Source organism: Rhizophagus irregularis, chromosome 4 (assembly GCF_026210795.1).
Source record: "Rhizophagus irregularis chromosome 4, complete sequence".
Taxonomy (NCBI): Eukaryota; Fungi; Glomeromycota; class Glomeromycetes; order Glomerales; family Glomeraceae; genus Rhizophagus; species Rhizophagus irregularis.
The window spans coordinates 598,401-670,489 of NC_089432.1; the positions used below are offsets into that span (position 1 = coordinate 598,401).

At 26.7% G+C, this 72,089-nt stretch overlaps 16 protein-coding genes across 16 annotated transcripts; 9 read left to right on the forward strand and 7 right to left on the reverse strand.

The window, feature by feature from the left end:
* Positions 1 to 785: 785 nt before the first annotated feature.
* OCT59_023506 (uncharacterized protein) lies at positions 786 to 2,942 on the forward strand (the record flags this gene model as incomplete). Its single annotated transcript, XM_025323314.2, has 5 exons — positions 786 to 1,164; positions 1,237 to 1,298; positions 1,390 to 1,517; positions 1,608 to 1,685; positions 1,763 to 2,942. The coding sequence occupies 5 exons, from the start codon at positions 786 to 788 to the stop codon at positions 2,940 to 2,942; spliced, it is 1,827 nt and encodes a 608-aa protein (XP_025171242.2).
* A 6,890-nt stretch (positions 2,943 to 9,832) lies between these two features.
* On the reverse strand, positions 9,833 to 10,036 carry OCT59_023507 (uncharacterized protein; the record flags this gene model as incomplete). Its single annotated transcript, XM_066134741.1, has 1 exon — positions 9,833 to 10,036. One exon carries the CDS (start codon positions 10,034 to 10,036, stop codon positions 9,833 to 9,835), a length of 204 nt encoding a protein of 67 aa, XP_065990834.1.
* A 3,284-nt stretch (positions 10,037 to 13,320) lies between these two features.
* On the reverse strand, positions 13,321 to 14,235 carry OCT59_023508 (uncharacterized protein; the record flags this gene model as incomplete). The annotated part of the gene is made up of 1 exon (XM_066134742.1): positions 13,321 to 14,235. One exon carries the CDS (start codon positions 14,233 to 14,235, stop codon positions 13,321 to 13,323), a length of 915 nt encoding a protein of 304 aa, XP_065990835.1.
* A 164-nt stretch (positions 14,236 to 14,399) lies between these two features.
* OCT59_023509 (uncharacterized protein) lies at positions 14,400 to 15,732 on the reverse strand (the record flags this gene model as incomplete). Its single annotated transcript, XM_066134743.1, has 1 exon — positions 14,400 to 15,732. The coding sequence occupies one exon, from the start codon at positions 15,730 to 15,732 to the stop codon at positions 14,734 to 14,736; it is 999 nt and encodes a 332-aa protein (XP_065990836.1). The 3' UTR covers positions 14,400 to 14,733.
* A 446-nt stretch (positions 15,733 to 16,178) lies between these two features.
* Positions 16,179 to 17,123, reverse strand: OCT59_023510 (uncharacterized protein; the record flags this gene model as incomplete). Its single annotated transcript, XM_066134744.1, has 1 exon — positions 16,179 to 17,123. One exon carries the CDS (start codon positions 17,121 to 17,123, stop codon positions 16,179 to 16,181), a length of 945 nt encoding a protein of 314 aa, XP_065990837.1.
* A 1,891-nt stretch (positions 17,124 to 19,014) lies between these two features.
* OCT59_023511 (uncharacterized protein) lies at positions 19,015 to 20,832 on the forward strand. Its single transcript, XM_025320471.2, has one exon. It carries the CDS (start codon positions 19,060 to 19,062, stop codon positions 20,605 to 20,607), a length of 1,548 nt encoding a protein of 515 aa, XP_025171240.2. The 5' UTR covers positions 19,015 to 19,059; the 3' UTR covers positions 20,608 to 20,832.
* A 1,661-nt stretch (positions 20,833 to 22,493) lies between these two features.
* OCT59_023512 (uncharacterized protein) lies at positions 22,494 to 24,170 on the reverse strand (the record flags this gene model as incomplete). The annotated part of the gene is made up of 2 exons (XM_025331199.2): positions 22,494 to 23,252; positions 23,334 to 24,170. 2 exons carry the CDS (start codon positions 24,168 to 24,170, stop codon positions 22,494 to 22,496), a joined length of 1,596 nt encoding a protein of 531 aa, XP_025171239.1.
* Positions 24,171 to 26,068: 1,898 nt separating this feature from the next.
* On the forward strand, positions 26,069 to 29,233 carry OCT59_023513 (uncharacterized protein; the record flags this gene model as incomplete). Its single annotated transcript, XM_066134745.1, has 2 exons — positions 26,069 to 27,752; positions 28,044 to 29,233. The coding sequence occupies 2 exons, from the start codon at positions 26,069 to 26,071 to the stop codon at positions 29,231 to 29,233; spliced, it is 2,874 nt and encodes a 957-aa protein (XP_065990838.1).
* A 1,834-nt stretch (positions 29,234 to 31,067) lies between these two features.
* Positions 31,068 to 33,278, forward strand: OCT59_023514 (uncharacterized protein; the record flags this gene model as incomplete). The annotated part of the gene is made up of 2 exons (XM_025332492.1): positions 31,068 to 32,091; positions 32,164 to 33,278. The coding sequence occupies 2 exons, from the start codon at positions 31,068 to 31,070 to the stop codon at positions 33,276 to 33,278; spliced, it is 2,139 nt and encodes a 712-aa protein (XP_025171237.1).
* A 1,988-nt stretch (positions 33,279 to 35,266) lies between these two features.
* OCT59_023515 (uncharacterized protein) lies at positions 35,267 to 37,576 on the reverse strand (the record flags this gene model as incomplete). Its single annotated transcript, XM_066134746.1, has 7 exons — positions 35,267 to 35,298; positions 35,370 to 35,447; positions 35,529 to 35,591; positions 35,989 to 36,036; positions 36,117 to 36,407; positions 36,948 to 36,996; positions 37,070 to 37,576. The coding sequence occupies 7 exons, from the start codon at positions 37,574 to 37,576 to the stop codon at positions 35,267 to 35,269; spliced, it is 1,068 nt and encodes a 355-aa protein (XP_065990839.1).
* A 5,304-nt stretch (positions 37,577 to 42,880) lies between these two features.
* Positions 42,881 to 43,638, forward strand: OCT59_023516 (uncharacterized protein; the record flags this gene model as incomplete). Its single annotated transcript, XM_066134747.1, has 6 exons — positions 42,881 to 42,883; positions 42,979 to 43,005; positions 43,109 to 43,162; positions 43,265 to 43,310; positions 43,374 to 43,429; positions 43,525 to 43,638. 6 exons carry the CDS (start codon positions 42,881 to 42,883, stop codon positions 43,636 to 43,638), a joined length of 300 nt encoding a protein of 99 aa, XP_065990840.1.
* An 8,732-nt stretch (positions 43,639 to 52,370) lies between these two features.
* OCT59_023517 (uncharacterized protein) lies at positions 52,371 to 54,341 on the forward strand (the record flags this gene model as incomplete). Its single annotated transcript, XM_066134748.1, has 1 exon — positions 52,371 to 54,341. One exon carries the CDS (start codon positions 52,371 to 52,373, stop codon positions 54,339 to 54,341), a length of 1,971 nt encoding a protein of 656 aa, XP_065990841.1.
* Positions 54,342 to 57,575: 3,234 nt separating this feature from the next.
* Positions 57,576 to 57,797, forward strand: OCT59_023518 (uncharacterized protein; the record flags this gene model as incomplete). The annotated part of the gene is made up of 1 exon (XM_025309962.2): positions 57,576 to 57,797. The coding sequence occupies one exon, from the start codon at positions 57,576 to 57,578 to the stop codon at positions 57,795 to 57,797; it is 222 nt and encodes a 73-aa protein (XP_025187830.2).
* A 72-nt stretch (positions 57,798 to 57,869) lies between these two features.
* OCT59_023519 (uncharacterized protein) lies at positions 57,870 to 60,029 on the forward strand (the record flags this gene model as incomplete). Its single annotated transcript, XM_066134749.1, has 1 exon — positions 57,870 to 60,029. One exon carries the CDS (start codon positions 57,870 to 57,872, stop codon positions 60,027 to 60,029), a length of 2,160 nt encoding a protein of 719 aa, XP_065990842.1.
* Positions 60,030 to 63,645: 3,616 nt separating this feature from the next.
* On the forward strand, positions 63,646 to 68,165 carry OCT59_023520 (uncharacterized protein; the record flags this gene model as incomplete). The annotated part of the gene is made up of 5 exons (XM_025313244.2): positions 63,646 to 66,068; positions 66,160 to 66,877; positions 66,953 to 67,071; positions 67,169 to 67,477; positions 67,568 to 68,165. The coding sequence occupies 5 exons, from the start codon at positions 63,646 to 63,648 to the stop codon at positions 68,163 to 68,165; spliced, it is 4,167 nt and encodes a 1,388-aa protein (XP_025187832.2).
* Positions 68,166 to 70,470: 2,305 nt separating this feature from the next.
* OCT59_023521 (uncharacterized protein) lies at positions 70,471 to 71,726 on the reverse strand (the record flags this gene model as incomplete). The annotated part of the gene is made up of 2 exons (XM_025329210.1): positions 70,471 to 71,175; positions 71,259 to 71,726. The coding sequence occupies 2 exons, from the start codon at positions 71,724 to 71,726 to the stop codon at positions 70,471 to 70,473; spliced, it is 1,173 nt and encodes a 390-aa protein (XP_025187833.1).
* Positions 71,727 to 72,089: the final 363 nt, after the last annotated feature.

Here is a 72,089-nt window from a genome sequence, read left to right on the forward strand (position 1 = left end):
TTTTTTAGAAAAAGAGAAAAGAATGAAATAACAATGATTCTAACTACTAAAATAAATTTATGATATAATGATTTTTATCGATTTAGGGATCCGATTATAGTATCTTTATTCTTAATTCTTGGCACTATTTCAACTAATTGAATATTCTATGATATTTGATAAATAAAGTTAAAAATTAAAAATGGTCCCTTAATTAGCAATAAGAACTTTATTCGTTTATTAAATGTACTATTACCGAAGAGGATTAAATTGATGATCATTTTATGCACAATTAGTAAGATATTTGATCCGGGATAATTATAATTATATAAATTAAGATTAGCTTGTTGTACTACTATTTTAATAGAAAATATTCTCTTCGCATATTTATTTATTTTTACCCTTGAACTTTTTTAACAAATACGAGGACAAATCGCAAAAATCATACAAAGCCACAATTCTGTTATTTTTAGTAAATTGAACGATTTAGTCAATGAAAAAAGAAATAGGGAGTTAATTATTTAAATTAGATGACACGATAAAGTCTTTGTTTGTTAAAATAATAATTGCGTTATGTTCGTAATGTAGCATAACGTCAAGAAGCATATTAATATGGGGGTAAACAAATTTAATTCACGTTCATAATGTAGTAAAATGTCGAATGAAGTAAATAAACTGAAAGGAGGTGCTTAAAGAAAAAATTGTCCTCGATTTTTGTATAAAAGGCTTCAAGAATTCTCTTCTTTTATGTTTTCTCACCTTTTAATTTTAAGGTACAATTAATAATAAATTTCAATTTATTAAAAATGAAATTTAATATTAAGAGGATTTTAATCCTCTTTATCTTATTATTTGTGATTGGATCAGTAGCAATCGAAACAAGCGTTCAAACCGTTAGTGGGGATAGTCTTCATTTGAAAGATTATACTAATGAAATTCAAAATCTTAATGAACCATACAAATTTATTAAAACCGATTATTTTAAACCCATTACACATCTTTCTTTCACTAATAAACCTGTAACTCGTTATTATCAATTGACATTGAAAAAAGTTAAAATGTCACCTGATGGTTTTGAAAGACCTGTTTGGAGTGTAAACGGTCAACATCCTGGTCCACTCATTCAAGCAAATAAAGGAGATAGACTTGTTTTAAATGTTACAAACAATTTTGATGATCCAGCAAGTATGTTTGTTTATAATTTATAATTGTTTATATTAATACTTATTGACATATTCACAATTCAATTATTTTTAGCTATTCACTGGCATGGTATGTTTCAACATGGTACAAATTGGTACGACGGAGTTCCAGGACAAGTAAGTAGACAATTTTTATATCATAGTTTTCTTTTTCTTTTTTTTTTCGGATTTTCTTTAATAATCAAAAAATAATCCCGTTCGTAATTAGACTCAATGTCCAATTCCAAACGATGTTTCTTTAGTCTATAATTTTAGTACAACCGATCAACATGGTACCTACTGGTATCACTCTCATTTTTTTGCCCAATACGTTGATGGTTTACGTGGATCACTTGTGTAAATTTTGATTTTTTTTTTATTAAAAAATGAATTATACATATATACTTATTGCTAATAATTTATATTTTTAACTCGATCAAAAAAAAGTGTTCACGACCCAGATGATCCATATTTAAATCAATACGATTTTGAATACCTTGTCGTGTTATCAGATTGGCATCATAAGTAAATATTTTTTCTTATAATGAATTTCAAAATTTGTTATATATATTTTTCTTAAAAAAATTATTTCTTTATTATAGTACAACTGGTGTTCTCTTACCACTTCAGGACGCTCCAGGTTATAGTGGTCTTCGCCCTATTCCAGATTCTCCACTTATATCCGGTCTTGGTAGATATAACTGTACCGCAGCTCCCCCTGGATCCAAATGTAAATCTAATCAACCATTAGCCGTATATAATGTTAAAAAGAATAAAAAATATCGTTTCCGTATAATCAATTCCTCGGCAGATGGTGTTTTCGTCTTCTCTATTGATCAACATAAACTTAAGGTTATAGAAGCGGATGGAATATATCTTAAACCAACCATAATTAAAAAATTACCCGTTGCCGTCGGTCAACGTTATTCCGTAATTGTTGATGCTAACCAACCAGTTGGAAACTATTTTATTCGTGGAACTCTCGATAAAAGATGTACTCCAATTAATAATGCAACAATTAATTTTAATTCCGCTATCGATTGGAATGGTCTTGGTATACTTCATTATGAAGGTGCAATAAATAAACCAAATTCGAAAGAATTCGATGATGATTTTACTCCTTGTCGTGATCTTGACAAAAAACATTTAAACCCTATTAAACCTATCACTAAATATGATGGTCATGTTACTGATTTTGTCAATATTACTATTACGTTCGGAAGGGATAAGAATCAAAGATTAAAAGCTTTAATTAATAACTCTTCATTCGTACCTCAAATGAATGATCCAACGGTCAATAAAATTACAAGAGATATCGATGCTAAAGATTTACCAAAAGAACAGAATTCTGTGATTTTTAATCACAATGGTGGTATTGCAGAAATTTACGTAAAAAACAATAACGGTGCCGATCATCCATTCCACATGCATGGTCATGTATTCGCTATAATGTATGTTGGTGAAAAAGGTGAAGTCCATGATAAAAGTAAATATAACAAGAGAAATCCTGTCGTTCGTGATACTTTAACTATTCCTGGAAATGGTTTTGTGGTTATTCGTTTCATCACTGATAATCCTGGTGTTTGGGCTTTCCATTGTCATATTGAATGGCACGTCGAACTTGGTATGGTTTTGGGAATTATAGAACTTCAAGATACTTTGAAAAAAGAAACTATACCGGAGGATGTTGTTGCTTTATGCTTAGAACATGATCTTCAAAAGAGGACAACTCGAAAAATGTTAAATTCAATTGTAATTAATGAAATTAGAAGTTACGATTAAAAATTAGTCAATAGATATTTTAAAAACTTTTTAGATAAAATAAATCAGTAATAATAATAATTAATAATAATAATTTTAGTACACTGTTTTTTTTTTTCTTTGATTTCACAAAAAAATTTTTCTCGCATTTTATTTTTTTCATTAGATAACAACTGAAACTTTCAATGTATCACTACTGCATAGTAATATATGAGATAACTATCATTTTAAAATAATAAAATTCGTTTAAAATTCTTATAATTTTATAATATTTTCGTTAAAAACTAGTTAAGCGATTAAATGAGTAGGACAATTTTTTCCATTAACTCGCCATTATTAACTGCGGACAGTATAACAATATTGTGCGATTTGCCACTACTTCTTTATGCGTAACAAATTATTGATATACTCGTGAAGTTTAATAATCATTTGATTTTCACGGCGCAGCTGCATAACTAACGGCTGCATGTGACTTATTAATTCTGGCCAGAATTATAAATTAGGCCAGAATTAAATTTTCGAAACCAAAAATAAGTGATCTTAAATTTAATAATTTTCAAATAATTTAAATATCGCTATAAGTAATAAATAACGATAAAAGTTTTTGGTAATAGGAACTCAATGTCTTAAATTATAAGAAGTAACTAAAGAATACAAAATATAAATAAAACTCTTAAAACTTCTGAAATGAGGTGATACTGTAAAATTATAAAAGTGAAAGACTGAAAAATAATTCCGAAAGTTAAACTCAAAAATCAATTATTGAAACTTTGAAATATCTACATATTCTACACATTCAGCACCATGTTGTGAATCTATAAGAGGTTATATATTAAAAAAGAATGTTCAATAAGGGTGATGGTGCGAACTACACTTCAATCCCTGCCAAAGTCAAGCGTAGCACTGAATAATTGCATCCCAATACATTTAATGCATTAAGAGGAGTATCAATTTACGTGAGAAGTTAAATTTCAACCCATATTCAAAAATAGTTCTCAGAACAACACATGAAAACATGACATTACTAATAATAATGAGTAATAATATTAACATGTTTCGACTGCTGCTGTTTCATGCATTTATTTTTGGGACAACTATTTCATATTTGGTTTTATTACCATAATTAAATTTATAAAAAAAAATATAAAATATTCAAAAAGATACACTAAATTAATTATAATCACTAGCGTATTTGCATATCCATTCTCACGCAATATCTTCATAACGAGAGCGATCAGTTTTATATATGTAAGCAATTTCGGAGTCAAACGTAATTTCTAATAATTAAAAAATTTCATTTGAGGAGGAATAAAGTTTTTTTTTTAATTTGGGATAAAAATATCAACATATTATTATTTTTTTATGTTGAATATTAGCATAAATAATACGCGACTGGATTTGGATCAGTCAGCAATGAACAAATTGATAATAACACTTGGAGAGAAATTATTATATTTTTTAATTGATAACTTTTGCCTTAAAGAATTATTATAACAATTTTATTAACAATTAGTGTTAATACTGGTGACCATAGAGGACCTAGGCGGTCTAGACCTATACATCCATCACTGTTGATACTTGGATAATAAACTTTTGTTTTAAAGATTATCTTGGGATATATGAGAGACTGAGAATAAGTTCTTACGATCAAAAATATACACACAACACAAATGAACACATTTATATAAAATATACACCGTTGGCGGTTTCAATGGATAACCTATGGGGAAATGAATATCAAGAAAAAATACACCACCCAAATACGGAGAGTTAGGCTATCCAATCAAAATGTAAAATTAAAGTTAAAATCTGGTATAAAAAGAAAAAAATAATAATTAGTAATGAAGAAAGCAATATTTGCTTACAGGACCAATAATTGCAGCTTCCCAATGAAAAAGGTCATCATCCCCATCACCAATAGGAGCAGCACTGATAAGCGGCATTGAATCATTATCTATATCATGTTTTTTTCGGTTTTTCCTAACAAACGATTAAAATTGATAATAAAGTTTTAAGTATTAAAAAAATTTCATAAAACTTACTTTACGTCGCCCATTTCGTTGTTAAGAGAAAAAATTACTGAAATTGATATTTTTTTCGCTTTTATTTTTTTATTGTTGAATCCAAATTTAATCACCAAAAAAGAAATTTACTATAATCAAAAGGTTTCATTAGGCCATTATAATGCACGTTAAATAAATAGGTCAAATAGTCAATAACAACTATTTTTATTTTCTGATTCCAAAAATGATATATTTTGGATTAATAATTGGTTTAGTGATACGACTGATACGCGTCTAAAGCCAAGTTCGTTCACGTGATCATAAGCCAATTATAATGTCTGGCTATTTATAGTGACCAATTAAGGTACGTGATTGAATACGCCCCTTTTATAACTAGTTAGTTCTTAAGATTTACATTGTTGTAACAAAAAAGTTGCCGTTTGAAAATAATATTTTTATAAACATCAAAATACTTTGTTCTATGCTTTATATATATATTTATTGACTTATCACCATTCTATTAAATGTATTTGCAAAAAAAAACCTCGTCTATTTGCATTTTCTCCCTATAATACCTTATAATAAATATATTGGTAATATACATTTAGCAAAAAAAAATATATCAAGAAGCAAGTATTCTTCTTCATGTTATTGGATATAATTAATTAACCACCTAACTAGTGATTTCACTATAATATGCGCGATAATGGTATGTTTTTTTTAATGGAACATACACCTTTATTGTAATATAATAAACTGGTCATTTTATTCATTTTATGTAATCATATTAAAAGCATGTCACTTTTCTTTACCATAAAAAATGATTATAACTAACATTTGAAACCTAATTGAGGAACAAAATTATTTTTTAGAAAAATGTATAAAATTTTAGTACATAATAAAAATTGACATGAAATGTTAATGAAAAAAATATTAATAGAAAATATCCTTTTGAAATTTCTGTTCACTGAACTATCTTCTATAATTATTAAAAATTGTCATGGCAATTTTTTCATTACACACTGTAAATGTTAATTAATTATTTCCTTTAATTTCATCAGTATCATAATTATAAAAAAAAAAATTGGAATGGAAAATGTAACAAGAAAGAAGGATAAATTTTTACATGTTATATTAATTAAAATATAAAGTTGTATCTATTTATTAAAACTTAAATTCTAAATTTTTCTATGAAAACTATTATTAGACCAATATTTTTTAATTCTAAACTAGACCTATACTGCTATGGCCGCCTATTTGTGGGCTTCAAAATATAATTAGTTGTAAATGTATAGTCAAATAAAATACTTTTTTTTAAAAATACCCAATTGTTTTATTATTCTTATTACTTATATAATAACTGTTCACATAATTTAGGTTTGTTTATGACATAGGAAGTGGTCGTGATGTTATTTGTTCTTTACTGTTATTTTACTTTTATTAGAAAAAGTTTAATACATTACACCTAGTGATGTTTAAAACCCTATATCCATCCTAATAAGCACAATAAAAATTTAATGTATAACAGATAACTGACATACTCAACTTTTGTAATAGGATTAACTAAAGGAAACATAGTCACCTTAGTAGTGAACACGCTGGGACAAAGTCCATGTCATGTCCACAAGTGGCTTTAATATCATTTTTGCCCAAATGAACTGATATTTGCATTGTGACTTAAATGAAATTTCAGGGACTTGGCCCCATTCTGATAATTTATTCAGAATATCATCATGTAGCCAGGCTGTTGGTATGTCATAAATCAAAATTGTATGCACTTGACCTTTTTGCATCTCATGAATTACATTGTTGTTCATGGTTAATCTAGTGATCTTGCCCTTTTTATCTTTGATTCCATCTGTGTTATATCTAATGAAGTTGGTGTACAAATGGGCTTTGATGTAGATGTGCAACTGATTGATTATTGAGATCACCTTCCTATACCTATGGATTGATCACATTTACATTTACTAATATATGCACTTGTGATTGCTCTTTAGCCTTCTCTTTATTCTGTGGCTGTGGCTGCTGCACCTTAGATCATTTTTGGGTGAGAGAAAGAAGATGATGCTATTTGTTCTAAGGAAGAATATTCTTTAGTTCCACTTTCTATTTTGGTCAGGTGATTTATAACATATATTTGTAACATTATTAACCTAAATTTTACAATAACTTTTTTTTTTTTAAAACAATGCAAAAATCTTGAAATATCTGCTATTTTAGTTATATTTGTTTCATGTTTATTTTTGATTGGTACCATTAGTGATGATGGTTATGTTGTTTGTGTTGTTGAATTCTTTTGTATGAGAGCAATTCTTTATTCTATAACAGATTTGAAGATCCTTCATTATGTGAATCAGTTTTTATTCATGGAACTATAATACTATTATTTGATTTTATTTTTGCTGATATTAAACTGAAATTCCAAAAGTTCACAGTACAATTGATCTTTTGCAAAAAAAAAACACTTCTATTGTACTATATATGAACTGTTAAACTTTCCTTCCTTTTGTTAATGCATTCTTGAATCATCCATTTGATAGGTGAGTTAAATTTATAGTAAATGGAGTAAATTGATCCTTAGATAAATATGGGTTTTACTTGTATTTGTAAAGTATGTTCACTTTCTGTTAATTCTGCATGCCTAAAGTCTTTCCATAAAGTAGTACAGTTTGTTATATTATAAAAATATCTTCCTTATCAATAAGAAGATGTACATTACTTGTAATAAAGACCAACTTGTGCTGTTAAAAATTTTCTGTAACTAATAAATATCCACTCCATTCCCTTATCTTTTTCTCCAATACTTTGTTGCTCAATAATTCTTTCATTTAATGTCTCATTATATGTTGCAACTTCATTATTATATTTCATCTGCTTAAAAATTCTTTCAGCTATTTTCGCAACTTCATTATTACTTTCAGTTGAGGTCGTAAATACTTGTTTTCATGTTACTAAATGAATTACATTTTCTTCCTTAAGTGATGATGTTACTTCAGATTCATCATTTAAATCAATGTCTGTTTCATATATTAATGTCATACAATTGTAAAACTTATATATTTGAAATGTATTCTTATTATCATCAACTCAAGAAATAGCTGTGCTTTTTTGCAAGATACCATTAGAAATAATGGCTACCTCTTATTGGTGTCATGTAACAACTGATACAATTAAAGATTATGAAAGATGGTGAATACAAATTTATTTAATACATTAATATCCTTACTTTTTTTTAATGATGGTTGTGCTTGTGATCATAATCAAACAATCATTTTTTCTTTGCAGATGCAATAGACACAAAAAGTATATATATGATAGATAGTTGTAATGTTTGTAATTATAGGTATATTATTTGCCAGTTTAGATTAGAATTTTTCGTTATATTAGGAATTGTTTTGTTATTAAGATTGTTTACCGATATTGCTAAACATTGCTGTAGCAATTCCTTAAGCACTTCTTGATTTTTCTGTAGCGATTCCTTAAGCACATCTTGATTTTTTGTGGTGTGTGCTTCGATTATAGTTGCTATATTATTGTCAGAAATTATTTCATAGTACAATTATTATTATTATCATCTACTTTTACTACTTTTACTTTTCTTTTCTAACATTATATTTTTTATCTGTGAATTTTGTGATTTATATGATACTATATTATGTGCACAATGACCTTTAACAATTCATGTCTTAATTTATAAACATCTTGTCTTACAGCTGATCAATACCATGATTATAATAAGAAAATTAATATTGAAAACCTTTATTATTCATTTCTTTTGTATTTTTAAATAATTCATGGGTTATAGAATTTGGTAAATTAAGTGCATTTTCTAAATTGTTGGCAAGCTTCCATAAAGAATCTTGATTTTACAGTTTATTCTTCTCTAATTAAAGCTATATCACCTATATATTCTGATAATAGCATTGTAAGATAATCTCTTTCAGCTTGTATAGATGATATTTGTTTTTTTAAATTTTCACTATCCATACAATTCCTACATATATTTTTATGAAAGAATAGTCACATCAATTATCAAATATTTTTCACAACTGCTCATAAAAATGGAAACATTAAAAATTAGAAAGAATACCAGAAACTGGTAACTACTTGACCTGGTCATTATTTTGGTTTTGATGAAGCTCTTGAAAAATTTGATGTAATGTTTATTTGCAAAGCTCTAAATTCAGTACAGAGTTCTTGTTTAGACCTTGACTTTCTTTCTTACTTTATCTGCCACTTCCAAATGTTGTTCAACAAAGGTCTTTTTAAACTCAACTGCCAAATTTTGGTTGATGTTGTTTGAATGTCCAGGCAATTTTGGCAACTCCAGAAAGCTTAAATATGTAGTATAATCAGTTGCTACGCATAGTGGCATCATAAGGTACTGCCCGTACTGGTTACTTCCTTTTCCAAAAATTGGCATAAACATAAATGATTTTTGTAAATTTTGATCATCAATAGCATATGATAAGAAATGGTTACAAATCTTGCATAATTACTTTTCCAGCAACTGGAAAAAGTGGAGAAAATGCCAACAAATTTTTAAATTGCATATTATAATCCTTAGCTAAACTAATAACCCAACAAAATCATAGTACTATACTTTTAACATATTATTTATTATTATCATATTCATATTCAATATTATCTATAGTTTTACCTTTTTGATACAAGTATTTCATATTACTATGCCAACAGCTATTCCAATTAACTCTAATACATAATAAGTAGCTTGGTAATCAATAACTTTTCCAATTTATTTTAGTATGAGAATCCAAGATTTGCAGCTAAGTTAAAAATACCATATCCAGAAAATATTGTTATTAAAGCACTACTCATCTTTTGAAATATGCTATTAACCTAAAAATAATCTTGCATTATCTTTTTTTCATGATAGGATATTAATTATCTAAAAATTACTTCTTCATAAGCGATATCTAAATAATTGTTATTTGAAATCCTTACATCATTATAATACATTTCACATGTATATGATTCTAATGGCAAATCACAAACTTGTAAATTAAAATAATAATCATATAATGTAAAATATGCTTCATCATCAATTCTGGCAAGCAAAGTTCGAATTAGAGGAAAAATTGTAAACATTTTGGATTTTCTCTTTTATCTAAAATTAAAGCATTTGGCCTGATATATTTTTGTCTTCATCTTAGTCATTTGAATATTTAAATTTGTACACCTTTCCAATAATCCATCCTAAAGATGCAAATAATCTTTCAATATTTTCATTATTTTCATTATTGCTTTTTCTACACATGATATAAATTTTTAAGTAATAGAAGTAAGTGAACACTCACCATCTGTTCCACCCTTTTAAAAATTCTTTGTGATTTATAGTTCTTTAATTAAGGCAAAGAAATTGTTAAATTCTTTTTTAATAATTGTTTACCAAGATTATAAATAATTATATATCAATATTCAGTAATAATTCTAGTAATATTTTTATGAATAAATATCTTGATTACTTTTTTTAAAAAAACTTTCAAGTAATAGAAGTGAGTTATGAATTTGAACTACTTATTAATTCATAATTTTCAAAAAATTTTGATAAATTAATTTCTTTCAAAAATTCTTAGTAATTTAAGGTTTCTTTAATTTCCTTCATTTTTTTTTTTTTGATAATAAAAGAAATACAATATGTTAACCTCTCTTCTATAATGATTATTATCATCATTAACTTTTAGTATTTATAAATAATAATTAATATTTGTTTTAAAGTTCTTGTCTTTAACTTTAAATCCAACTAGACCAAAATTCTTTTGCTGACCTAATATGACATAAAGTCCCAAAGTTCATTGCAAAAGAATCCAATGGATAGCCTATAGAACTAAAAGCACCTAGATACATTTTCGCCAAATCATCTAATATTCACACCCAAAATTTCTTTGATTTGATTAGATCTTTATTTGTCCTATGTTTTGTAGGAAAAATGAGTATGTAATGTTAAACAAGTATTTCAATCTAATTTCTTTTTTTTTTAATTTTTTTTTAAATATTTAGAAATTTCAAGGAATTTGGTTTAAATGAATTTAAATGAAATTTAAAATAATAATTTCATTAAGGATGAATGTAGAAGTACCACCAAAAGATCACAAATTGAGCTTTTGTGGCTGTTTGGAAATGTAAATTTCTTCTTTTAATCTCTAATATCTTTATGGTCAGTAAAAAAATAGTCTTAATTAGAGATGCTGGGCGAAACTGAAATATTTAGTCATTTGATGAAATTGAAATAGTTTAAACATTTAAAATTAAAAGTTGAAATCAATATTTCATGGTATTTCTATAAATTTTTCATAAATTTCCTTGAATTTTTCATAAATTTCCTTGAATTTTTAATTATAAATAATTACTTAAAATTATATATTTTTATAATAAAACTATAATTTTATATAATTAAAATTAAATTAAAAATTATTATTATATAGTTTAGTCAATGATGAAACTGAAACTAGTTGGTGATGAAACTAAAATTTTTGGCAAAAAGAGTTTAGGCAGGCATCACTAGTCTTGATTATTTACTCTATCTCCAGACAATCAGTTAGTGTATAATCATTACAGCTATAGTACATTTTGTCATTCCTTATTCTTATTGGTTATTATTTGTGAGCTTATACATGGTTGAGAAAATAGTTGATGTCTGGTAAATTTGCTGGTTAGCCAAATGTGAGTGTGATTGATATTTAATTTGTTATTTATAAATATAATATTTTTTTTATTTTTAAGGAAATGTGAGAGAAGAAATTTAATTTATGAGCAAAATAAAAAAATTGCCAAGATATATAACAATAAGGGTGGCTTAAATATTTAGTTATGGCTTTGATTTTTGTTCTATATGTGGCTTTTTGTAAGAAGAAATCTTCTATAGAATGCCTATTATGGCTTGGAACTAAAATAATATTTTCTAAAATGATTGTTATCATATGTATTAAAAATAAGTTGAGAAAATTAAATCAAGTTATACAGTCTAAAATAAAGCTGGCAGCACAGCCCTGGTGAGGCTGTTCTCAAAGTTATAATCAAGTTATTCAGTCTGAAAATGAAGCTGGTAGCACAGCCCAATGAGTTCATTATGGCTGTTCTCAAAGTTATTGCTGTGTTAATTTGAGTCATGTGAAAGGTTTGTTGTTGCAAATCAAATTTCAGTAAGAGTATATTGAATTTGCAAAAATCAAATTTTAGGTATAATAAAATAATAATTCTTTATGATAGTAATTCAAAAACAAATATACTTGATCAACTAATGTAAAATATATAATGAAAATATGTATTTTATGAGTCCGGTAATTTCTTAAAGGGAAATGCCATCGAATATTGCAGTACAATTAAGATTTTTATAAAGTAAAATACTAGTTTATTAGACAACCCTATAAAAAAATGTTGGAAAAAACTCTGATAAATGATCATTTTTCTAGGTTTTTTTTATAGGAATTAAGCTTGACAATTAACAGGAAAAAAAACATAGTCTCAAGAAAATCATAACCATTGGCAGATGAGCTAAATAATTTTTTAGTATTATTTGCACACAATATTATTGCTAACAAGAGGTTCAATCATAGTTCATTGGAAGAGCAGGTGGAAGTAATTTGATAGGGTTGAATTTTTTTGAATATCATTAATAAGTATGGTATTATTAATAAAGTAAAAAGTTCAAAGTTCAAGTAAAAGGACCTGTTAATATAATAATGGCTCCAGTAAATAGTTTTTGTATAAATTTATACCAAACGGGCTCATTGGCTCGAAATTAGCTCAAATTTATGCAAAAAATAATCCAAATTTAAGCCAATATAGAGCCAATTATATATGGATGAGCCCATTTGGTACAAATTTATACAAAAACTATTTACTGGAATGGTATAATAGCTTTGAAACATATGGAAGAAGGATCTGTAATAAAATATAATACTTGAATTGAGGAATCACATAATTATTCAATAAGTCACATTGATCGCATAAGAAAGATATAAGGTTTAAAGTTCAATTCATTATAATGTTTTCTACAGATCAATTTTTTGTGACTTACTAAGCGTTGTATCCTTTTTACAAATTATTTATTAAGAAAACTCAATATACAGTAATAGCTCATTTATTTATTTCCCTAAATTAACAATTAACATTCTAATTTATTTTCAAATAAAAAATTACAAGAAAAATACATAATTATCACTAAAATACTTTTCAAGTAAGTGAATTGGAAAGTATAGTACATATATGCCATATTAATAATAATTGGTGTTATTAATTCAATAAGATATTTTCAAGTTTCTGGATCATAAATGGTATATGGTATATAAACATTTTAGATTTATTGTTAATTACATAATTTCATATTATCTTCAAAATAAGAACTATATAATAGAATATTAGACTCTAAATCATTCTTTTAAAAGTGCTTTTAATTTATTTTGAGCATATTCATATCCTTGTTCGGCAGATTTCTTATACCAAAAAATTGCTTGATCAACATCTTTATTAATTCCATCTCCACATTCATACATTAAAGCAAGATTATATTGAGCTATATCATTTCCTAAATTTGCTGCTTTTTGATATAATTCAATTGCTTTTTGTTTATTAACATCAGTTCCAATTCCATTATCATAACAACATCCTAAATTATTTATTCCATGTGAATTTCCCAATTCTGCCGCAATATGATATAACTCAAATGCTTTCTGTGTATTAATGTCAGTTCCAATTCCAATATCATAACAATATCCCAACAGATTTATTCCACCTGGATATTCTTTTTTTGCCAACACCTTAGACAATTCAAAGGTTTTACCAAGATTATTATCAATATCATTTCTATCCATGTACAAAATAGCAAGGTCAAATTGAGCTGAATTGTTTTCTAACTCCGTTGCTTTTAGATATAATTCAAATGCATTTTGTTTATTAACACTCATTCCAATTCCATGACAATTAAAATATCCAAGTAAATAAATAGAATTTGAATTATTTTGATTATTTAAAAGCCAATTGCAAATTTCTTGTAAAGTTATATTAAGATTATTAATACAATCAAGAATATGTTGTTTTCTTTCATTTTTATCTTTTCCTTCATTTACCTCTTTAAAATAAAAATTTACCAAATCATCAACTACTATACTTAAATCTTCTTCAAATATATTTTCATGAATATTTTGAATTGTAGGACCAATTTCCTTTTTATTTATTTTATCAAAATTTTGAATAAAAATTTGTGATAATTCTTCATATAGTTGCTGTTTACTTGGTAATTTTGGGTTTAATTTGTAACATTTATTAGTTTTATTATTATTGGACATTGTAAATGATAAATAAAAATTAAGGAAAAAAATTTTAATTTGACGAGCAATGCATTTATATTATTTATGGTAATACTGCAGATCAATTTTCTGCAACTCTTTAAGCCACCACTTACGTCATCGATCCTTACGTATGCAAATCATTTTTTCTTTTAAGCAAAATTTTTTTATAAACATTTATTTATTTCTTTAATTTTCAATATCATATTGTAAGCTACAATTATTAAATTTTAACAGATTTTAAAGAGAATAAAAAAAAATTTTAGACTATTAGAATAAACAAATAACTTACAAGAAAAATAAATAATTAACACCGAGGGATTTAAATAAACGAGGATGAAAATATGCGTAATAAATGAAAAATTGATGACACATTTCGTATTTTGAGTCTATATTTGGCGTCATTGATTTCATTTCAACAATGATATAAAAATATTATAAAATGACTAAATAATGAAGTTAATATAATAAAATATAAATATAAAAATTAAAATTTTGCTACACATTTAAAAGCATATTCAATTTATTTTGAGCATTTCCATATCCTTGTTCAGCAGATTTTTTATACCAATACATTGCTTGATTTAAATCTTTTGTAATTCCATTGCCAGTTTCATACATTAAGCCAAGATTATATAGAGCTACATCATTTTCCAAATTTGCTGCTTTTTTAAATAACTCAATTGCTTTCTGTACATTAACTTCAGTTCCAACTCCTTTTTCATAACAACACCCTAAGCTATTTATTCCATTTGCATTTCCTAGATCTGCTGCTTTTTGGTATAATTCAAATGCTTTTTGTTTATCAACACAAGTTCCAATTCCTCCTTCATAACAACATCCTAAGTTATTTAATCCACTTGAATTTCCTAAATTTGCCGCCTTTTCATATAATTCAAATGCCTTTTGTGTATCTACTTCAGTTCCAATTCCCATATCATAACAATATCCTAACAAATTTATTCCACCTGGATATTCTTTTTTCGCTAATATTTTAGATAATTCGAGTGCTTTATCATAATTTTTATTAATATCAATTCCATCTATATATATATTGGCAAGATCAAATTGAGCTGCACTGTTTTCTAATTCTGCTGCCTTGTGGTATAATTTAAATGCATTCAGCTTATTAGTAACCATTCCAATACCATGAAAATTAAAATATCCAAGCAAATAAATAGAATTTGAATCATTCTGATTAATTAAAAGCCAATTACAAATTTCTTGTAAGTTTATCCTATGATCATTAATATAATCAAGAACATGTTGCTTTCTTACATTATAATCTTTTCCTTCATTTACTTCTTTAAAATGAGAATTTGTCAAAACATCAATTACAATACTTAAATCTTCTTCAAATATATTTTCATGAATATTTTGAATTGAAGGTTCAATTTCTTTTTTATTTATTTCATCAAAATTTTGAATAATAGTTTGAGATAATTTTTCACTTGATAAATTAGAGTTTAATTTGTAAATTTTAGTATTATCAGACATTTCAGAATTGAAAATAAAAACAAGACAAAAAATATTTAATTTGTCACAACATATTTATTTATAATAACTGTAGTACCGCAGATCATTTTCCGCGGCTTTCTACGTCACTGTGTACATACACATAGACATGTAAATCATTTATTAAGTTAAGATCCCAATAATCAAATATTTATAAATTAAGAAAAATCTAAATTAATAGAAACGAAATGATAATCACCAAAGGGATTTAAGAGGTTAAAAATGTAAAAAATAAAAAAATTAGGCGTTGTTAATTCAATAATTGATTCAAAAATTATCAAAATAACGAAAAAGTGTATTTGAAAAAATAAAAACAACATTATATTGTTTCATTAAATTTCGATTGATTGTAAATGTAATTACTCATACATTTGATATAATTAAATTAAACTCTATAATAAAATAAATAAATTTAAATATCATATAATCTATTCATTTAAAAGTTCTTTTAATTTATTCTGAGCGCCAAGGTACCCTTGTTTAGCAGATTTATTATACCAATATATTGCTTGATTCAAATTTTCTGTAATTCCATCCCCATTTTCATACATTAAAGCAAGATTATATTGAGCCACATCATTTCCTAAATTTGCTGCCATTTGATATAATTCAAATGCTTTCTGTTTATTAACATCAGTTCCAATTCCATTATCATAACAACATCCTAAGTTATTCATTCCAGATTTATGTCCTAAAAGTACAACTTTTTGATATAATTCAAATGCCTTTTGTTTATTAACATTAGTTCCAATTCCTCCTTCATAACAACATCCTAAATTATTTATGCCATGTGAATTTCCTAATTTTGCTGCTTTTTTATATAATTTAAATGCCTTTTGTGTATTAACGTCAGTTCCAATTCCCATATCATAACAATATCCTAACAGATTTATTCCACCTGGATATTCTTTTTTTGCTAATTTTTCAGATAATTCAAATGCTTTATCATGATTTTTATCAATGTCAATTCCGTCCATACACATATTTGCAAGATCAAATTGAGCTGCATTATTCTCAATTTCTACTGCTTTTTTATATAATTCAAATGCATTTTGCTTATTAACGTTTATTCCGATACCATAAAAATTAAAATATCCAAGTAAATAAATAGAATTTGAATCATTTTGATTATTTAAAAGCCAATTACAAATTTCTTGCATATTCATATTACGACTATTAATATACTCAAGAACATGTTTTTTTCTTTCATTTTTATCCTTTCCTTCATTTATTTCCTTAAAATAAAAATTTACTAAATCATCAACTACTATACTTAAATCTTCTTCAAATATATTTTCATGAATATTTTGAATCATAGGTTCAATTTCTATTTCATTTATTTTATCAAAATTTTGAAATATATGAGATGACATTTGAAAATTTAATTCGTTATATTTGTTAATTTTAGTATTATAGAACGTTGTGAACGACGATAAAAATTAAATTAAGGTTAAAAAAAAAAATTTTAATTTTTCACAACATATTTATTTATTGTAGTACTGCAGATCAATTTTCTGCGCCGACTTCGATCATCATAGGATTTTCAGCAAATAATCCTTTAAACGTCATTTGTTAATTTATTAGAAAAAATTATGGCATCCAATATATTCTTAACTTAAACGCATCGTTTTAAGGCTAATTTATTTCAAAAACAAAAATTAATAATAATTCTAATACATTAAGTCATTAACTGGATGCTTCAATTAGAATGTCGATCGCGCTTTAAAATGTAACTCCATTGTTAATTTTGATCAGCGATTTACGTCTTTTGGGTTCATGTAAATCATTTATTAAAAAAAAAATTTTTTTTATTATTAAAGTACAAGTTATAATAAATAATAATAGGATATTTATGAATATAACTTAGATGTAATTAACACGCTTATAATTTATAATCTAATGAATTTTTATAATTATTTTATTAATTGTAAATTTAAAAATATACAAACTTTCGTGATAACATTTTCAGGTAACGTTAACTCAAACGTTGAGTAATCCTTAGAAAGATGATCTATTAGTAACAATGAGAGATTGAACAAATTAATGAATTGTATGATTATATAAAAAAAATACAACCAACATGGTAAGTGAAGATTATTTGAGGACCCAGAAATATATATAAAAAGGTCAGGTTTGAGTTTGCGTATTTTGAACTAAAAAAAATCATGAAAATCTTTCCTTTTTTAGATAATTTTTGATAATTCCAGTCAGAATTTTATTTCCCATTATAGTAACCGACTGACATTATCATAATTCCGGCCCTGAAAAAATGCGTACAGCTCATAGTAAAAAATTTTTTTCACCACCTGACCTCTATATATATATATTACTGGGTCCTATTATTTGGATGTTTTATAAATTCAATATAGTCTTGAGATTTATAAAGGTTTTTATTACGTAGCCATAATTCTTTATTTGTGAAATAACCCTTTTAACTACTAATAGATTATGCATATCTATATAACTAAAAAGATTCCTTGACGTTTAATAATTGAATTGTGTAACGTGAGACGCGTGATATACGACTGGGGTCATGTGTATGTTCCAGTGTTCCAGTTCCGGTTAAATTATGATCTGATTTTTTTTATCAGTAAACGTTTTGATACGATTGACCATCGGCCGCAACAGAACGTTGATTCTTTTTCATTTTTTTTAGCCCATTTTTTTTAAACTTCAATTTTTTTTTAAACTTTTTTTTTTCGGTTTGGTAATTTTAAACTGAAAAAATTTTTTACTTTATTTCATTCCTTTATTTCATTTTTTTTTCACGGGATTTCAAAATTTTTTTTTTCGGTTTTTTTTTTCAAAGTATCTATCAATGAGATATTCTTTAGTATTATGATAATATCAGCCTATCAGGGATTCTGTACTCATTTATCACGATATTCCATAGTATTCTAGGAGTAATAAGTCTATAACCGTAATATAACCTCGTTGTTGTAATAATATTCTATTCTACATCACTTTTCCGTCTTAGTTTTAGCATTATACAGGTTATGTTTATTTTGTGAATAGAATAGATCTTTATATTATTATTTTCCATTAATTAAATAATAACTTTTAACTTCTTCTTACCATCATTCAAATTAAAAATTTAAAAACTCTGGCCAATTATAATTTTGACCAGAATTAAGTGAAGGACAATCGCTGATTGACAAATAATCATGTGGTATTACACAAAATTAATTGCCACAAATATTGACACAAATTGTGTGACAAACATTGGATAAAATTTAAATTTTATTCGGTACAATAGTAAATGTTGATACACACAATTTACCCTCTTTATTTTTTTTCTCTTCGTTTAAAATGTCATGTTCAAAAATATTTTCAGATAATTTTCCCGAATTAACTTATGAAATTATAAAATTATTACGTAATGATTTTTCAACTTTACATTCATGCATTTTAGTTAACAGATTTTGGTGTCGTTTAGCGACTCCAATATTATGGGAAAATCCTTTCTCATTTCGTGATAATTATAAATATTTTGAAATTTACTCACAATATTTAAATGATGATTTAAAAACAGGATTAAAAAAAGATAAAATTATTAAAAATTCATTACCTTCAAACACACTCCTCTTCAATTATTATGGATTTTTAAAACATATGGATATATATGAAATTGTTATGTCTGTTATAAGGTGGATTCGAAATACAAAGGGATTATCATTAACTGTCAGTGATTATAAAAGAATTTCTGATATATGTATATCATTATTTAAAATATTTATTGAAAATGAAATACATTTACATACTCTTGAACTTGAATATAATTCTCAATATTCCAAAATTTATGAAATTATTTTTGAATTAATTTTACAGAATCAAAATTTCATTCATAATATTAAAAATTTAAAACTTTGTATTAAATATAATGATAGAAATCCTAATACTCTAATTAAAGATAGTACATTACAAATAATCAAATCACATCAAAATCTAAAAAAAATTTTATTTGGGGATAATAATTTAAATTTATATAAATCATTATTTTTATCAGAAGATTTTAATTGTTCAAATACCTTAAATACAATTATATTCTATCGTATTGATTTGAGATCTTTAAGTTTTAAAATATTTGAAAGATTAAATGTTTTAGAATCTGTTCATATTGTTAATTGTTCTTTTTTTGATGATAATTTTATTCAACAAATTATTAATTTAACTAAACCTTTTAAATTAAAAACTTTATTTATGACAATGGCTATATTACAAATTAAACCAATACATTTATTATTACAAAAATCTGGTTGTTATATAGAAAATCTTGCGTATGGAGGGGAATCCTTTAGATATGATCTATCATTAAAGCAACAATTGTCGGAAATCATTTTAAAATATTGTAAAAATATCAAGTATCTTAAATTTACTGAACTTGAAAATCAGGATCCTTATCAAGTTTTTAAATTAATTGAGAATATTAAGCAATATCTTAATTATCTTTCAATCAATATTTTGGAAGTTAGACAATCATCAGGTATTATTTCAAGTAGTTCAATGATATTACAAAATTTAGGTCATGTTCTCCCTTCTAAATTAGAATACTTAAATTTGATTCTTGATATTAAAGAAAGTGATTTTAAAGTATTCTTAGAAAATTCTCGAGATATTTTTATTAATAAATTATTGATAATGCAAATGGGTAGATATGATATTTTACATTATACAAAGGAATTTATTATGAAGGAAAAAAGAGTCAAGTATTTAGCTATCAAGGGTATTTATAAAAAAGATTTGTATAGTTTTAAAGATGAAGTGAATGAATTTAAGTTACATAATATTAGAGTTCAAGATATATGTAAGTTACAGTCATCTGAATATCCTTATAATTTAATGAAGATTGTTGATTAATTATAACTTATAATAAGGATGAATAGTATATATAATAGTATTAACATAGTATTAATATAGTATTAAGGAGCATTATATTTGTATAATTGTCATGTGATTTTTCGGTCTGATTAATATTTTTATGTTAAATTTTTTTTTTTCGTCAAGTTCAATAGTTTTTTTTATATATATTATATATTGAAAAATTATATTTTTTTTCTACGTTTTACTATTGTATTTTTTTGTTATTTTTATTTTTTTCAACTTTTTACATGATTTTTTAGTATTTTTAAACCAAGTTTTTTTAACATTAAACTTTTAAATAAATTTTATATATACCTCACATTAAAAATTTTTTTTTTTTATATTTTCATTGATACATTGCACTAAAAACCACAATAATTGGTCACCCAGTAAATATAGACGCATTGAATGTTGGTGTTTTCATAGCTCTAGCTTCGATACGAATGAGTTTTTCCCATAAATCTCTTAATAATTTTACATCTGATATTAAAGTTAAAGATACGAAAATATCACCATTCAATGCATCTTATTATGGTGATTCTAATTAGCTTTGTTTCATCCTTCTACAATCGATTGATGATGTAATACCTCAATATTTTTGCGACCAATTCATTTTTTTAAAAATTAAATTTTAACATGCAGGGTTTACATCTATTTATCATAAAAAAATGAAACAAATTCTTTTTAAAAGCTATTATATGAATATTTTTAAACATTCAATTTTTATCATTCTTAAAAATCCGATCCAAAAATATTGAGAATTCATGTAAAAAGGTGATTCAAAAAAAAATGATTTTTCAGTATATAATAATTATCGCACGACGTCATCGATTATACATTTCCATCACTTCGGACCTTGGATTATTGTTGGGTTCATTTGCTTGAGGTTGTCTAACTTTTAGATTAATGGATCGTCAACATCCTTGGCGGGTGCTCGAACGTGAATCAACCACGGGTTTGGCCTCAGTTTGTGACCTGGCTTGGGAAAAGTCGGCTGCGAAGATTACGAGAAGTATGTGGGCGTACCGGTGGGGAGTTGGCAACGGGAATCGATCAGACACTAGTTGAGGTCCGGATTGTGCACCATAAGCTTTAAGCCTAAGTGGTGTTAGTTGAGGTTATATAGTATTAGTTTTTTTTATTTTGTATTTAGTATATATTTTATGCATTTTTTGATGGCGTCTGGTGTCCTTAGCGTAGTTTTCTTTTTTATTTATTGTAGATAGACTAGTTAGCTATAGGTTTTCATTGTCCGACGTCACCTCTATGTATTTTGTTTTTTGTAATGCTCTATGTATAAACATAATAAAATATGCAATTCTAACTTTAACGATAAAAAAAAGTATATAATATATATTAAAAAAATCGGTTACGGTACATTTCGCCGAAAGAACGTTTCGCCGAAAAATAGGGCCAACATTATGCAGAATTATAAATAACTCAGGCCAGAGATTATTTTTCGGTAAAATGGCTTTCGGCGAAATGTCCCGATACCAAAAAAATCTGATATAAAATATTAAAAATTCGTGCGAAAAGATGATCAAATAATACGAAAAATCATGATAATCACGATGATGATGGCAATGGTGATGGTTATTCTAGTTCTAGAAACGTTTCAACTAGGTTTAAATTTATTTTTTATAAATTTCTACATTTGGTAATAAAAAAGCTTACTAGTTACTACGCCGTTGTCCGCATGATCGGGTGATCAATGTCGTATTTTTGTATGGTAGTAGAATTATATATATACAGTATATTTATCTATTTAGTACTAAAATTTTTTCGTTTTATTCAAATCACGAATCAAATTCTAATGCAACTTCAACTTATCAAATATTCATCAAAATAGACTTATATTAACCTTCTGTTGGTCCATCTGTTGGTTATTTAATAGAGATTAATTGACTAGTTTGGTCAATAGTAGGAATATAAATAATTGAATCAGTCATTGAATTCTTTCGCTCATCTTCAGCATCTTGGAAGGAATTATAGATTGTAACCAATTGCTCCCTTTTACTATGAATCCAATCATCAAAAGTTTTAACTAGAAAGCTGGCAGATGGTCTTTTTTTTGGGTCAGATTCCCAACAAGATTTCATAAGTTCGGTATAAATAAAAGGAGTGGCAAAAGTGATTTCGGATCGATATCCCTGAATAATGTTACTAGGATTGATTTCCTCATGGTGAAATGGGATTTTTCCACTTGCAATTTCATACATGATCATTGCAAAACTATAAATATCAGACGCTGAAGAATATTGACCACCAGATAGAATTTCAGGTGCCATATATTCTAATACACCAAATAGTTCATCTGTTGATACAGAATCTTGACTCCATGTAAGTCCAAGATCACTTATCATTGTCCAACTTCCGTGTCTTAAAATATTACCTGTATGTAAATCACGATGAACGTACCCAGAGTTATGAATAATTTCTAGACCCTTAGCAATGTCTTTAAGCGTAATTAACCGTTCAATCCAGGGAAAATTTCCAACCTTTTTACGAATGTATTGTCGTAAATTTCCATCTTTAGCATAAGATGTTACAACAATAAAATCTCCCGTGTCTTCCCAACGTGAAACTCCAAAACAACGCAGTACATGCCCAATTTTTTTACTAAATTTATGGTGAGCTGAAAGCTATATGACAAAATTATAAAAAAATTACTATTTAATTAAGAATAAGAAAATCCCCAGAAGTAAATTAATTCTAATATTTACCTCATTAATAAATTCATCTAAATTTTTTTGAGATCCTTTTATTACTTTTAATACTACTTCATGACCACCGAAGCGTTCCCAGTTATTAGTATTAGTATCCCAATAGGTAATTGGACCCTGTTTCCATATAGCTTTATGAGCAACACTATATCCACCTTTTGCCAAATATGTAACTTGATCAAAATTTTCGAAAGGAATCCATTCAAAAAAGCTATGAACATTATTTGCAGTAATTTGTGTTTTGATGATTAAATTATCTAAACCTAGTCGCCAGCTTGTCCATTCTGAAGTTTGACTATAAAAATGAGCAGCATTACAAGGACGACACCATTTCATTCCGCTAAATGGCTTTCCGCATTCTATACACCACCCTAATGAAAATTTTTGTGATTGTGGATAGTTTTCATCATTTATCTCTCGCTTATCCCACGGTGGTGGTGGAGGAAGTTGTGTTGAAGAAGGTGGATTGCATGTATATGTTTGGCATGGTCTTGGTGGAAGAGGAAATGGTGAAGAAGGTGATATGCATGTATATGTTTGGCGAGTTGTTGGTGGAAGATGAAATGATGTTGAAGGAGGAGGATATTGTGAACTAGGTGATTGTAATAGTCTTGATGTTGATAGTAGCGGATAATAATCATAATATTGCGTTATATAATCATAATCATTATATTGCGTTAGATTTGGAACTGTTTTATCTTTAATTGGCTTGGGTTTATTTTTTTTGAACAAATTTATATATCTATTAGTAAAGCAGCTTATTTTTTCTGCTAGTTTTTTTCTGACCGACTGATGTCGAACATTCTCGCTAAATGAGACCTTATGCCTTAAAATCATTTATTCCTACCACTGCAAGAGAGAATTTAATAAGAATCAAAGTTTACGGAGTATTTACATAGGTATTTGTTGTCAAAGTGAATGCTGTGCCTATTGCTTGGCGCGCCCCCACATACTGTAGTAAACAAGTAATTAGCAATTTACCAATAACCAACATTTGTGACATGTCTGCATCCGGATGATTGGTTCGTGTAAGTATTACAAATGATCAACATTTTCGCATGGGAAAGAAAAAATGCTCTTTAAATTTACACTGAAAAATTTTAATAGAATAACAAGTAAACGGTAAACGTAAAGCAAAAGAGAACTCTAATTTTTTAAATTAATAATAATTAATATAATTACTTTATTAGGTTTATAAAAGGATTTGTTTATGTTGACTAAGATAAAAAATCTTTTTTTTTTAAATTAGTAACGTATTTTATTAGCAAGTTGCCTTGGTCCCTGACAGGGCGTTCTAAATTGTTCAATGGAAAATTTTTTTATTTTAATATATAATTAATTATTTATTATATTGTATTATTTTTTTTTTAATTATTTAGATTATTTAAAAAAAAACCTTTCGTGAATGTATGTTGATCATTTTAGTACGAAAAAAGGTCTTGAACAATTGTAATTATGATTATTTAATAAAAAAAATCTTAGATAATTATTTGGTCATTTTAATTTATTAATAAAAAAACTTAGATAATCATTTGGAAAAGATTCTCATATTTAAATAAAAATTAATCTGTTTTATTATTTTTTTTTAATAGTTTATTAATATTTTTCGTAAATCATTTTAGTATGACTCCAAACGAAACAAAGATCTTGAACAATTATAATTATGTCTTTTGTTTTTTATTTGATAAAAAAATCTTAGATAATCATATATAAATAAAATAATAATTTGTTTGTTTTATTGTACTGTACTTTTTTAAGCATAGCGGACATGCTTATATCACCATGCCGATCATTTTGCTGATCATATATATTTTTCAAACTTCAATAAACAATATCTCGAAATTCAGTCATCCAATTTTGATAAAGTTGTGCTCATTGGATTCGCCTCATCGAGACGAGTCAAATGGTGGTATTTTCATTAATTTTGGATCACTAGATGCCAAGATATTCACGATTTTGTATTTCTATTATGAATTATCACATTATATAAAATCGGCCGATCTGGCTTGGCTACACCGATATACATTCGGCCGGGCTATAAAAATTGATAAATTTAAGTTTTTTAACGATATAGAATAAAATAATAAACCTTTTTCATTACTAAAATTGATATTTATTAATTTTATATATAAATTTTTAGTATTTAATTAGGAAATTTACTATTTTTAGACTTTAAAACTTTGTACAAAGCCACAGACTTTTAAGCCAACTCTGAAATTTTCATCATATATTTGTTAACCATTTAGAAATATATGGTGAAAAAATGGCATCCTAATTCGCTTGAAACCAAAAGTTACCTATATACTATATTTAGTCAATTTTAATAAATTTGCAATTTTTAGACTTCAAAGTTTTGTACAAAGCCACAGACTTTTAAGCCAACTTTGAAATTTTCATTATATATTTGTTAACCATTTAGAAATATATGGTAAAAAAATGGCATCCTAATTCGCTTGAAACCAAAACTTACTTATATGTTATATTTAGTCAATTTTAAGTAATATATGATTATTTGATTTTAAAACTTTATATATTTTCTAAAATTTATTTTTGTTTACTATTTTAAAAATATAAGATAAAATTAATTATTTTAAAAGTTTTCTATGTGTTATATTTAATCAGTTTTTTTATAAATAGACAAAAAAATTGCTTTAGCAAAATTAGAAAATCCAATCCAATTTAAAATAAAAAAACAATATTTTTTTAAATACTTTCATAATTTTTAATTATAAAAAATGGATAACACTTCTACTTTTTCAAATATTTGCAATTTTGATTCCATTGAATGTAATGGAAGAATAAAGCCAATCACTTATAACACTAAAATACCAAAATCTACTGAATTAATTATTTCAGTTGGAATGTATTTATGCCAAATACATTACAATCAATTTATTTTAAATGAAACTAGAAATATTAATTATAATAAGAGTTGTGAGCATCCAAAACATGATGAATATAAAAATCAATCAAAAAATACAAAAAAAAAATCAAGCAAACTTAATCTTAAAAAGGTTCCAAAAAGATTAATTGAAGTTTTAGAATTAAATGAATCTTCAGAAATTTGTAGTATGTGTAGAAATAAAACTGATAAAGATTCTGAATATTTACAAAATGAAAAATACAAAGCACCTATTCCAATTAAAAAAAACAATTTAAATGATAATGATAATTTACAAGATGAATCAATAGAAACTATACAAGATGAACTAATAGAGGCTATACAAGATGAATCAATAGAAGTTATACAAAATGAATCAATAGAAGTTATACAAAATGAATCAATAGAAACTAAACAAATAAAAACTTGTCAACATCCAAAACATGATGAATACTTAAATCAATCAAAAAATACAAGCAAACAATTTAGTCTTCAAAAAGTTCCAACAAGATTAATTAAAGTATTAGAATTAGATGAACTTGCAATGATTTGCAGTATGTGTAAAAAAAAAACTGATAAAGATTCTCAATATTTACAAACTGAAGAATATAAAGCACCAATTTCTAGAAAAAATAATAATGACAATATATCAAAAATAGGAAATCATACTTATTTATTTAGAAAAGATATCTTATATACTGGAGAAGAATTACAACAATTTGAATCAGATTATCAAGAAATTATGACACAATTAAAAATTTCAAGTGAAATTAAATTAAGTAGTAAAATAATAAAAATGTCTAATATTCTTTATAATAATCAACATAGATTAAATCTTAAACCTATTTATGATCCAATAGCTTTTAAAACTATGTTAGAAACAGCTGATAAAGATTTAATTGGATTTTTTGATGAATTATATGCTGGAACTAATCCTAATACTAAATCTGAAACAACAAATAATAACAACAAAAAAAAATTAGTTTCTTTATGTTATTTTTTAGCTAGCATTAATAATAAATATATTAATGGAATTAAAGTTGATATTGGATCATACTTGGAAACTTCTGGAGCTTCTTCTTCTTCTATTGATACATTGGCAAATATAGGAGTTTCAGTAACAAGAAAAACAGTAAATCGTAAAAAAAATTTTATTTCAAATGAACACCAACAAACTGTAGATAATTATTGTTTACAAAATATAGAAAATATGTTTATTCTTAATATAGATGATTACCATAATATTCATAGGCGTAATCAACCAACATTGTTACAAACTCACAATATTTATCATTTTGTAACAATATTATTGAATACAAATACTAAAATTCCAAAAATACCATTTTATTCATTAAATAATTTTTCAATACATAATCCTAAAGGAATTGATTCTGGATTAATTATTAATAACATTAAAAATAATTTTATGAATCAATTAGGTAAAAGTTATTATATGCAAAAAGAATTATGGAAAAATTTTTTAATTGAAGATTCTTATGAAAATAGAGTTGAACTACTTAATATTCATAATTATGATGGTAGAATTCAAAATTACCATGAATTAAGATCAATGTCTAATAGCAAATTAGTAGACTTTATTTTGCATCCTTTACATAGTACTAAGGATTATATTGAATGTTTAGATTATGTATTTAAAGCATTTGAAAGATTAGAAAATATTGAAGAAAATTATTTAAATAATTTTATCATTCCTGTAATTGCTGATTGGCCAGGACAAGTAAATATAAGAAGAGCTATAACACTTAGAATTAAGAAAGGCATTAATTCTGGAGTTCCAGAGCAAGTGTTAAATTTAATTCCTATGATAGGTCCACTTCATGTCTCTTTAAACAGCAGAGAAATACTATTTCAAACATATCATTTCTTTTTTGAGATGCTATATCATAACTTATTTGGAGATAAAAAAATATTATCTCAAAAACCAAAACAAACAGTAATCAATCTTATTTTACATTTAACTTATCATGGATGGAAAAATATTCGTGATATTGTTACAAAAAGATTTGGAAATTTAAAAGATGCAGAATATCAAATGATGATAGATTTATTAGATAATTCTATTCCACTTACTTTGGATATATATGCAATACTTTTTAGAAGTGGATTTTTTGAAGGATATTTAGAAAGTACTGTAAAAATTTGGATATTATTTCAAAGATTGAGAAGACATAATTATAATAAAGCATCACTTATGTTTTTAAGTGATGTATTTTATTGGACTTCAAAAAATCATCCAATAATTAATATTTTAAAAAATAATTTACCAATTTTTAATGATTATTTTGTTGAAAATTTTCATAGCTCTTTAAGGCATCAAACAGCAGAATCAAATTCAGAGTTACAAATTATACAAAAAGCAAAAATTATTGATGCTGAAAGAAATAATAATTCTTTTAAAAATTCTTTTGTTAATTTGAGAAATCCAGCTAAGTCTCAAATTAAAGAATTAAAATCTTTAGAAAAAAAGGTTTCATTATTTTTATTCTCAATATTTGATAAGATTCATCAGAATATAGGAAATACAAAACAAATTAATAATGATAGATATCCAAAATTTTATCTTCCAAGTTTTGATATTGAAGTGGATGTAAAGGTACTTCCTTTAGGCTGGAATACACAAAAAATACCAGCAGATGATAAATTTTGTGATGCAAATAATTGTTTATTATCAAATAGTATAGATTTATCTAATGGAATTGTTTTACTTTGTGGACACAGTTTTCATAAAGAATGTTTAAGTACTTTATATGATGATAAATGTAATTTTTGTTTTGATTATTTATCATCTGGAATTGAGAAAAATATTAAGAGTTTGGATCAAAGATTGTCGACATCATTAAAAGAAAATGAAATCCCTTTATTTGAAAAGGAAAATAATAATGATGATGAAAATGATGAAGAAGAGAATATTGAAAACATATTAGAAAGAATAGAATGTGATGTAGAAAATCAATATGATATAATGTATCAACAATGGTTAAATTATAATGATATATAATTAGTATTAATATAATAATTTTTATTAAATTGCAAAAGTCACTTTATTGAAATTTTTTAATAATAAAAATTAATATTTTATTTTGATTAATGAAAATTAATGAATTATAATTGTATAATTACTCCAACTAATAAGATAAATTATATAATAAAATAATTAGAAGATTCCGAATGCAAATATCTCAAGATATATAACTCCAAATTTTGTAAAATAAAGATGATCGGATTCATCAAGTCCTAAGCTTTCTAACAAGCTAAAAATCATAAAATTCTGATCACTGGATGCTGAGATAACTGAGATTAACTTTAAAAAAAATCTAATATTAAATGTGATATGATAAAATAGTGATCAACAAATGATCGGCAAATGATCGGCAAAATTGTGATAAAATAGGGATGTCCGCTATGCTAATCCGGCCAGGATTACTCCAATTTTTGGTAAAAATAAATATTAACACATGATTTCGGAATTCGGGTAAATAGTTTAGCCACCAGATTTGTTAAAAAAATATTTTTAAACAAAATTTCCGTATAAGGAGATTATAATTCTGGCTGGCACTATAAATTAAATATTGTGTGACGTAGATCCCTTACATAAAAGGAAAATTTCCTTAAAAGGCGATTTTCAAATTCAAAATTTCAAATTTCAAATTTCAAAAATCTTTAAAAAAATTTCCTTTTATGGTAATTTTTTTTTGAAATTTCGAAATTTTGAAATTTTGAACTTTTAAAATCGCCTTATAAGGAAATTTTCCTTTTATAGGATAGATCTACGTTACACAAAACGTCCAAAAAAGGAAATTTGGTAACACCAACTTCCTTATTTGGACATTTGTGTAACGTTACATTGCCATAAAAGGAGATTTTCCTTATAAGGAGATTTTAAAATTCAAAAATTCGAAAAATCAATTTTTCGAAATTTTGGCACTTTTCGTTCAAACGGTACACTTATAACTTTATGTCGTCTATTAATAATAATTGATTAATATTTTGATCTTTTAATTTGATATTTTTTACAAGTCAATTCGGTAATTTTTAATTGATGAAAAAGATAATTTTACTAACCTTTGTTTTTAATAAAAAAAATGATTTTATTTTGCCTTTATTAATACGTAAATAATCTGCGCAAACGACTTATTTTGAATTAAGTTTTACGTAAGTATATAGTAAACAAAAACATATTTTTAAAAAATGAAATTTTCTTTGTTCATTAATCAATAATTCTTAATGTTTATTCATCAAGTTTCAGGATGATTTAAATTTTAAAGTTAAAAAAAAAATTTGATACCAATGTTACAAATAACATAATAATCATCATAATCATTAATAATGTCATTGCATAATATATTGTATAATGTAATAAAAAGTTTTTTGATTACATTGTTATATGGCTCTACATGAATTTAGGAAGTAGAAGACTGAAGAAAATTTTTGAAGAAAAGTTACGCTATTATTAATGAGAGAAAAGAAAATTGAACATGTTTTAATCGGTATATAAAAATAATGAAATAAGCTAGTTAGTGATTATTTTAAATAATTTTTAAATGATTTTAAATGATTGGTTCAATGAATTCACGAGTAAAAAAAGTATTACAGCCTTAAAGGCATCAATTGCATCATGCATGATTTTTCTCAGGATCAGCTTTTATCTCCTTTAAATAATAATATGATTAGCTAATAATGACATAATAATTTGTTCATTATAAGGGGTTAGCTTAAATATTGATTATTGAATTGATAAGAAAAAAAAAGGAAAATTTTTTATTCTTCTTCATTTGTTATTTTCTTAACCATAAAAAAAAAAATACATACATATTATATTAAACACGACAAACATGAAATATCAAACTGTAACCAGAACAATAGATACACTTGAAATTGTGCAAAATGCTATTTTACGTTCTACTGTTGATAATTTTTCTCAAAGAAAAAGCAGAGAACAATTAGTTGATGAACATAAAAGACTAGATATTTCATGTGATAAGAATAAATATGTTGTTCATAATATCAATAAACAAGAGAATTTAACTCTAAACATTCAACTTCGGATATCAATATCAAATTTAAAAGTTGATAATGTACCCACTGGAAGATTCTTATTATGTCGAGTGATTTCCAAATTCGTAAAATTATTTTCCCTTTTAGCTCTTGTGGAAGATCCAGAGGGTAATGTTGAAAGACTTGCTTTGTATAATTGGACAAATTTTCCTAAAGAAGGTCAATCAAATATTAAACCTATCGATCAATTATTTTTACCAATTGGAACTCTACTTGTCATCAAGAATATATCTTATGAAGTTGCCACTAGTAATATAACCATAATTCGTTCTAATAACCCTGATGATGTCATCGTCGTCGATCATAATAACAAGTTGTTTGATGACGTGAAATGGTCCACGAATGAAAAGAAAGTCGAGATAAAGAATGCCAATGATTTCCGTCGTTGTGGGAATGATTATTTTGCTTCAAGTAATTATATTACAGCTATTGATAAATATTCAAATGGCATCAAATTGGAGCCACAAAATGTCACTTTACTTAATAACCGAGCAGAAGCTTACCTTCGATTGTATCAATTTCATAATGCTTTTAAGGATACAGAAATTGCTCTTAAGTATGATCCCAATAATTTAAAAGCAGCTTATCGCAAGGGTAAAGCTCTTTGTGGTCTCAAACATTATAAGGATGCCACTAATATACTTCAAAATTTATATCAAAGAATGAAAGGTAATACTTCAATTAAACAAATTTTGGAACATACAGAAATGTTGTCTTATGAAAATAAAAATGGGAAATATGATTATTTACGTATCGTTGATGAATTCTATGAGAGGTCTAAAATTAAAAAGGATAATAAGGGTAATGATGTTTGGATTTATGAAACAGGTCCAAGATTGGATCATGCTGAATTTTGAAATGACAATATTAAAGTTGACCTTGTAGAAGGAAAAGGAAGAGGTTGGATCGCTAAATGTGACATTCCTGAATGTACTTTGCTGATGGTCTCTAAAGCATTTAAAGTAGTTTTTAGTAATGAAGCTTTTGGAACTATGATAACCAATAATAAAGGTGCATGTTCGTGTGCTGAAGAATTAACTACATGTATTACTCGGAAACTTTTTGAAGAACCTTATTATTGTCCGGAAGTGTATCAACTTTATGATGGTTTAAATCTTAGTAGAGATGAAAAAAATAAAATAATCGGGAAAAGTACAATACATATTGAATTTATTATATGTGCTCTTGTGCACAATATTTTTGGTTTAAATTATGAAAAATTTAATCTTAATAATGAAATAACCGGTTTAGGACTGTGGATCTTGCCATCTTTTTTTAATCATGCATGTATTGATGAAAATACATACAGTTTTCATCTTGGTGATTTGTTATTCGTTCGAACTAATCGGCCTATTTCAAAAGGTGAAGAGCTAGTTATTAATTACAGAGATGCTACCTTTAGCTATGAGGAACGATTAAGTTATCTTGAATATATTAACGTAGATTGCCAATGTAGAATGTGCAAGTTGGAGAGATCTGAATCACAAGAAATTAAACTTAGAATGGCACAACTCTTGAAAGCTTATCATGAATCAATTTATCCTAAAGTATCAAAATCACATAGTGTTGAACTTTCTCATATTAAAGAATTAGAAAATATAATTGCTGAATTACGTAATCTTCGAAAAGAACATCCAGATCTAGGATTCAATACAATAAAACTTAGCAAAACCCTGGCATTTGCTTACCTTGAAATTGGAAATAATAAAAAGGCTCTATCTATTTTGAAAGAGGCATATGATTTATATAAATCAGTTCGTGTGAGTGAAATTCGTATAATAATCTTTGATATTATAATGATCAATTCAAAACTCAAGTTGTTTGAAGAAGCTAAGAAATGGTTTGATATTATATTGAAAATAGTTGTAGAACCTATAATGGGTAAACTTGAGGATGATAAACCTGAATGGAGAAAAGAAGCATTGCTTTTGACAGAAAAAATTCTTCCGAAAATAAATTCAATTGCTGAAACTTTAAATATAGTATAATGAAATATTTTAGTTAGATCAAATCATGCAATATCTCTTAATTTTAAAAATGAAACAAAATGTACAATTATTTTATATTGCTGAAAACTTATGCTAAAGATATGTAATCTAAACAAATAAATAAATAAATAAATAAATAAATAAATAAATAAATGCGAATTTAAATATTTTTTAAGTGACATGTTATATATACTGCAAGCATATTTAGTATAGTGTTTCATAATTCTAACTTTATTAAAAATAAGTTTATTAAGAATTTTTCTTTTTTTAATTATAATAAGTTATTTCAGTACTTAAAATTTTAAAAGAAAGAAAAATCATTTTATTTTATTTATAAAAATCAAATTTAAATCTTATTAATCCGAATGTACGAATGGTTTTTAAATACGAAAGGTAGAAAGTGAGAGATTTTCAACAATATTTGAAATATTTGTCAATCAGATTTTGTGTATTTTACGGATTCACGAAATTAGAATAACGATTTCGAAATTTGAATTATTTAAATTATTAGAATTGAACATAAGTGATATATGAAATCAAATGTTATTATTACCCGACGGTGACAGGGAATTTGACAGACAGGTTTGGTCAGAGTTATGCAGAGTTATGCATACACGTGATCAAACGGCCAGTGTTAGACAATCGGGAAAATGTCCTGTCGAGAAACGGTCCGTAAGCGTAATTGGGCTAATTGTGTTTTTTTACTATACTAGCTTGTAATAAAATAATGTAAATTATTTTATCTATTATGTATAATATAATTAATATTCCTTTTTTTATTATTGTAACGAGATTTATTTTTTTTTTTAAGAAAAAAAAAATTCTTAATCCCTCGTTATTATAATCAGTGTATAAAATGAATGTATTTCTTAATTAATTTATGAAAATCATAAGAAGTAAGTATTTATGACACTATGTCACATTACGCACATGTTAACCAGAATGATTATTTGTTGAAAAGTTCGTCCATTAGAGAATTCCGTTAGAGAATTCCGTTGGAGATTTGAGCGAGCTCACGTGGCTAACGAAAAGTATTCGTTAGCCTTTTCTTTTTTCTTTCCTTTTTTTACTTTGTTTCTTTAACATATTAGGTAATCACGTATGCCAAAACTAATATTGTTCGGATTGTTTGAATAAGCATTTTTTTTTTTTCAATATTGCCATTTTACCATTGTATGGAAAAAGGTTTCGCGAAATTATATATTGAAAATCTTCACAATAAATACATCCTGGTTACACTGTTTACGTATACAATATGTTAATATGTAAAAGTTTGTATTATAAAACATTAAAAACCACAAAAATATAGTAAAATTAGTTTAGTAATGTAGATTAGAAACAAACAATATTAATTTTAGATTTAACACAATTTTTTTTTTTTAGTTAGAATTTTAATTAATTTTAGATCCGAATACTTAGTTATGGGGTTTTGAAAGTATTTTCTTTCTTAGCTCTAAGTGCTTTTGTATTTAATTTTGATCTTTGGATCGCATAAAATTAATAAAGCACATTACTATTTAAAAATAATAATAATAATAATAATAATACTTAATGATAATAAAATAGAACAGAAAAATATACCTGGGATTCCTAAATAATCCTTTGCCATATTTGCTAGATTTGGAAACTCTTCTTTGTGTTGCTATTAAATATTAATAAAATAAAAATATAATAATATTCTAATTTTAAATAAACAAATGATAGTGGCACGATCCCCTTTGATAAATGTTTCAAATTCATTTGATTTTTCAACACGTTGTCATTTGGAAATACAAGTAATAAGATAGATCCTCATCAGATGAGTCATATTTATTGTTAATGTTCTTAATTTCTATTGGTGTATATTTTCCCTTGTAAATTTCAAGCACCTATTGAAATAAAAAGTATAATGAAAATAAAATAAAATTTAAAATACAAAAAAAAAACAAATTAAATTAATACTTTTTTCCTTGCTGATTAAATCCATCGCTTATCCCATTTTTGATCTTTCATGTATTGAATTTAAGACATGGATCTAGAACTATTAAAAATAAAAATATTATAATTTTAAAATTAAATTTATATTTTAACGATTTACAATTAACAACTTACCTAAAGAAATAGTATATATAGATGTATCAGCTTTATCATAATATTCTAGCAGTTTACTAATTACATTACTTGCTGCTTCTTATATTATAAAAATATAATTTAATATAAGAATTTAAAAATCAAATATAATTTAATCACTTTTCCCTTTTTGCAACGTACCAGGTGAATCCCAAAAATCTTCTAATCTACTTAACAAAATATTATAATATGGTATTATATAAGCTATTGTCAGATAAGTTTCAGCACATATTTGCGATTATTTAGTTAATTTTTTATTTATTAAAAAATAAAGATATATTTGTTAATTAAAAAAAAAAACTTCAATAAATAATCAATATTTTTTAAAAAAAATTACTTATGTGTAATGACGATAAAAAATAGAGAAATCATTCTTTTTTCTCTTAAGTTTTTAATAGAGGATTCCAGAAAAGTAAGTTAATATATTTCCTTTAATGTATAATAAATATGTAAATATAGTATATTAAGATAATTTTTTAAACATATAAATTTTAATAAGTATAAAATACAATATAAGGTTAAATTTGATAATAAACAAAATTTTGCTTTTACATTATTTTAATATTTTATTAACTACTATGTAAACAAAGAATTTAATTACAATCTTCGGAATTGATATTGAGTTTAGTAAAATCAACTTTTATTGATTCTAATGTATATAAAAAGCCAGAAATAAATATTGTATCAAAAATACGATTTAATAAAACAAATTAAATTCATATAATTTACCTGAATATTCTATTCCAATTAAATCATCATTACTATCAGCATTTTTTGGTTCTGGAAGATTTTTAAAATCTAAAATTCTACTTGTATAAACTGCTTGAGGATGTGTCAAATATGAGAGTGTACTTGTAGATGATAATGGCAATTGAATTGGAATAGATGACTTTTTATTAATTTCATCTGCCTCTTTAACTTGCCCATAAATTACAGAATCCACTTTATTGCTCTCAATACCAAAATATAATTTCAATAATAAAACCTGTAATTCATTTGCATTAGGTCGTTTTAAAGGGTCTGCATCCCAACATTGATTAATAATGTCAAAAATTAATTGAGGAATTTTATAATTAGACTTTGGCCTCAACCCATTACAAATTTTCATTGCTAAGTATTCATCATGAGCTATATCATAATAAGGAGGGAAACCTGTACAAATTTCATATGCAATAATTCCAAATCCATAAATATCACTTTGTTGAGTATATTCTTTTCCTCTTAAAACTTCTGGAGCTACATAAGGTAATACTCCATATATTTTTTTATTACTATTTTGAGTATTTTGAGAGGATTTGACATTTGCTGGTTGGCATAATCCCAAGTCAGTAATATAAGCTTTTTCATTAAAATCGCTTAACATATTTCCACAATGAAAATCATTATGAATTAATCCTTTATTATGAATAACTTCAAGACCAAATGCAATATAATATAAATTAAGCAACTTTTCCCTCCAATTCATTGAAATGAAGTTGTTATTTAAATGTTGTCTTAAGCTACCCTTTTTTAAATCCATCACCATTATAAAATTATTTGTTTTTGGATCTTTGGTAATACCAAAACAACGAACTGTAAAATAACTATATACTAAAATATTTGATTCAACCTTAAAAGAAAATTATAGTTAGTTTAACATTTATAAAGGCTAATAATACTAAAATCAGTAAAAAATAGCTTACTTCTTTTAAAAAATCTGCTGTAATATCTTGGGAATTATGTAAGCACTTTAAAGCGACTTTTGTTTCACCTTTTCTTTCCAATTGTTCATAGTTATAATAAAATTCCCAAGGACCATCTTTCCAAACTGCTTTAAAAGTAGTTCCAAATCCCCCTTTTGCTAAATATTCAACATCTTCAAATTTATCATATTCAATCCACTCTATGATTTGATTGTCCCATTCAGCTTTTAATTGTGCTTTTTGAATAAATTCATCAACAACATGATTTCCACTTGTCCAATTTTTGAAATTTTGTTGAAAATGTTGTGAATTACATGACCAACAATAATTAAAATTAGTTTTAGGCTGCTTACAAAGTTTACATAAACCATTTTCTCTATAACGTTCATTTAATTCTTCGTCTGTTATTAGTTTATCAATTAACGATTCTTGTTCTTCAGTTAAATACTCATAGTCAAAATCTTTTATTTGTTCAAATATATCATCACTTAGTTTAATTTCATCCATTTTAATAAATAAGTTTTTAAACAAAAATATGTTATCAATCCGTATGTAAAAATAATAAAGGAAAAGAAAAAAAAATAAAAAAAAGTGGTGATCGGCAACAAAATCGTGAAACAAGACTAGTTAAAATACACAAAGGAACAAATAATCTGATCGGCAATTAAATTTATCCAATTTTGGCAAACAAGGGTTTTTATTTAAATTTTCTATAATAGGTAAGATCAAATGACGAAATAAAATAAAATAAAATATTTTAAAATATGGGAGTATTATGTAATTAAAAAGTTGTGTATTGCAATTAAATAAATTTTTTTCGTAAGTAAAACTAAAATTTATGATAAAATAACTTCTATATTGAGAAAAAGGTAAAGGATGTATATATTTTTTATTTTGAATATGATAAATTTATTCAAATGGTGAAATTGGTAGAGGAGCTTTTGGTAAAGTGAGTAAATCAAGTTTTGTTAGTACAGGATTAATCACACTGTCAAGTATGAGCTTAATGAGCGAGGGTAGTAATCAACTTTTTATGTTGTACACTAGGGTGAAATCAAAAATCAAGTTGGGCACATTAACAATTTTTTTGGTAAATGTATACATTTTTAAAAAGAAGACAGTGATACAAATCATCTAAAGAGGAGATTTCTTTAAAAGGAAGTTGCCTGTAGATCATATAATAAAATTATATAACAATTTTTGTTATATCCTCTTTTATTGAATTAATTAATGATTTTATATTCCTAAATAATGAAACATTGCTATTTAATTCATTATCATGAATTCAGGATTTAAAAAGTTTCATATAGATTATATAAATTATATAGATTTTATAAATTTTACTTTATGTAAGAATTCTTTAACTATCTGCCCAAATACCATTAATCAATTTCGTTTCTTTGATAAGCATGTGATATTAAAGGAATAATTTGAGACAATGAGATTTAAATATTTTTTTTACAAGAAAATTTACTATAGTATTGACCGTAATACTTGTAACTGAATATTTTATGTTCGGAATTCAATTACTAAAATCTTAATAATGTTTGAAGTTTGTTCAATCGAAAAAAAAATAATAATTAAAATCAAATTATTTATTATAAACTACTTTATTAGGTTCACATGTACGAATTTAAAGTAATTTGAAAGTTTTCTGATGATTTATAATTTATATTGTATGAGCTAAGATATTATTGTCAATTTTTTTTTATTAAAGGGGAGCGGTAAAACAACTTATTCACATAAGTACTAATTAATTTGTTAATGTTTCAGTGTCAAATAAGTTTTAGAATAGATCAGGTGATTTATTTGCATGTTGATCACGTAAAATTTGTGAAATAAAAATCATAGTATTTCAATAACACGTGACTGTAATTACAATATCTCTAATCGTTGTGTTTTAAAAAATATGAAACTAAAAATTTTTGCATAATTACTACAGGAATTTATTACGTTTTAAGCAGTAATCATATAAAATATTTATTATACTGTATTGTTAAAACATTGCAAGTGTTTTATATGATATAATATCTTAATTACATTACAAACTATAAAACAACATATAATACAATTACTTAATTATCAAGCATATGAAAAAAAATAAAATTTAAAAAATAAAAAATAACATTCTATAAAATAAATATTCCAAATGGTATGATGGACAGGAACTGTTGAAACTTCCCAGATCTCAAGTCGAGATCATTTGACATATTCGACATACAAAGTAGAAGGAATCGTGGAGTTAAATTAGGGAAGAGATAGGTTAATGTGCTTGTAAAAATGTTTTTTTTTTGGGATAATTATTATTTTATTTGAATTTTATTTCTTTTAAAAATTCTCTACTATTTTAAAAAACTACAGTATCTCACAGTTTAACCAATATAATCGTTCTTTTGCAAAAAAAATCTTTGATTCATTGATATCAATTACATCATTAACTATACCTGTAGTAAACCATTGAAGCGCAAATGCCAAGAAATCTTTTAAAATATTTTAGTAAACTCTTACTATCCAATTATAAATTGATTACAATATTGATTTTTGAATATGTTCCACAGCTGTGAGTTTGAACTTTGAATATTAACAAATATTAACATTAATAACATTAATATATATAATAAAAAAAAATTGATTAAATAAATAAATAAATAATAAAATAAATAAAATAAAATAAGATAAAATAGTTTACCACAAGAAAAAAAAAGATTAAATAAATAAAACAAAACAAAGTAATAAAATTCAATAAAGTAAAATAAAATATTTTTTCGGTAAATATGAATAAGATAATGAGTTTATTAATTATTAATTTGATCAAAATGTTTTGGCGATATTCCGAGTGGTACGGATCAATTGATTCTTTCCCCAGAATTTTACCACGTGTTTTACTAGGCGTTACTATTTCGCGCTTCTCATTTTCATAAGTATTCGTTTTTACAAGGTGTGAAATCATATTTGTCACTCGCCGACTCGCGTTTAATTTCTTAACGCAATAATGCCGGTCAGTCATGTGTATTCCTTTTCACATTTTAACAAGCTACGATAAAGAGTTTCCATAAGTTTGTTCTAGACTTCTAAAAGGATTACGTAAAAATGTAAAGAACAATAGGATCATCAAATGCATATTTAAATGACAATTTTTTCAGGTAATGAAATTCTATAAAAAGGAATCATAATTTTTGCAACAAATAAAAGAGTCATGAGAATTTTAAAATCTTTTGCCAAGCAGATTTATTTGATTTCTAGCAGGTTCCAAATGATAAATTATTCAGATTACTAATAATTTTTTTTTATAAATAAAGTTATAAAATTATATTTAAGAATTAGATATATCAGAGCTGGTTGTTACATTAACATTGGATAAGTTTAACTTGGATGTTAGTGATATTATAAACAAGATAGATTTTTTTATTAAAAGATAAGAATATAAAGAAAATAAAAATTCAGAGATTGGAATTTTTAGCTAAAATTAATAGCAAGAGAAAGTTTAGAGCTACCGATTCAATTGAATATATTTTACATAGTAATGAAGGTGTTTTACGAAGAATTTTTAAATGAATGGTTTCCTGCTGAATCTAAGATGGAAATAATTATTACGTTTATGGAGCTTGGTTAAGTATCGTTCTTGGACTTATTGGTGGAATTCGTGGTTATATTTATATCAATTAGTTTTGTTTTAAAAAGAATTATTCCTTCTTTTATTCAAAAACTAAAGAGTAAAGAATGAATAATTTAGAAATCTTAAAATGCTTATGTTTTTTTTACACATGTCAGTACATATATTTATGTTTTTTTTTATAGAAAAATTTGGTATTTCTTTATTTTTAATAAATAAGATTATTAAATAAAAAAATTAAATACTTATAAAATTAACCCACTTAAATCTGAAATTTGATATATTATCTTGATTATCATCATTTTCGAAATAGTAGCTTCAATAATTTAACTTTAGTACGTATCACATAACGATCTATTTAATTGATCGATGAAATACATCCCAAAATTTTAGGGATTCACTCAATTAGCCAATATGTAATAAATGCAACAGCGGCATTAACTTTTAACATACAATTTAATATTTATGATAAATTTAATGATGCAGCAATACATTTTTTTTAAGAGAGATTTCTTGTATTTTTTTTTTTTTTTTGTGATTATAACGCTTCGGACGCTCTAAGAGTTCCCGTTTCTAAAGTTTTTATCTGGAATGCCAATAAAATGACTGAAAGTTCGTGGTGGTAAATACGTTTCACGAAATTACTTGCGGCCAACTTTCCGAAGCGTATGTCTGTCCTATTTGTCCATCTACCTACTTCTCGTTGAAATTTTATTTTTAATCATGATATTTGTAGTAAAATTTTAAACTTTTTATTATTTTTATTTTTTTTAACATAAATTTTTTTACTTTTTCTGACATTATAAAATTGAAAAATTAAAAAAGGGAATTTTATTTATAAAAGTGTGTTTTTTTCAAAGATATTTTTACACTGAGCGACAGAGCGTGATCAACTTAATCTCCTGATTAAAATATTGATATCCGATATGTATCACAAGAAGGGAGGTTTATATTTGTACTACTTGGCAAAAAAAATTTAAAAAGATGAAGCATCAGCGTGAATTTTTTCTTTTTAAATAACTTCTAAAATTTGGAACTCTTTTATTATTATTATTTTTTAATTACTTAATGTTTAGGGATTTTTTTTTTAGGAATCAGCTTTATGTTGAGTGGATCTTAAATTGAGGGAATTTGGTTATTTAAATCCCAAAATCCCGTTCATCATATCAATATAACAAATTGGAATCCATGTTGAAAAGATTGTGAAGTAGGTGGTGGTGATGCTGTAGTAGCAGAAGTATGTATCATTTTAATGTTTTTTATTCTATGATCTATTAGATATAATTACACACTTTTCATAATGATAATGTATTTATATGCAATTAATGATATAAATTATATTTAATAGATATAACTACTGCCTCTTATTTTCTTTACTTGACGTAATATTCATGGTGATGATGTTAGAACATGACTTGGGCTTAAACACAATAAAACAATCATTATTTTTTATGCTATAGTAAGTGCCCAGTTTCTTTTTCATTTCTTTTATTATTATTTATTTTTCACTATTTTTTTTATTAAATTTTTTTCTATTTATTTCTTTCCTTTATTTTTCTTCTTTTATGATCGGAAAGCCTTGGAACAGTTTTAACTTGATGTTGCAGAACCATAGTAAGTGTTAGATTCTTTTTTTTTTCTTTTTTTTTATTAATTTTTATTTTTATTAAATTTTTTTTCTTTATTTTCCTTCTTTTAGGATCAGTTTGAGTTCGGATTGATGTTGCAGTACCATACCCTGTAAAAAATATGATCTGTGTTTTATCTTTCCATGTTTTTCCATGAATGTATCATTTTCATGGAATTTATAGCCTTAAATCATGGAAATTTTCATCTCGCTAATACAGATATCCGTGAATGTATCATTTTCACAGAATTTTTTATAGAAGACACAGAGAAAGAATGGAAATATTCGGATAAAAATTTTTTATAGGGATAGTACCATAGTAGGCATCAGATTCTTTTTTTATTTATTTTTTTTGATTTTCACTAATTTTTTTTTATTAAATTTTTTCAATTTTTTTCTTTCCTTCATTTTCCAGGAAGTCTTGGATAGGTTTCAGCGCGTGGTTGCAGTGCCACAGTAAGTTCCAAATATTTTTTGAAAAGTTTTTCTTTTTTTTTTATTAATTTGCCAATAATTTTTTTTCTTTTCATCTCCTGAGATCGGGAACTCATAGGTCAGATGGAATGATACAATGGTAAGTGTCAATTCTCATTTCTTTTTCGTTTCAAAATAAATTTTTATTATTATTATTTATTAATATCTTTTTTTCTTTAATTTTTTTTACCTTAGATTCAGAAGTTTCAGCGTAATGCAACAGTAAGAATTAATTTCTTTTTTTCACTCTTTTTTCCTGTTTCATTCATTCTTTCTTTTTGTTTATATTTACTAATATTTTTCCTTTATTATTTTTCTAATTTAGATTCGGGAGAGGAGGGCTTGGATCAGATTGTGCGCCTACTGCTGCGGTACTATAGTAAGTGCTGGGGTTTTTTTTTTCATTGTGAATTTTTCCTTTATTTGATTATTTTAATTAATACTTTTTATTAACTTTTTTTCTTTAGTTTTCTTCTTTTAGGTTCAAGAAGAGCTAGATTGGATTCTGCATGATGTTGTGGCATTATGTAAGTGCTATATATCTCTTTTTTTCATTTTTTATTCCTTTTTTATACTCCTTTCTTTTTAAGTCTTTAGATTCAGATTGGATGAGACGTACTTATTGGATGTGATACTACTGTACACTGTAAGCACTAAATCTTTTTTCATTTTGAAACTTTTTCCCTTATTTTTTTATTCATTTTTTTAATTTTTTTTTTAATTTTTTTTTCTGTCTTTTAGGTGGGAAGTTTTAGATCAGGTTTAGCGCAATGCTGCAGTGCAAATGGACCGATAGCTCCCTCATCAGCTTTAAAAAATTTATTATCAACATTTCTTAAAAATTTACAAAGATGATTAGCAAAAATTATTTTTGCTCAAAAACTCCCACGTTCTGGTAAGATTTATCCAGAAAAGAAGAAATTACACACGAATGCTAACTTCAAAGAATATTGTCTAGTGGATACCTCAAGACCCTTTTCCTTCTTATGATACCTATCACCAAATCTGACCCGTATTATTCAAGCACGTCAGAAAATACCCTAACAAATGATCTTCAAAAATTGACACATGATTCATTAGTGCAAAAATCATCTGACCACCTGTTTTGTTAAATATTTAATTTTACTTTAGTTTTATGCAGAGTTGCAGACCTTCGTTCATCTTTAATCTCAATACAATATATAAGCAGGATAGACTTATAATATTTAGTGAAATAGATCTCCAGATCTGAAATAACAATGTTAAAATTTCTTTTGTAGAATAGTTTTTTTGTGTTAATTTTGTGGTTTTCATGTGGAATCTCACAAATTTATTACATCTGCCTAGAAATTGTTTTACAATAAAGTATACCTTTATCTACAATTTATATTATTGTGTTGTGTTTAAAAATAAATAAATAAGATGTCTTAAAAAAATGAAAAAAATGATCATCCCTATGATGACCAATCTTTTTTATTTTTTTTTTTTTGAGTCTAGCTACATATGAAAACTTAAATCAGAATTTTGTAGTGGCAAATAGCAATAGCGAACAATTAATAATAACAATTTATAATACTAATATTGTAAATAACAAGCAATTATTGATAATGATAAATTCCATAATAAATTTTTATTTGAATAATTAAACGAACAGATAATTCGAAAAAAATAATTATTTTTTCTAAAAATTTAAAAAATAATAATGATCAAGTTAATTTATTTTATTTAGATGATTTAATGTAATAAATTATACAACATCAGATCCAAACTCTACTCCAAACCAGTTTTTGAACTTGATCTGACTCGTAGAACTAAAACCGAACTGGTAAAGTCGTTCCCATCCCTATTACATGTGACAATTGTGACATACGTTGATAATTTAATTTTACTACCATTGTGATTTGTAAATTATAAAATTATAATAATTTTACTAATATAGAAATGCGCAGCTACTGATTTTATTTATTTTATTTATTAGGTTAACTTCGCTCTGAGCTAATACAAAAAAATATTTAAGTACATTCTGCCTATTGTACGTGGTTTATACCTGAATGTTACCTCTTATTCATCTACCCTATCCTTCAAACCAATAATGGCTTGTCTTGTGGTCTTGTGTGAATCAGTTCATCCCTTCCATTGTATTTTAATAAAATTCCAATCCATAGCAAATCTTTTTTTAAAAAAAAAATCTGTACATATTCCGGACATTTTCTGTATAGAAAAACGGCGATTAAAAAATTCTATACAAATTCCGGACATTTTCCGTATTAGAAAATTAATAATTTTTTTTTTAAAAAAAAATTCTGTACATATTCCGGACAATTAATAATTTTATGTACATATTCTGGGCATTTAAAAACTTGTGAACAGATGATGTGATTATTTTTTAGGACGAAAAATGGTCATTTTCTGGACACATTCAAATATACCAGGACATTTTCCGGACATTTTTGCAGATGCTTTCCGGACAATCCTTTTTTATAGGGCAGCCTACCGCTGGCCGCTTGGTCATGTGTTCGTTCATAACTCCGCATGACTTTTCATAACTCTGGCAAAACCTGACAGGAAAATGTCCCGTCGGGAAAGGAAATCGTGCCGTATCTGATCACTTTCTTTCAAACTTAGGATTTACAATAAAATCAGTGAATATTAAATTAAAAATAATAGAATTTTGACAAGAGTTCTTTTTGTTTCGTACAATGGTAAATCACTTCTGATCAGTAAGTAGATCGATCCATAATAAACCCATTTCGGATATTAAGAAATTTCAAAATAGGTTAGTATCACTCTTCACATAAAAAAATGTTGAATATAGGTTTTTTTTATTCTAGTTTTAGCATTACTTACTCATATCCATTCTATTTTTGTTTTTTTTTAAAAAATTTTTCGTAATATTCGTAAATCATATAAATAATGGATGCCTAATATGATATTCTTTTCCTTATACTCCCAAAAATTTCTTAAATTCTAGATTAAAAATGCGATAGTTATATTTGATATCTAATCTATAAATCATTAATTAAAATAATTAATGAGGCACTTTTTCATCATAAAAAAAAAGGTAAAAGGAATTGGAATTGAATAAGAAAATTATGCATGGAATTATGTGGAGTCGAATAATTTTCTAAAACTAAGTATTCGTTTCTTATTTATAATATTTCCCCTATGCCTTCGAGATCTTAATTGAGTATCTCATTGTTGGAACCAATAAAATTACGTTACCCAAAATTATAACCAACTTAAAATAACACATATAAATTAAAATACATAAAACACATTTACACAAGAATAGTTCACGGGCGTTACCCTTTATGAAGCCCAATTGTTGATATGATAGTTTAACGTCATTCCGGACTGCAGTAAATAAAAATACTTTAAAATTTTATACACTTAAGCTAAACATAATACTGCGCCTTATATTTTCACAACCGGCCCGATTTAACCCATAATTTCAGCTAAATACATAATTCTGGGTCATAATTTAAACAAATTCTCATGTCGATCATATATGATCACGTGACTATGGTTCGTTAATTGTCCGCAAACTGTACAAAAAGAACAATTAAAGAAGCGTTTAGGGCAAGTTAATAAAGAGATTATGTATCAAACTAAATCCGGCTCAAACCTAATCATTGTTGGAAACCGAATTTACAACCGGTTTGTGCAACCGGTTCAAACTCCAGTTCCTTCGCCGGAATGGCTTTGGCGAAATGATCTTCGGTAAAATGTCTATTTGGGAAAATGGCATTTCGGTAAAACATCCCTTCGGCAAAATTTGCTTCGGCAAAATGAGCTTCTGTGAATTGAACTTCAGCAAAAAGTTCGGATACTCCTAGCCAGTGACCCAAATGACCTCAAATGACTCAAATGACTGGTCACGTGTCATTTGGGTCATTTCAACATTAAATGACAAATGACCTAGTCATTTAAAAATTACATCATAATTGGCCAGAACTATTCATACAATTTCACTATTTCATGGATAAAATTTTCACATGATATTAGAAGTTCATAATTCTGGCCGGCATCATTAACTTGGCCTGAATTATAAAGCATTAATTTTAAATGACTCAAATGACAAATGACCTAAATGACTAGGTCATTCGAAGGTCATTCGGAGGTCATCTCAAAATGGGCAAATGACCTAATCATTTGCCATCACTGCTCCTAACAGCCTAACCTTAATTCGTTTCATATTTATGATTATGTGTACAAACCGTCTAAAAAAGCTTCATTTTGTCCAATTTATGAAATAAAAATTAAGAAAATGGTGCTTTTTTAGGCATTTATTATATGAGCACAAATATACATTTCATTTTTACTGTTATAATATAATCATGTCTATTAATATTGACCCTTAAAAGTGTTTCCAAATTTAAAAAACATTAATAAAATATGTTTCGGTTAATGACCAGAAATCTTACCAAAAACGGTTTAAAAAAGTGATAATGAAATATGCATAATTGTGTGAATGTTCTAATTTGAAATTAAAATGCAGTAAGGAATTATTAAGGTAATATTCATGTCGGTAAAATGATGTCAGATTATTTGAATATTATTATTTAACTAATATATTACTATAATAAATATATTTTTTTAAAATGAACCCTTGATTGGGATGTGCGAATTTTTTTGTCAATTATATAGATTGATTTAAACGAACAAAACGAATCAAGTCAAGTAATAGCTCTTGGCAGAAAATCATTGAAAATCTAGGTTTTGAAATTATATATAACCACTGTCACCAAAATTTTGTTTTACAGAATCGAGCAGATATTGAAACTTTAAACTCCCAAATTGACAACTACCCAAACTACTACTCCCTCAGGTCTATCGAACAACATTAACTAATATGAAACTTCAAAGCTTTTACCTTCTTACTGTCCTTTTCATGTGTTTTTATATAATGGACGTTAAAGGTAAAGTCCTTACATTCAATATGTTCTCCATTTTCTTTTCTAATGATTCAACTTTTTGGTTTAATGTATAGCATTTATGGTCGCCACGGATTTGGAAATGACTCTCTGCAGATGTAGAATTTGGATAGAGGATTCAAATGGTCATCGCATAGCCGGTGACAAAAAATACCATGATTGTACTAATTATTTTTACACTGGCCACGAATTTATTTATTTTCCAAACCAAACGTACACGGTTTATGCTAAAGTTGCAGGTAGTTTTAAGAAAAAGAAAGCACGAGGACCTTTTAATGAAAATACCTGTTTTAGTATACATGGCACTGTTAATAAGTGGGGATTTGATCAAAAATCTTGTTAATCGTTTATTTGGATATTATCTCAGTATGTTGAAGATGTGAACCAATTAAAATCTGTTTCTCTAGTTGCATAATTAATTATTTTCTAGAAATATGACATCATTAATAATTAATACAAAAATTTCAAAACTATAATCAAATTACTCATTATAATAACATTCATAATTTTTATTATTATTTGCGAAAAACATAACTATATTTACCAATTTGGTAATACTTTTTATAATAAAATTATTATTTAACTATTAAGCATTTTTCTGAACTATTCTGTTATAATATATTTGAACTGGGATCCTCCCGAAATCCCGACAACCATAATCCCGATGTGATAAAATCTTGACACTCTTATTCCCGACTAAGACAATATCCCGAATGATTAAAATACTGAAAGAATTATATCCCGAATAGTCCAAAATCTGGAATTCAAAATTCCCGAAAGTTCAAATTACTGATGAGTCAAAATCCCGACACAATAAAGAAAAGAATTTTTTTCATGTGACCATTTATGTAATAATATCGTAGTGATTGCACAATTGTTAATAATTTGCATAATTTGCCAAGGAGTTATTATGTCAATTACTACTGCGTGATCTCACTATATATTATACTGTAACATGTAAGTCATAAATCAAAATTGCAATTTTTTATCATTTAAATTGGAAATAGTGTCGCAAATTATATAGCCAGTAGGAAATGATCTTCCTAGTAAACAAAAATCAAAGAGATACTCAAAATTATAATATTGTGTCAGGATTTTGACTCATCAGTAACTTGAACTTTCAGGAAATTTAAATTCTGGATTTTAGACCATTCGGGATATGATACTTTCGGGATTTTGATCGTTCAGTATATTGTCTCTGTCAGGAATACGTGCCTTGGGATTTTATCATATCAGGATTGTGCTTGTTGGGATTTCGTGGTAAACCCATTTGAACTAAGTCAACCAACCCGTTACTGGTTTTACTCATTTCAATTATGTTATTGAATAATACATTTACGATTCCATGATCCACGCACATTCTTATAAATTTCTACCCTATAAGAAATATTTATACGGAAAGGATGCATTTTGTATACATTTTATGTACATTTCTATAGATTCCGTATACAAATTCCGTATATTTAATAAGCAATTCATTTTTGAACATTTTTTAAAAAAACTAATGTATACGGAAAAAATTAATCATATGGAATGTATACGGAATTTTTAAACTTAATATTTTTAGAAAATAATTTTACAAAAATCTCGTATCATAACACGAGATCACGTGATTGTTTATTGTTTTGTTATGATACGTTTTTTTTTTTGTTTTTATATAAACCCTTACTTTGATGAGTTTGATCTTCCAATCTTCCTTTCTGTCTTTCCCTTCCTTCTCTTTTCTCTTGTCTTATTTTTGTTATTTTTTCTAAATTTTTCTTCTTTTTTGTCACCCTCCTTTTAAAAAAAAATTTTTTTTTTCGTACCTCACTTTAAAATTTTTTTTTTCATCACTCTCCTTTAGAGGATGGCCAGAAATGACGTAATTTAAATTTTAGGATTTTTGACTCCCTCCCTATGTCATCATTCATTTTAGGAAATGTAAAATTAAAACACAATTCTGGCTAAAATTATATTAACTACAAGTGTCTAAAAATGGAAGTTATGTAACATATTCATGGTCTTACCCCCTCCCCTTGCACATCTGAAATGTGTATCAGGTTGACGGCGCAGTGTGGCGCAGCGATTTTTTCCAAAAAAATTAATTGCTAATTCGGTTAAGATCAGCAGTGTCCTACTATGTAAAATTGGGGAAATTGGTGCAAATAATAAAAATAATTATCATATGATCTAATAATCCAATTTTGATGAACTTTTTTTTGTTCTGTAAGTCTGGATTACCTTTATAAAATAAAAATAATTTCATTGAAATTGGACCATTAGGTTGTGAGATAATCACAAAAACATATTTTACTGACAACGATCAGATTCCATTAATAACAAAGCAGACAATTATCTCCTGATTCAGTGATCCAATTTCGATAAACTTTTTTTTGTTATTTAGATCTCAATAATCTCTACATAATAAAAAAATTTGTCAAAATTGGACCTCTAGATCGTGAGATAATTGTGAAAACATATTTTGCCAGACGATTTTTAGATTCATGATATGGCAAAATATATCTTTGTGATTATCTTCCGATCTAGCAGTCCAATATTGACAAACTTTTTTTTATTGTGAAGAAGAGGTTAAGACCTAAAAGACAAAAAAAAATTATTGAAATTGGATCACTGAATTAGGAATCAATTCTTTTTTTATGATTTACTAAAATTTAGTCATAATAATAATATGAAATACTTTTTCACGATTTTCTTATAATTTAGTATTTCAATTTCAATAAATTTTTTATTTTATTGAGGAAATCAAGATCTATAAAACAAAAAAAAGTTCATTGAAATTGGATCATTGGATCAAGAGATAATTATTTTCTTTTTTTGCCCCGATTTTACATAGTAAGACACTGCCGATCTTAACCGAATTAGCAATTAAATTGAAATTTTTTATATTTAAAATAAAACCTTTAAATTACTATACTAGATGTATTTTTGTCCGCTCTGCAAATTTACTTAGAGAATATACGGGTGGTTTAGAAGGCCATTTTCGAGTTATTTAACAAAAACTGTTTTTTCAACAAATCCAATTTTGGAAATGATCAGCAAAGACGATAAAATCAATACCAATTTTTAGTTTCCCGAGTAACTGGCATTTTACTAATACAAATAACTATAGAATAGATGGATTATTAGCTTTTTTTAATAATGATGATAAATTTCTATAATGGATAATGAAATTTTTTCATATTAATTTTTCATATTAATTTTTTTCTCCCCATAATAATAGATCAATTTAATAGACTTTAGTATATAAAAGAGAATTATTTGGCCTTTTCCCTAATAAAATTTTTTTATATTGATTTTTTTCTCCCGATAATAATAATTCACCCTATAAAAAAAATTGGATACGTTTTTTATAAAGTTTTTATACGATTTTTTTCTTTAGAAATAACGTATCATAATAGGATACAGAAAAATGCACAATTCCGTATCACTAAATATATGGTTTGGATACGGAATTTGCATGGAATTCATATGGAATTTACATGATTTGATCACTGATTTTATCACGAAATTTATACGATTTGGTAACTGAATTTACTATTTGTATTACAGTTTACTATAATTATATTTACATAAATCTAATTTTACTTTATTAGATTAAATAAAAAATAAAAAATAAACAAAATACAAATACATTATGAAAATTCCCTCCTCAATAAAACCACCTATTGCAACCAAAATTATCTATAAGTTCAGGTTCATTTGAAGTCAAACAACCTAAAAAAAACAAAAAAAGAAACATAAGAACGTCTAACTTAATTGGAAACAAAATCCCCCATATAGTATCTGCAATCGTCCAAGTCACCAAAGGTCAGCATTCCTACAAAAAAAGAAAGAGAACTCCAGCAGAATGTCTGACCTACATAAATGAAAAGAATTATGAAGCATCTGATGAAAAAGAAACTAAAACAACAAAATAAATCCAAAACTGACCTACAAAATAAGAAGACTCTGAAGCAACAAAACTGAAACAACCTACAAAAAGAAAAGAATCTGAACCCAACTTACAAAAAAAAAAAAAAAGAAATTCGAACTGACCTAAAAAAGGAAAAAAATCTTGAACAATCCTACAAAAAGGAAAGGAAAAGACTCCCAAACTGATCTACAAAAAAGAAACTGAATCTTCTCACAAAAAAAATCTACTGGCCTATGAAATAAAAAAAGGGATAAATATAAATAAAAAAGAAAGGGGAATAAAGAATAAATCAAAAAAAGAAAATATTTTTTTAAAAAGAGAGTAACGAAGTTAGGAAAGTCAAAAAAAATTTTTTTTTTAAAGAGACGACGTCAAAGTTAGAAAAATAAAAAATTTTTTATAAAGAGGAAATAGAAATAGAAAGAAGAATTTTTTTTTTTAAAAAAAAAAAAGAAGAGTGGGAATAAAAGAATAAAATCAAAAAAAATTTTTTTTTTAAAGGAGAGTGATGAAAAAAAATTTTTAAAGTGAGGTACGAAAAAAAAATTTTTTTTTTAAAAGGAGGGTGACGAAAAAAGAAGAAAAATTTAGAAAAAATAACAAAAATAAGACGAGAAAAAGAGACAGAAAGGAAGATCGGAAGATCAAACTCATCAAAGTAAGTTTATTTAAAAAACAAAAAACGTATCATAACAGGTGAAAAAACTCTTTCCCCTGAATTTCGATTTTCATAATAATCTGCAGTAAATATAGTAATCATGGGAGTTTCAGTCTCAACAAAAGACTTTGCTACGCTCGAAGGGTACGTTTACAAAAGTGGAGAGGAACGGGAAGAAATTCTGGAACACGCAGGTTGGAAGTTAGAAGCGCAAGATCATGACATAGCGATATTTATGGGAACAGACGTTGTCACAGCGGCGTTAATAAGAGCCGTAGTTACAGTATGTCTAACGAAACAAAAAGACACGATGGAAACATTTTATAAAAATGTTACAGAAAAAGAAAGACAACATTTCGACCAACAAATACAAACACTTTATTCACAAGGAACCGCTATAGAACACGAACTACACATAACGAAAGATAAACTCCAAAAACAAGACAAAGAACTAGAAGAATATTTCAAAGCGATGCCAATAAACCAACATATATCAAATATAGAAGTTGGTACAAATGACAGACCAGAATATAATACTACGAAGAGTATACCGACAGGACAACTTATATCAATAGACGAAGAAGATAATAATACCGTCCAAGGCGAAAATTCAAAGAGCGAGGGAAAAAAGAGATGTCACGTGACCGAAAAACAAATAGATGAGAACGATATGGAAGGAGTTACATTAACACCAAATAGTAACAACATCTCGATGCACGAAAAAAATTTTACAAACTCCAGAACAAGATACCATGCAAAGATCAACATTAACACGCTGAAATTATCAAAAGAGGAAATAGAAAACGAAATTGGAAAAATTTTTCACAAAGACAGATTTAGGATCGACATCTCAAACAAGAACGGTAATATGTATATGTACGTAATGTTTGCAACAAGTGAAGAAAGAACAAGATTGACCAATAGCGAAACAATTATCAACAACGTGGGCAAATTCTACACGGATCAAGAAAGGGAAGTGACGATCAGTGACCCGTTAAAATGCGAGATCCTAAACATACCGATCGACATTAGCAATAGTGAAGTAAGCGTAGCAGTAGATAACTATGGAATGGGTGACATTAATAGAGTGTTTAATAATACAAAAAAATCAAAAGATGGGAAAAAACGACACGAAAGTGTATTAATAAACCTAAAATGCACCGACGCACAACTAAGAGATACATGGTCCATACCAATCGACGATCTTGATAACAGAATCACGATTATCCCTCAAAATCTAACGGCAACACAGAAACAGGAAAGGAAGAAATATATGGCCAAACTTATAGACGTAGACCCTAATATAGAGTATAAAGATATCAGTGAAAACCTAAACAACGTAAAGGCGAAAGAATGGTATATCAATGAAGACAAACGAACCAATAGAAAGATAATTACAGTTTATTTCAAAAATGGCAAGGAAAGAGATAGCGCCATGAAAATACCATTCATAGTAAATAACAAATGCATTACATGGAATAAAGGTTATATAGGGCAGCCCTTTCGGACCAGCCAACACAGTTACAACAACAGCAGATTCGATGGAAGAAGAGCATATCACCAACACGGAAGATACAACAACTCACAAGATGCAAGAGAATATACAGGAAAAGGGGAACAAAGAGGACGTCAACAATACAACAACGAACACCAAACAACATATCAACAACAGACAAGACGACCCAATGATTACAGACAAAGATATAGCGGAAATAACAACAACTATGAACAAAGTTATGATTCAAGACGAACTACATATAAAAGATTCAATCGATACAACGAAAACAACCAACAATTTAGAGACAGCGGAAGAAACTATGAAAGAAATTACGACAGAAGACCAAATGAGAATAACTCTGGAAATCGCAGAAACTACCAAACTCAACAAACATATAGTTACACCCAACGACACGACTTTAATGGAAAAGCAAGATACGATAACAGAAGAGAAGATAATAACAGAAGAGAAAATGATTATAGACAATACGACACTGGATACAAACAACAACGCACAATTCACGACAACGATAGAAGAAGAGGAAACGGAGTCCATTATGGACATAGATATTGAATCAACTTCACGATGAATTAGTATATATGAGGAGGAGACGTGGGGCGATGAAGATACTGTAGACAAGTATGTAGAGGAAAATAAGAAGATAAAAAACAAAAAAACAAATAAAAATTTAAATAATAACAAAATAAACAATAAGATAAAAATAGGTTGTATAAATATAAGGGGTTTAAACGATGATAAAGGATTAGATAACAAACAAGAGAGATTAAAAAGTTTTATCAACAAAGAAAATTGGGACATAGCAGGAATCAACGAAACAAAAATCAAGAAATCAAAAGGAAAATACATATATAGAGATTGGGAAACAATGAAAATTAGGAACAACAGCGCGGAAGAGGAAAAAAGTAAAGGTAGTCAAATTTTAATACAAAAATATTGGACAGAAGTACGATCGATCAACTATAAAACAATAGAGGAATACGCACAATCAATAGATATTATACTCAAAGGAAATAAAAAATCGATCAGAATTATAAATATATATATGGTAGGTAACAATAAAGACAAAAAAAAGGAAATTATATCGACAGTAGATAAATGGATAGAAAATGGGAAAAATGAAAATCTAGACATTATAGTAATGGGAGACTTCAACGAACGAAGACAAAATATAGGGAAGAAAGATAAAAATAATTTTCTAGAATTGATAGATAGTCATAATATGGTAGATATACACACTTATTTCAACAATAACGACCTGATAGATACATGGACAAACGGAACTATAAGTACAAGAATTGATTATATTTTTGTGAATAGCGAAATGTTACAGAGAATCGATGAACACGAAGTATTAAATGTAGAAAACAAATTATCGACAGACCACAAAGCTTTAACGATTACTATTAAAATAGAAAATGAGACAACAAACTATAATAATAATAAAGGAAAAGACACAGGATATTTTAGACATAAATTCTCAGGGAAAGAATGGGAAGAAATAGCGGAACGTGTAGAAAAAAGTATTATAGAAAGACAAACGAACATGGACGAAAGCGAAGGAGATAAAGATGGAATAACAACTGAAATAGACAAAAAATGGAACACGCTTAAATACGTAATCACCAAAGAAATAACAGAAGTGAACCAAGAAAAGAAGAACAATATTAAAAAAATAATAATAATAATAAAAACACGCAGAAAGAATACAATACGAGCGTCAAAGACATGTCTGATTGCGATAAAGTTAAGACCAAATTAAAAATTATAAATGAAATAGAAAAACTGTGGAAAAAATGGGATAGACTGGTAATGGAAAGAAATAAATTTAACGAAGAAACAAGACGAAACTTGGATGTAATGGAAAATTTTGGTGCAAAAGAAAGGAACGTAATTACCAATTACAAGATACTAGTACATAGATTTAACGACATTTGTAACTCGATGATGACAACGGAAACGGAAAATCAATTTAAAAATTTGCATGATAACCTTGAAGACAGTATATCGATAAACAGAACCAAAGATAAGATAGAAATAGAAAAAAACAGATTGTTGTGTGATATGGAAAACGTACAACAATACGAATACAGCCTAGAAATAGAAAAAAATATAGAAAAACGTGAACAATTAATGACAACAGACTTAAAAGAAATGATCATTCGAATAATGGATAAAAGAAGAGGTCAAATCAGAATAGATAGTTGTCAGAAAATAAGTGAAAATAGGGTCAGAATGATTACAAATCACGAAGAAATAAAAGACGAAGTCGTAGAACATTACAAAAATTGGACATGCGCAAGAAATTTCGATGAAGAAGAGTTTGATAGAAATTGGAGTCAATATTACAACAAATTCGATACTATTGATGAACACATATATGATCATTTGTGTGATGAAGTAACAATGACGGAATGCAATCTAACGTTAAATAATCTTAAATATGATAAAGCAGCGGGGGTAAGTGGTATTCCTTACGATTTTTGGAAGAAAAGTGGTGATAATACAAAGGAAGCTTTAATAGAAATTATAAATCTGGTAATCAAAGAAGGAACATGGCCAAAGGAATGGAAAGACGGAATAATTTATCCGATCAAAAAAACAATGGAGTGGAATAGAGATTTAAAACTAACGCGTCCAATAACGTTAATCGAGACAGCAAGGAAAATCACGATCAAAATACTTACGAATCGTCTGAATGATATCTTGACAAAGTATACTGTTTTAAAGGGAAAAAATTTTGCGGCATTAAAATATGAAAGTACATTCGAACCAATAAAAATTTTGCAAGCGATAATTGAAGATGCCAATATTAACAAAAAAGAAGCGTGGATAGTATTAATGGATATAAGTAAAGCATACGACTCAGTTAGCTCGAGAAGTTTGAGGAAAGGGATGGAGCGTATAAAATTACCGGAACAATGGATAAATTTAGTTTTAGATATATCTTATAATAGATTCAATAGAGTTATAGTTAACAATGATTTAACAGAAAAATATAAAGTGGAAGACGGAATCGACCAAGGTGAGGTATGGTCACCGATATTATGGAGAATTTTTTACGACCCCTTGTTATGTAAATTAGATGATATGAGAGAACAAGCGGGTTATGAAATTAAGTCAGAGTTCAAAGAAAATATTACAAAAGATAAGGTGACAATCCATAGTATGATAATTAATGCGATAGCGTTCATGGATGACATGACACTTATTAGTAGATCACATGACCAAATAATGGATATGTTAGAAATATGTCACAGCTTCTATAGATTAAATGATATTAAAGCAAACCCTAAAAAATACGAAATAATTAGAATAAATAATGTAGAAAAGAGAGATATGATAATAGAAGGGCAAAAAATAGAAAAAATTAATTCAAAAAATGGTAATAGATTTCTGGGAATTTTCTTTACATATAATAATAATAGAGCAGTTCACATTAAAAAAATGAAAGATATGATAGAAGGTTTTGTTAAAATAATGAATAGGAAAATAATAACAGATAAACAAGTATGTAAACTATGGAACACTAATATGATTCCGGCATTAGAATATCAATTACAGGGCGTAGTTATTACAGAGAATGAAGCTAAACAATTAATGGCGCCAATAAACACTTTGATAAAACATAAATGTAAAATGCCAAGTTCGTTGCCGAACTGTGTATTATACGATAAGGACATATATGGAGTTAAAGATATTTATAGTTTACAATTTGAAAGTTTAAGTAAAAACATAATGTATATGGCAAATGGTAATGAGATAGTTAGATCAATATTTAAAATACAAATGGAGCAGTTGCAACAAGAAGCGTGGACGCCCTTATGTTTTGCAGAAAAAGTATCACAAGTTAAATTTTCAACAAAAAGATTTGTCAGAGATGCATTAATAGTTTTAGACTCCAAGAAATTTCATTTATGTGATCATGAAAATTATAATGATCTTTTCCGTAATCATAGGATTAGAGGAGGATACATCCTGATCGAAGAAGTTTTAGAAGAGGAATTCTGATTTTATAAAAATAGAATTAAAAAATGTGGCGTTATGTTCGTTGAACAACTAATTGAACCTTACACAGACAAAATGATGAAATGGACACACTTTTTAAAAGAAAACGGGTTAGCGTTGAGAATAGAACCAAAATGGTTTAAAATAGTAAGGGACCGTATAACAATTAATGGTATTTTAGAAAGGGAATTATGTAACGAAATGTTAATCAAAAGAATGGAATTAGACGATACCAAGAAAGTAAGAAATAGTGAAGACCATTCTGATAAAAGTAGAAAAGAAACTAATAAAGAAATTATTACATGGAAAGATCCAAAGTCATCCAATAATATATATAGTATAAGATCAAAGAAGTCACGTCATAGATTTTACGATGAAATAGGTAAACATATGATAGAATATGATCAATTACAAGCCAACAATGATGTGATAAATTCTCCTTTTTTGATAAATTGTAAAGGATGTAATTACAATATTAGAAAGAAAAAAGATTGGAAATCAGAATGTTATATATATATAGAAAAAGACTTAGCTACGACGATACCAGGAAGATGGGAAAAAGATAACGTCGACGTGAAATATATCAAACCTTATAGGAGTTTGGAATATATTGATAAAAGAAACGCGAGCGTTCAAAATATGTCAAATAGTAATAAAGAGAAACTTATAATCAACGACATGATTATAGACAGAGATAAAAATGAATTACGAGCAAATGCCAAGTTCTGGTTAAATAGTGTTATTGAAGAAACGGGAATTTATGAAAATTTAAATAATTTTATAGAAAGGGATTTTTTTGATTTTACAGACAAAGAAATTTTTTTACAGATAGGAGCTATTATACAAAAAGGCCCTGATTTAAATCTAGATGGTTTTTTTGGAATAGAGATTTTTGCAAAAAATAGTAAAGAAGAAAAGTTTAGTATAGAAGGTAAAGTTAGTAATACTAGAAATGAGCGGAAAATTTACGCTATTGGAATTATAATAGCGTTGATGATTATACCAGATAATGTGATCGTAGATTTAAGAACGGACGAAAAAATATTAAAATGGTTTATAGACTATAGTAAGATTGGTAGCAATAGAAGAGAATTAGATGATCCGTGTTATATATTCTTAAATTGTATTAATATAGTTTTGGAATTAAAAAATATTAGATTATTAATTGATGAGGAAAAAGATAATGATGTAACAATAATGAAGAGCGTGAGTGTGAAATTACCCGCGTTAAAGCAAGAACTAATTAGATGTAAAGATTCAATTAAAGAGGTGGTATTAAAATATTCAAACATAGCGGTAGATGAATATGCGTTAAGATGGAACTATAATGTGATAGAAGGTGCATATAGAAAATGTTTCAAGGAAATTAGTAACAATATAAATAGGATCGATTTAATTTTGATGGATTATGTGAAAGATTGTTTTGTGGAATGTAATGGAGCCAATGTAATGATCGATTGGAAAGAAACGTTCAAATTAATTAATAACGAAATATCTACAGGCAGAAATGTCACGAATAGGTTAGATGCATCAAGAAGATCATTTAGAGTTAAAAATTTTTTGAAAATATTACCAACGTATGAAATTTTATATGAAAGGAAAGTTTGGGGTATTGAGAGTACGAAATGCCCTAGATGCATAATAGAAGTCGAAACATGGGAACACATATGGTCTTGTGGAAATAATGGTGTGTTTACTGAATACAAGCTTTTTAGTGATAGTATTGAGGAAATTTGTGTTCATGCAATGACTGACGAAGACTCGAATGAAATTAATAAATTCAAAGAAAACCTAGTGGATATATCAACTGGTCGGTCTATGATTATGCCTTTGCATAATATGATCAGAGAAATCACGAGAGGAATTATTAATGAAAAATGGATGAACGTATGTAAAAATAAAAATTTTAAAACAATTTTGAGAGACATATTTGACTTATATTTGACGAAGATACAAGAACATATATGGAAAGAAAGATGTAACGAGGTGACAGAAATAGAAAAACAAAAAGGTTTATTCAAAGATCTAAAAAGGAAAAGAAGGGACGCTGAGGATGATTCGGAAGATAAGGAAACAGATAATACAAAACTAGAAAACTCAAAAAACAGGAAGAAAATTAAAAAAATAATAAAAATAGATTTAGAAAATAAAATTAAAAATGACGTATTTAGTGTAGGTAGTTCTAATAGACATAGGATAGGTAATAATATAATTAGTAATTTGATCAATACATAATAATAATTAGTATAGTTTAGTTCATAGATAAATAGATAGGTTATAGGTTTAATAACTTTTGTTTACGTTTATTCGCGCCTTGGTTAGATAACCCTTGGCTTTGTTATGAAGGGATTCAGTATTGTATAATATTGAATTTCAATGTATTAACCTTTCAATTATTATGTAAAATGATGCGTTATTATTACTAATAAAATAAAGAAATACGTTTAACAAAAAAAAAAAAAAAAAAAACGTATCATAACAAACAATAAATAATCACGTGATCTCGTGTTATGATACGAGATTTTTGTAAAATTATTTTCTAAAAATATTAAGTTTAAAAATTCCGTATACATTCCGTATGATTAATTTTTTCCGTATACACTTCATATACATTAGTTTTTTTAAAAATGTTCAAAAATGAATTGCTTATTAAATATACGGAATTTGTATACGGGATCTATAGAAACGTACATAAAATGTATACAAAACGTATCCTTTCCGTATACATATTTCTTATAGGGTCAGTGTAATAAGGATAAAGATTTTTTAGCGTTTTTTCTCCTAATATCAATAAAACTATTTATAATAAATTTGAAAATATTCTACAGTACTGTAACATCTACTTTATACAATAAATAAAATTTATATTAATTTCTTATCAATATAATACATTATTAATATATTTCTTCAGACCAAAAACATTGTATATAATGAAATCTTTCAAAATATTTAAACATGCTATAATAATACTACATTTTTCAAATATATAAAAAAAAGTTTATCTCACACATAAAAAATTTTTTTGCCATCATATACAAAAAAAAAAATTCTAGCAAATGAAAAGAGACGTTTTCTAAGCTCTAAGAACTCCATCTTAGCCTTTTTTTTTATCACCTTTTTTAAATTTATTAAATTTATTTTTTATTTTATTATCATTTATTTACACTCCTTTAAATTTCTAATTATGAATAATAATAAAAATTGAAGTTTTTAAACATATATCATAATTTTCTTTTCATTATTCATTACTACATTAATATAAAACAACTTACTAATCCCGGTGCGAAGCAACGGGCTACTGCTAGTATTAGCAGTTAGGAGTGTATAAAATTCATGCGCACAATGTGTACGTGTGGCGATTGTGGCGTGTGCACGATTTTCTAAATTGGATGTGCACCGTGTGCACAAAAAAAAAATTTTCATAGTGCACTATTAATTTTTGTGCACAAAAAAATTTTATATAGTGCACAATGTGCACAATTTTGTGCACAAAAATTCTATTTAGTACACAAAAAATAAAAAGAATGAGAGATATCACGAAATACCTAAATGATTATACTCCTTAATAAAAAAGATCACAAAAAAAGGAGCGAAATGTTAAGAATACAGAAATTAGTGATATTGAAGATAACGAAATTGATAGTGAAGAAGAAGAATTAAATGATACTACTAAGACGAAAAAAAAAATAAATATTCACATTCAACATTAAATAGAATCCACTTTGGGCTCCAAAATATTCATGGTTACATTATAAAAAAAAAATGGAAGAAAAGTTATATTAAGAGTACTCTTAGGCGACACAAAGTGGTAAAAATGGTTTTCATAATATAAAAATTTCATCAATAACCCGGCAACCCGGCTTTTAATTTTTTTTTTCAAAAATTTTATATGTGAAAATTTTTTTCAATTTTTAAAAAATTCTCACCCGGCATAGTAATAATATAAAAAATTTTTTTTTGACTTTACAAAAACTGACCCGGCCGGGATATGAAAACCATTTTTATCACTTTATGTCGCCTTAATATGCATTTAGATGTGTTTTTAATGGGTTCTCAAAATTTTGAAATTTTAATTTTTTAGCGGCTTGCAATTAGGCTTCTAAAGATCAGGCACACATTTTTGTGCACAAAAAAATTTTCACACGTGTACATTTTTTTTTTTACACTGATTGTACTGTACCACTCAGTGGTAGAGCTGCGACCCGTTACCCATTTACCAGAATACAATCCGGGCTTACTCGAGTATCTATGAGTATCTGGGTTATGGAATAGCAAACGGGTAAAAACGGGTAATACCCATTTTGTATCCGTTTTATGTTGACATATATATATATACCCGGGTATTACTCGGGTAATTGCCCCATAAATTTTGCCAGAATTGAGATGTTAACTCAGGCCAGAATTTTAATGCCGGCCAGAATTAATGTTTATAAATTACTTGGTGATCGTCACTAATAAGTACGGTTACAAGTTTTAATATTTGAATGAGAAAGTTACCACAAAAAATAACTTGTCCCATTTTATTAATTCTGGCTAAAATTGTATTGAGAAAAAACCAGGTTTTTATCCGGGTAATACCCGGGTATACTCGGGTCATATCTATCAAAAAGATAAACGGGTAATACTCGTTTTGGAGTCGGGTAACACATTTTTTGATTTGAATACAGACGGGTCGCAGCTCTAAGTCAGTGGTACAATACAATAATAAATGCTATTATAAATTATTTATATTTTAATATTAAAAAAATAAACTGGTCTTTTAACATAAACCGGTCTCTAAAGTAAACCGGTTTTATATGAAAAACCGGAGACCAGATTTTTCAATAAAAATTTCCAAACCGGTTTTTGATTAAAACAGGCTGAAACCGGAGACCGGAAACCGGTCTTGAAGCTCTAACTAAAATTAAACATTTTTTTTTTAAAAAAAAAAAGAGAAATTTGAAATTTGGTTTAGAAGTTATCTCAGTTTCAGACAATATATACATTGTATTACTTAAACAATTATACTCTGAAATTCCAAATTGTCAAATAAAGCGAAGAAAATCCTTTGGTTTAATTGGTACTTACATTCGATCACATTTCACATTGAATTTTTTAAAATTCGAATTTTATTTTGAATTCTTTCATTAAAAATTATAATTAATTTAATACTAATACATTTCAATATGATTGATTACGTTAAATAATAAGGTAAACTTAAGATACATCTTTGTTTATGCACGGAATCTTCAATAAGAAAAAAAAACAAATGGCGTTATATCCGTTATTATAATTGCCTTCTTTTGCATTCCCATTGAACTGGGATTAAATAATAATACAGACAATAAAGGAAATTTGTTTATCGTACACATGAATAAATATTTATTCTTAGTGAATTGTATAACATTTAATTATATTAAAGTCGACCACAGTTTCAAATACCAAACAAATACTATGCGGCGTTAAGGAGTAACCATATTTAATTGAATATAGTAAAAAGGTCAATTTATATTTTTATCTTAAGAAGGAAATGTTTCTTCATGGCTAAAAAAATCCGAATATATTCAATAATACATGAGTATTGTTAAATATAGAACGGTATTTCATGTGTGATATGTTACATGTAAATTAAGGTTGCAGTTGCATATGGGCATTACACAAATATTTTTTTATCAAATGATTATTATAAATAAGGAAATTATTATAATAAAAACAAAATCGAAAAATATATAAATAAAATTTCTTTTTTCTTTAAAAAAAAAAAAAAAAAAAAAAATCATTTCACTTACTTCTTAGTTAATCCTTTGAAGGATTAATAAAAAATCTTTTTTGAGCACATATAAATATATAACGTGTAAAAGTGTAATAATCAATGTTTGCGTTCCAGAAAACCAATCAAACACCATCGCAATTATATAGCGACGAAGAAAAAGCGGAGATTAAGTCAATTGCTTCTTTTGAATCAAAGTATAGTAACAAAAGGAATATTTATAATGGTCATCAATATATAGCTATAAGTCCAGATGGTACTCAGATAGTAACATTAAATACCACAACTTATCAATTAAAATTATGTCAATCAGATAATATATCAACATTAAATACTTTGAATTATAATAGTTTTAAAAATTTTGATACTCCTGCTGTAATTTGGAGTTTAGCCATATCTAATGAAATTACTTTACCTGATCGGACAACTGATGTGTTAATTGCCGTCTCTTGTTTTGATGATGATGTTAATAATGCTGATTCAACTATTAAACACACTTGGGTCATTTCTTCTGCTAAACAAGTGAGAATTTCTTCTTCAATTAATGATATGGGTGGTATAATTAAATTCTTGGATGACGAAAGTTCGGTTTCCGAAAAGACAGATTTGGTTCTTATAAATTCTTATGGAATTTCAAGATTTTCTATTCATCATGATAAAATCAAATCTATGATAAATGAAAATTATGTTCATGGTTGGTTTAGCCTCTTCTCTGATAAATCCGTCGAAAATTTTAATTTACCAAGTAAATTATTAAATAACGAAATTTCTAGTTTTTCTATTCAACAAAATTTAATAAAAGATCGTTTTTTAGTAGAAAGCTATAAAAATAAAATACAAACTGTTGAAATGTATAATTTAAGAACAAGTTTATTGGAAAATACTTTTCAAAAATCTGAAGAAAATGCTGCTTCATTTTTAGGAAGAGGTTATTCTTGTTATGCTATATCAAGGAATGAATCTTTATTCGCTTATTGTCGTGGTGCAAATAGTATTACCATTTATTTAATGGAGAATGGTTTGGAAGTTACTACAAAAAAATTTATTGAAACGAATATTCAAATAATTTTTTTTGATTTCGTAAAGAATGATGAAAAATTATTGATCGTTATTGAAAAAGAAAGTTATAATGAAGGAACTTCGCAATTCGTTAATACTCCAACAATTGTAGTTTGGGATTTATTTAGTGGTTCTGATAATTGTATTAGAAGGATAAATGATACTTTTTCGTTATTTCCTAAAAAATGTGAACATCATCAAAGGTTGGCTAGTTCTTCAGGAAATCTTATTACAATTACGGATGATGGGAAAATCACTTCTTTATTACAAGATTCTGAAATAATTAAATTATTAAATCCTGAAAATTATAATACAAGAAATGCTATTCAACTTAACAATAATATTCAACTTGATAAAAAGTCCAGTTCTCCCTCATCAACTGTCGTAACAACTAATACTACCACGAATTATCATTCAATTTACGATTCTTATGGAAAATATTTAGGTTCTAAATTCGAAAATAAAATTATTAGTAATCCTGAACCTTGGATATTAAATAAAAATTATGAACGTACCTCGGTTTATTTTGATGATAAATCTATTCAATTATTTATTGGTGAATCCACTGTTCAAGTGTGGCGTAAAAGAAAAAGTGGAGCGTCAACTACAAAAGCATCTTCATCATCATCTACGAAAGTTCTTGAATATATTTGGACAAATAATTTTAATAGACCAATGCAAATCCAATCTTTGGAAGTTAATCATAAAGAATTCTCTTTAACATTATATATTCCTTCCATAAATTCACTTTCCGAACCTGGAGATACAGTTACACTTGAATGGCCTGAAAAAGTTAATCCCCCAGTACATGCTTGTGAAGCATTGGAATTTTTTAATAAGAAAAAAGGCCAACCTTTAGATCCAAAAAGGCAATATCAATTTGATGAATTGATTCAACAAACTGAACGTATCATTAGAAAATATTTAACTAAAAGATGTGGTTTATGGAGGATGTTAGATATACGTTATGATATTATGGCGAATCTAATTCGCGGTAATTGTACATATATTATTAGGAATATTTTATTTTCCATATCTGATAGAAAAAATAATTATTTACATATTCCAAGATGTAATTCTTGGGGTGGTCAACTCGTGAAAGATACTGATCTTGAAATCTCTATCACATGTACAAAAGGAGGTTATCGTAAAGATACGATTATAGTTAAATATTTATTAGATTATTATTCTAATAATGCTTTAGATTCTTCAAATTGGATGTTTACCGTTGCTAAAGCAATTCCGATCCTTTATGAATATAATTTAGAATTTTACGTTGAAGAACTATTTCAAAAACGTTGTTTTGGTGCCAGTGAAGTTTACTTGGATCAATCTAAAATTCGTGATAAAGACATGGATAGAAGTAACCAGAAAGATGTTCATGCGTTAAACGTAAATTTGGGTCTCACCAAGAAAAGAAAAGAGCGTAATTTCTTACAAAGATCAATCGTTAAAGGAAAACAAAGGTAGAAATTAATATATTAATAATTAACGAGATTAAATGTTGCACAGACCATAAACGAAAATAATTAATTTTTTTTCCTATCATTTTTTTAGTGGAGAGAAAATTATTTCAGATTTAGTAAGCAAAACAACTTCTGCCCCTAGTTCTTCACTTATTAATCAGGTTTACATGGTACCCCTTCCCGATTTTACCGTATATCCTGAGAAATTTGAAGATAAACGAGTAGAATATTGGAAGATTCCTTTCAAATTTTTAAAGTTGTTATTTTGGCCACGTGGTCATGTGCTTAAAAAAAAGCATCAGATGAGTCCATTCTTGAGAATGATAAGAGCAGACAATGGCGCAGAAATTTATGATAATCCATCAATGGCCGCAGTAATTGACTTTAAATGGAAAGCGGCAAGAAATCATTTCTTAAGACATGCACTTATATACGTTGTATTTGCATTTTTTTTTGCAATCACAGGTGGTGCTATTAGAGGAATAAGTGTTGTTAGTAATTTGGGAGTTAAAATAATGTTCGCTTTATTTTATTGGTTGGGATTTTATTTATTAAATACCGAAAGAATTCAATTAAAATTTGAGGGATGGAGAAGATATTTTAGCCTTTATAATTTTTTTGACTTGTTTTCAGTCATTTTTCCATTAGTAATAAATAGTTTAAATCTATACTTTGGTACTAAATTCCCAAATCCAGATGAACCACCAGAAATATTTCAAGAGCAAATTGTACAATTTACAAGAGACTATCGATTATTTATTATTCTTAATTCATTTGCAGTTTTAGTAATGTGGTTGGAACTTTTTTTGGTAAGTTTTTGAATGATATTTATATATACATAACGTTTGAATATTTGATACTAACTTTATTTTTAATAAAAATAGTTGTTACGATATTTTGAAAGATCTGGAGCTTACATTTATATTTTAGTTAATATCTTTAAACAAATTATACCTTTCTTGATTTTTATTCTAGTGGTTGTCCTCGGATTTGGTCATGCTATGTGAGTGAAGGTTTTAAAAAAAAATTCCAAAAAAGTAACGTTGACGATCGATATTTTTACTAAAATTTCGTAATAAAATTTAATTTATTTTTAATAGGTTCGTTTTACTTAATAATACTAAAATCATAGACATTAAACCTGATGGTTCCTCTTTTACAATCACACCTACTGATTCTGATTCAAATCAACCATTACCATATAATGTGGAACAATTTATTGATGTGGATAGTAAATCAGATAATTTTTACTCAAATTTTATTAAATCTGTTGAATCAGTTTTCTTTTGGACTGGCGGTCGTTGGGATCAATTGGAACAATGGGATTTTTGGCCAGTAGATGTTTATTCTATTATTGGTAGTATCCTTCTCGTTACAATTTTGCAGAATATGTTGATTGCGATCATGACGTAAGTTTTAATATATATAAAAAAAAAAAAAATGTTTTTTTTATATTGATCATAGTTCAAATAAACTTATATATAATATTTAATTTGTAGTGGTGCATATGAAAATGCACAAGAAATTGGTAGACATGCAGTATTAGAATATCGAGCGGAATTGATCGAAGATTATGAAACGGTCGAAAAACCTCTTGGAAGTAAAAGAGGAAATCCTCGATATATTTATTATATCGGAAAATCAGATTATATTGAAGAATGGTTAAGAAAATCTGAGAAAGCAAGAAAAAATAAGGAGAATTTCTTATCAAAAGTTGATGACAAAAATCCTTGGGATGATGATGATGATGATGATGACGACGACGACGATGATAATGAAGGGGGAGGATATCATTATCAAGATCTTTCTACTGAGACTGATTCTATTACATCACCAAGAAAAGAACAAGAAATTCCATTATCATTATATTGGTTTGTTGATGAAAATGATAATAAGGAGAAATTATCAAAATCAAAATCTTCAAACATTTCATCTAAATCAACTAATATTATTCAAAATGATGATGATGGTGATGGTGATGAAACTAGATTATTGAAAGAAAAAATTACATCCATGAAAAAAGAATTTTCTGGAAAATTGAATTCTATGGAAGAAACTATCAAAAATTTAATCACTATAATACAAAATCAAAAATAATTTAAATTTTTTTTTAAAAAAATTACCTGATAAATTTATTTAGTTTTTTTTTAAAAAAAAAAGTTAATATTTTTTGAACATTTTTGAGCGTTTTTTATTTTTTATTATTTTTGTAATATATATTATTTATATGTATACGTTATGTAATTTTTAAGTTCGGTTATTAAAGACTTTTATTGGCATTATAAAAAATATAAAATTTCACTTATTACCAATTGACACTATAAAAAAATATAAAAATCGGTTTTAAAAGTTAAAAATGGCTTTTGAATGTCATATACACAATAAAATATTAAAAAAAAATTTAAAGTACAATAAATTGCTTGCGATTGCTGCGTCATCAACTACGCGAGAATTTAAGTGATACAAAAAAGTCAATAAAAAAAATAAAACAATGGAGAAAACGATCACCAAAAAACAAAGTTTTATTGCATTAATGTAATGTTTTGTGGGTTAAAATGAATCATTTGTTTATTATTTAGTAAAAACCCATAGGGGTGAACTGATATGTTACTGTTATCACTGGTTTTGACGATTGGTGAGGTAGATAAATCGGAATATATCTGTATAAATAATGAACAATTGGTAATAAAGCGTATACGATGTATAACGAAAGGTCAATAAACGATAATAAATAATGCGGTAAAATGAGATGGATTTAATACGCGAAATCTAAAACAATTCGGCAGGGTTATTTATACTTTAATAAAATACAATATTACTGCCTCTTTCGACGCACTGTAATATTCGTATATTTATCTCTTTATAAAATAAAACCAACACACACTTTCAAACCCTCCACAAATCGGTCCTGTATACATCGTTCAAAATTCGGTACCAATTCGCCTATCGAACATATTCGTCATCCGACCAATTTTACCCTCCGGCCAAATTCGCTAATCAGACGATTTTGTCCAGTTAAGCCACTTCTATCTTTAGCCACCCACCTATATGTATAATTCTTTATTCTATGTCTGACGAATAAGTTTTGTACGAGAATTGTGTATCGTTGTATTATTAGGTCTTCCACGCCTAAATGACACCAACCTAGATAATAGGTGAAGTATTAGAATCTGTTTTTAATAAAAAATGGGCTGAAAAAATTACTCAAGTTAAACAAAGAGATGATGCTGATATAGAGAGTGGTAAGTTATCACTTTTTATATTAGAACACTTGAAAAAACAAAGCCGAATTTTAGTGCTATTATGTAATGAGTACTATTAATATTTAGTTTGAGATACTTTTTGATTTATTTATTTATAATAATATATCACTAACTTATTATTTTCTTATTACTTGATACATTAGAATAATAATCTAATAATGGATATAAGTAATAGATGAGAAAGCAAGAAAGGTTATTATTTACTAAAGAAAAATCGGACTTAATCTCCCTACGCAACAAAAGAATTATATTTAAAGACCAAATGACAACGCTAGACAGAAGCTTCTTAGAAACTTGGCCAGAAATCAAAAACAAGCTTAACAACAAGTTTAAAGGTCGCACTCCTCAATGGTTCAAAAAACTCGAAGCTGACGGTATCCTCACAGACTTTAACAGACGCTTAATAAACCCGTTGTCGACGCCAAGAAACGCATGAAACTATTAAACAGTACAACAATATGTTTTATTGGCAACAAACACACCATTGATTTACTAATCTCACTCGCACATTTAATTGTGAACGAACAAAATATCCCAATTTTGGGAGTCAGTAAAGATTTTGACAGTGCTGTTGGTTGGGCAGATAAGTAGCGGTGAGAATTGCGAAACCTTCTGCTTTGATTGAAGAAAGTTTAAGAGTGGTATTGACATGAAACGCTAGTGGTGTGGAATTTGCTATCTTTCAATATATTGAAGAAATATAGCTGTTTGTTTTTCTACTTTTGCTGGACTTTTGGATGAACCAGTCAAAAAAATTTAACCCATGTTGGTAGTAAACGGAGGGACATTAACACTTTTTATAGCGTTAACAACGCGATCACTTCAGACCGAAAATCTTAAAAATTAGATACTTAATCGAAAACAATCAGCTCAAAGTGAATCTTTACAAAGCAAAAGCCCATTCAAACGTTCTCTACAACGATCTCGCGGATACTGAAGCAAAAAAAAGGCCTCGACGGCATGGTGTATAAACATGTCATGAAGTTTGGTATTGCGGGTAAAAGAATTAAAGGTGGCGCATCTGTGATGTTTTTTTGTAAATTTTCTGATGTCTGTCGATGGTGAAATAGTGGCATTTGGTACGAATTTGGGATTGATGTATTTTCCGATGTAATCTTTGATTATCTGTCCATCGAGTTTCAATTGTGATTGTTATTGTAATTGTTATTGTAATTATTGTAATTGGAATTGGAATTATTATAATTATAATTGTAAGTACTATAATTGTAATTGTGAACAATAAAATTTGTACGAGCTCGCCTACTAATGGGAGTTTTCCGAATTCCAAATTCTTTCATAATTCGTTCTTCACGTTCTTTTTCCTCGGCAAGTATCATGTCAACTTCTGTAACTTCAGCCTTACTATTTAAAGCAGCAGTAACTTCGGCTATCATATTAGATATTTTACAATTAATTCTTTTATAGATAATATCTTCATCATCATCGACATTACTATCAGAATGAGTATCCGTAAGTTCTTTAAGGATAATATTTTCATCATCATCGACATTATTATCGTAATGAGTATTCGTATTATTAACATTATTACTCATATGTTCAACAGATGATGATTTGCGACGTATAAATCTACGACCACGACGAACACGGAATTGTCTTCGTCGTGAAGTTGAATTTGTTGGTGAATGGGTTGGTGTAATTTTTTGAGAAGTTTGAATAGTTGGATGATCTTGTCGTGAAATTATAAGTGAAGGTCTAGTTTCAGTTTGAGTAGTTGGATAATCTTTTTGTTGTGAAGGTGGTGTAGAAATTGCAAGTGAAGGTTTAGTTTCAGTTGTGGTTGTATTAGTAGTTGCAAATGTTGTTGTTGTTGTTGTTGTTGATGGCTTTAAATAAAGTAAAAGTGTTAATATTTATTATTTAGTTACGAACGATACTAAAAATGAAACAACAATAATAAAGAACATACCATAGACCAAGAATTATCGTAAGGTGGAGGAAGTTCTTCATCTTCAACAGTTTCTACATTTTCACCCCAAGTAGAAACTGAATGACTTCCGGTTAATATATTATTAGCATCAGTGACAAAAGCGTAAGTAAAGGTACCAAGTTCTACAACTTTATATATAAAGTTTGCGACAACTCCAGGACGACATATTTTAGAAATTTCTTCTTGTTGTTGTTGATATTTTTTAAAAAACATTTTGGTATATAGTAATATATATTGGAAGAAATTTAGAGTAAAGAACAACAAAAAGAATAAAAAAATCGATTTTTGTCCGGTTAAAATATTAATGGCATCAGTGACAAAAGCGTAAGTAAAGGTACCAAGTTCTACAACTTTATATATAAAGTTTGCGACAACTCCAGGACGATGTATTTTAGAAATTTCTTCTTTTTGTTGTTGTTGAAAATTTTGTATTGAAGTTGATTGCATTTTGTGTGATATTTTTTAAAAAAAATTTTGGTATATAAAAATATATATTGAAAGAAATGTAGAGTAAAGAAAATCGATTTTTGTTGCTTCGGTGCGAGGTATTTATTATATATTCGAGAGTAACGGGTATTGGTAAAGAAAAATTTTAATTTTTTTTTTTTGCGTATTTTTAAAATTCATGTATGTATGTATGTGTATATATATATAATTTTTTTTATACATGTATAGGATGACTCAAAGGATTACTCAATATTTTTAAGTTGATACGATGATAAATTTCACGATAAAACCAAACAATTATCACACGCACAGAAATTTGAATTTACGTAAACATCCAACACCTGACGAAAAAAAAAATCGGAA

Excerpts from the sequence above, each read along its gene's own strand:
- OCT59_023511 (XM_025320471.2), top strand. The coding sequence starts at position 19,060 with ATGTCATGTTCAAAAATATTTTCAGATAATTTTCCCGAATTAACTTAT.